General features: G+C 41.2%; 1 protein-coding gene across 1 annotated transcript; it reads left to right on the top strand.

Moving 5' to 3' along the window:
• Positions 1 to 1,409: 1,409 nt before the first annotated feature.
• LOC308670820 (uncharacterized protein) lies at positions 1,410 to 32,352 on the top strand (the record flags this gene model as incomplete). The annotated part of the gene is made up of 2 exons (XM_081332565.1): positions 1,410 to 2,584; positions 32,177 to 32,352. Exons 1-2 carry the CDS (start codon positions 1,705 to 1,707, stop codon positions 32,350 to 32,352), a joined length of 1,056 nt encoding a protein of 351 aa, XP_081188691.1. The 5' UTR covers positions 1,410 to 1,704.
• Between the last annotated feature and the right edge of the window lie 39,737 nt (positions 32,353 to 72,089).

The raw sequence follows: 72,089 nt of genomic DNA on the forward strand, positions 1-72,089 counted from the left end.
CTTTTGGGCGCCAGGGACCGGTTCCGTGGAGAGAGGTGTTTCCACGGATCGGAGGGTGCGTGGTTTTGTGTGCTGCCTGCATCCCGCGGATGGGGCTTTGCTTGTTTGTGCGGACCAGTTGCTGTGGCATGCCGTGGCCCAGTACCGGTCCACGGCCCGGGGGTTGGAGACCCCTGCCTTACAGGATACATAGCACAAAGGACAATAGCTCACATGCAAATTAATTCAATGTATAATTATGCCCCCACACCATAAACTAAAGTCGTTCCATAAGTGAAAATCAAACTGGTACCTCAGAATACACATGCAAATGACAATCAACAATCGACACAAACCACATAACGTTCAGATTCCAACAGTTCATTTACTGACCGTTCGAACTTGCAACAGCGCTGAAAAAAGTGATTTACGACCATTTTTCACACTGACACATGATCAAAATTTGAACACTTGACAACTGACTCATGTTTATGACGGTCACAGTGTCCCGGGGTCACGTGATACCCTTTTGCGACCTTCCAACAAGCAAAGTCAAGGGGGGAGCCGGATTCATTTAAGAACTGTGTCACTAACTTAATAACTGGAGGGATTCACTTAACAACTACGGCAAGGAAGGTTGTGAAACGGGGCAAAACTCACTTAACAAATGTTTCACTTAGCAACAGAAATTTTGGGCTCCATTGTGGTCAATAAGTCAAGGACTACCTGTAATTTTAATTTTTTTTTTTAATTTCTGTTAGCTTCCAGAAGGAACTGAACAGAGTGAGATTACAGGAAGCTGGTGAAATAACAGCACCGCATCTAATAATATCAGGACATCAAATAATATCACTTTTATTCCCCTTTTAAAGAGGATTAAGGCGATCAATTCCACAAAACGAGCACTAAGGACGTAAAGGTCCACAGTAAACAGAAGTGATAAAAGCTCCGGGCCTATGACCAGGACGTGTTTGGAGATGTAGGGAATTAATCAAGTTTCAGGTTTGACAGGAATAACATAAGACAGATGACTGACAGACAGACCGATCAGCAGGAGGCAATAGATTTTATTTGGGACTCGTTCGGACTTGTCCCATCTTATTGTATATACCAGTCTAAACAGAGGCTTGACAGCAGCAGCAGCAGCTGGACAGCTCTTAAAGCTAGAGCATCATCTAAAAAAAAAAGGTAATGGTCTTTGAGTTCAATTTTTGGTAGCGAGTTTGAATCCCCCTCGTAAGATTTGTGGCTGCCTTTAAAGAGTCTCACGAGAGGACGAAAACAGCCCTTTATTGCTTCCTGGTGGCGAAGTAAAAAAAAAAAAAGCCAGCGTAAATATAATGTATAGAGCAGGGCTAGGCAACCTCGGCTCTTTTATGACTCATGGACTTCAACTCCCAGAATTCCTGAGTCAGCATAGCTGACTCAGGAATTCTGGGAGTTGAAGTCCATGAGTCATAAAAGAGTCGAGGTTGCCTAGCCCGGGTATAGAGAAAATCTACCCGCTCCCCAGGGGAGCCGCTGGGAGTCATATAAAACTTTGTACATGAGGATCTGATGTAATCACGCAACGTCTGTCTTGGAGAGCTGAAGGGACCCGGTCTTTCTCCCCCTCAGCAATTTTGAGACTTGAGGACTTCAACTCCCAGAATCCCCCAGCCGGCACCATGATGGTAAGGAGCGAAACCATATATTTGGTGTAGGTTATGTATCTTTTCTGGGAAGATGAAAGGAGCATATCTAACTTGGAGAATGAGAATCTTTTCTCAATTCTCAATTCTCAATTTGTCTTTTTTCTTTTTCCTCTTTTCTCCTCTCTTGCCTTTTCTTTTCTTTTTTTCTCTTTTCCACCTTCTCGCCTTTTCTTTTTTTCTCTTTCCTCTCTTCTTCTTTTCTCAATTCTCAATTTGTCTTTTTTCTCTTTCCTCTTTTCTCCTCTCTTGCCTTTTCTTTTTTCCCTCTCTTTTCCACCTTCTCGACTTTTCTTTTTTCTCTTTCCTCTCTTCTTCTTTTTCTCCTCTTCTGCTTTTCTTTTTCCTCTTCTCTTTTTCCTGTCTGTCTGATCTTTTTCTTCCTTTTCTTTCCTCTGCTCTTCGCCCTCTTCTCTTTTGCCTTTTCTTTTCCCTCAGGTCTTTTCCCTCTTTCTTTTTTTCTTTCCTCTCTTTCTCCTTCTCTCTCTCTCTCTCTTCTCTGCCTCAGAAAACCTCCCTTCCGGATGGCAGGGACTGCCGTCCCCGCTTCCTGATCAAGGGGGGGGGGCAACCAAATCCGCGCCGCCTGGCACTCTGTGCATGCTCAGAAACCCTCCTCCTCCTCCTCCTCTTCCTCCTCGGGGTGGCCGGGCGGCAGCCGCGCGCGAGGCAGCACTCTGTGCATGCTCAAGGGCGGGAGGCGGCGCGGCGGCGGGAGCGGCGGCCCGGTCGGGAGCGCGCCCACGTGACGCCGGCGGGGCTGCCGGCCGCCGGTCTGGCGGAGGAGCCGCGCGGGAGCCCGAGGCGGCGGGGGCGGCATGGCCGGGCGCGGGCTCTGGGGGGAAGAAGACGCCGCCGCCACGTGCCCGGGCCCCTGCTGCCGCCCCTGGGAAGCCCCGTCCGCCGCCCCTCAGGTAAGCCGCCGCCGCCGCGCGCAGGACGTCCCGCGCCCCGGCCACGGGGTTTCCCGCGCCTTTAAAAGCGGCGCCTCAGGGCGGGCAGCGCAGAGGGAGGCTGGCTGGGTGGGTGGGCGAGGGGGGAAGTGCGCGCCCGGCCGGCCGGGCTGCCTCCTGGGCTGAGGAGAGGGAACCGCTCCCTGGAAGAAGGGGACTGAGAGGGAGGGAGGGAGGGAGGGAGGAAGATGAGAGGAAAGGGAGGAAGGTGAAAAGAGAAAAGAGAAGGGAGGGGGGGAGGAGGGAGAGAAGGGAGGAAGGAAGGAAAGGGAAAAGAGAAGGAAGGAAGGGAAGGAAAAAAGGAAGGGAGGAAGGTGAAAAGGGAAAAGAAGGGAGGGGGGGAGGAGGGAGAGAAGGGAGGAAGGAAGGAAAGGGAAAAGAGAAGGAAGGAAGGGAAGGAAAAAAGGAAGGGAGGAAGGTGAAAAGGGAAAAGAGAAGGGAGGGGGGGAGGAAGGAGAGAAGGGAGGAAGGAAGGAAAGGGAAAAGAGAAGGAAGGAAGGGAAGGAAAAAAGGAAGGGAGGAAGGTGAAAAGGGAAAAGAGAAGGGAGGGGGGGAGGAAGGAGAGAAGGGAGGAAGGAAGGAAAGGGAAAAGAGAAGGAAGGGAGGGAAGGAAAAAAGGAAGGGAGGAAGGTGAAAAGGGAAAAGAGAAGGAGGGAGGGAGGAGGGAGAGAAGGGAGGAAGGAAGGAAAGGGAAAAGAGAAGGGAAGGAGAAAGGGAAAAGAGAAGGGAGGGAGGGAAGGAAAAAAGGAAGGGAGGAAGGCGAAAAGGGAAAAGAAGGAGGGGGGAGGAAGGAGAGAAGGGAGGAAGGAAGGAAAGGGAAGAGAAGGGAAGGAGAAAGGGAAAAGAGAAGGAAGGGAAGGAAGGAAGGGAAAAAGGAAGGGAGGAAGGTGAAAAGGGAAAAGAAGGAGGGGGGAGGAAGGAGAGAAGGGAGGAAGGAAGGAAAGGAGAAGGGGAAAAGAGAAGGAAGGAAGGAAAAAAAGGAAGTGAGGAAGGTGAAAAGGGAAAAGAGAAGGGAGGGGGGAGGAAGGAGAGAAGGGAGGAAGGAAGGAAAGGAGAAGGGGTAGAGAGAAGGGAGGAAGGAAGGAGAAAGGGAAGGAAGGGAAAAGAAGCAAGGAAGGAAGATGAGAAAGGGAAAAGAGAAGGGAGGAAGGAAGGAAAAAAGGAAGGAGAAAGGGAAAAGAAGGAAGGAAGAGAGAAGGAAGGAAGGAAAGAGGGGAGAGAGATGGGAGAGAGGGAAGGAGAAGGCTAGAGAAGGAAGGACAGAGATGGGAGGGAGAAAGGAAGGAGAGAGAAGGAAGGGAATGTGGAAGGAAGGAACGGAGGAGGGTAGGAAGGGAGGGAGGAAGGAAGGGAGGGAGCCGGTGCCTCTGAGGGGCTTAGAGGTCAGCAGGTGGGGAAGAGGGATGGACCCTCCGGTTTGTCTTTGGGAGGGAGCCAGGACCCCCCACCCTCCCGTAACGGAGGAGGGAGGGGGCCGTTGAGGGGCACCTGAGGGCACTCGGAGCCTCCCTCCTGCAGGCATCTCCGCCAGAGGACCAGGGAACTTCCCCACCTTGGCTGCTTCGCTCGCCCTCCGCCCTTCCCTTCCCATCCTGGCCTTCTGCAGAATTGCAGTTTCCACCCGGTCTTTTTCTTCAGAGCAATGTGACCCCAGCCCCAAATTGCCCAACTTCCCCCGCATGATTTCACCTGTGGGTGAAGCCTTTCCCAAAGGCTCCTCCAGGCAACCGGGATTCCCCCAAATGTCCCTGAAGATTTTTTTTTTAACCTTCCTGTGGGCACCGTTGGGTGTTTGTGTGTCAAAGGGTTTTCCTCTCTTTAAGATGCCTTCTTAACTTTTGACTGCTCGGGCAAGGCAGCGGCTGCGTTCACAGATTTCCCCCATTTAAAACCCCTTTTTATTTTTCTTCTTATTATTTTTTTTTAAAAAAAATTCTTGAGAAATCTGACAGTTTTCTTAAAGGGGAGAGAAAGTGTAGATCAAGATTTATGGGTGGTGGTTGACGCTGCAGATGTTAAAAGAGCGAGGATGGAGGGGGGGGTTGAGCTGCCCAAAGGCATTTGGGATCGAATGGCGAATATCATAGCGGGCTTGTGCTGCCCCCACTGCTTGCTTGGTGGAAACTCTACAGGCGTTGGCGGGGGGGGGGGGGGGAGACACAAAACTGGTACAGTTTGCTTTGCAAGGTTGTGCGGGGTGTGTGTGTGTGAAGAGAAGTTTGGTGGTGGAATAACAGGGAAAGGAAGAAGGTGAGATGCTCCAGCTGGCAGAATTGGCAAATTGACTTCGGAGGAAGAGGAGGAGGAGACGAGAGAAGGAGAAAGAGAGAAAGAAGAAGGATGGGAAGGAGAGGAGGGGGAGGAGAAAAGAAAGGAAAAGGATGTGTAGAGAAGAAAGGAGGAAGAGGAGAGAGAGAGGAGAAAAGAAGGAAAAGGATGGGAAGGAGAGGAGGAGAAAGAAAAAGAAGGATGGGAAGGAGAAGAGGAGGAGAGGGAAAGAAGGAGAAAGAAAGGGAAAGAAGAAGGATGGGAAGGGGAGGAGGAGGAGAAAGGAAGAATGTGAAAGAAGAGAGGAGAGGGAGAGAAGGAGAAAGGAAAAGATGAGAAGGAGAGGTGAAAGAGAAAAAGAAGGATGGGAAGGAGAAGAGAGGAGGAGGAGAAGGAGAGGGCAGCAGGCAAGATCTCCACTGTCCTCCTCCTCCTCCTCCTCCTCCTCCTCCTCCTCCTCCTCCTCCTCCTCCTCCTCCTCCTCCTCCTCCTCCTCCTTGCTTCCCTGGAGCGCAGAGCACGGTTGAGCTCATGGGAAAACATGCCTTCTATAGCTCCTTTGTCCTGGAAACTAAGCTTCCCCAAACTAGCACTTGTCAGTTTAAGGTTACACCTCCCAGCTTGGGATCCCGTCTCCTCTGCCTCCTCCTTCCCTCCCTCTAGGAGTTGTTTTTACACCAGGAAGTCTGAGAGATCATTGGATGTTAACAGCAAGAGAGGGAAAGGGGGAGAGAGGAAGAGAGAGAAGAGAGAGAGAGAAAGAGACAGAGAGATAGAAAAAGAGAGGAGAGAGAAAAAGAGAGGGAAAGAAAGAGCGACAGAGAAGAGAGAGGGAAAGAAAGAGAGAAGGAAAGAGAGAGAGGAGAGAGAGAGACCTTTGTGGCACAAAGCTTTATTGAGGATGTCTTCTAGACCCTCAACAGCTAAGTTGGTTGCACCTTCACATAAGTATTGAACTCTTTAGTGTGTCTCTGGCTAGGAGGAAATATTTATTAGCCCCCCCCACACCCCCAATGAGGAAGGTGCTGGCTGTCGAGTCAGTGTGATGGATGACTGTGCAAATCTGGGGTGGGCAGTGAAGAAGAGGCCCTAGTTAAGAGACGGGGATGGCCACCTTCTGATGCTCCTCTGCTCTTTTTAATCTCCTCCTCCACCTGGCTAACGTTAAAAGAAACCGTGTACAACGTACTGTACATGACAATCCAGCTGATTTTATAACGGCAGCTTTAGGAAACATGGCAGCATGTTTTTCATGGCAAACATAAATGTACAAACAGGGTGAAGATGGAGAAAATTCTCCCTTAGGCAGTTAGGAGAGGACAACAACTGGGTTGTTTTTTTGTGTTTGTTTGTTTTTTGTTTTCCCATCTATGCAGCAACTTATTTATTGTCTACGAAATCTCTTCACCCGCTATTAAGGAGATGGTTTATGTTTAACAGGATCAAGTTTAAATCAGATTCTTTGAATTAAAAAACGGTTTCGCTAGCTAATTTTGAGCTTTAAATACTGGTGCGTCGAACACGGTTTTTACAAATCATCTTTTTATAGTAAAGTTGCATTTTAATTGGGAAAATGATAAATCTGCCCCACTTCATGGTCAACCTGTTTAATTTCTATTGAAAGTCAAAATGACGGTGTAGAAGGATGTTCCATTTTTAGCAGGTCTACAAACCTTTGCAAAGTTTACGTTTTACTTAAGTGCAGGAGGTTAATGTTAGGTAGAAAAAAGGGAATGTATTCGCACAAGAAATGCAAGCTTTTTGTTTTTCCTTTTCATAAACTATCCCAATTATCTTTTTTTTTTTTTAGAATCAAGCTTTCCTAGCAGCCCGCACAATCTAAAAACAGGCATTAAAATAATAAGTTTTCTTAATTAGAACACAATTTCCCAACTGAAAAGCATTGTTAGAATGAAAGAACCGACTTAATTAGCAATAAATTAAATCAAGCAGTATTTTCAAGCAGTTGTTTACATAAACCTGCTTTTATTTGCTGTGAAGGTTAGTCCTCACATGTTTTAGCAATAAACAACCTGTTTGTAGATCAATCCAGAGGATACCATGTCTTCTGCCTAAAGGGGATTTGCTTCTACAAGTGCTTGGTTACGTAGAGTGGGAAGGGAAAAGGTGCAAGAAATTTAAACAGTGTTTGTTATGGAGCTCCTATTCGATGCAACAACAGCCACCGGAATCCTTTAGTAAGGGTTTATGAGTTTTTCTACAAGAAATTTATATATCAGTTGCCTGTGGATTCTTGTGGGCCTGTTTATGCAGTCTGTTGGCTTAAGCTTGACACATTAGTTACTATAAATAAAAAACAAGTTGACTTTTTGATACAAAGACAAATACAAACCGCATGAATGAATCACCAGGCTGCAAAACACATTATTTTTCATTTAGCGTGCTTCACATATTGCTCAACAGTCAACAATATTTAAGATGACACATTTCTTTCTTACAAAGGTTTTGCATTCCTTCTTATCTTAGGCTTCAATCGGATAGACGCGCGCTATTTTCAAGGATGCGTGGCTTAGCTCTTGCAATGTGTTGGTATCCTGCTTGTATTACTATAATCCATTACTGTGGAGAAAGTCATTTCACATATAATGATTAGCCAAATCCTTTGCATAGATCCAAAAAGATAAACAGATTCACCTGGCAAAAGGAGATTCCTCAAGAAGTTCTCAGGTTAAGGTCATCATCATAATCTTTCTAATTGCATCTGTAGAGCATTGCAGCCAGGGCAGTGATACAGGAAAAGAATCATATAATCCCCAAAATTTTGCACCAGTCAGAATTTTACTGGCAGAATTCTGGGCTACTTAATGTTATCAGTGGTAGCCACACGGAGGCCATATTACAGATGGCCAAAACCTAAGTTACACTTGTAAATGATAAGAAAAAATTTGCTGGTCTTACTATCGTGTTAGAAAATAGCAATTGAATGCTCATGACTTATTTGCAATTAGAAATGAAAGAATTACTATTTTTAAGTGAGGGTTTAGCATAATCCAGCCACAGCTTAAAGTTTGAGATAGGTTGCATTATTTTATTTTGCTTGCTGCAATTCCGGAAACGAAGCCAACGGATCTTATTTCTAAATATAGAAGGGGGGAAAAAAGCATTTGCTGCAAGTAAGCAATGCAATTTGTTTTAAAGGAGGAAACCCTCACATTTCAATATGTCACACAAAGCCTTATAAAAGGGGTCCAGAAAATAAGATTTTTCTGTTCCTAAATCAATACGAGCACTCTGTGAACATCTAATACCATATAAAAGCAGCCTTTTTAAATATCAATAGAAGTTCAAATAGAGCTTGCTAAATATTTCCTGGCAGAGCAGGGAACACAGTAAAATTGTACGTAAACAAAACACCGCTTACATAATACAAACATGATCTAAGGCTGGCAAATTTGTTAGCAGAAACAACCCCCCCCCCAAAAAAAAAAATTTGAGTGTTAACGCTACAGAGTTTAACTTTTGAATCTCCGTGTACACAGGCATGGAATATCTCAAGAACTGTATCTAAGAAATTCTCTTTGCTAAAGCAAAACTATGCTTAATTTTAATGCAGAAAGTCTTAGATAATAATTCTGAAAAGTCTAGTTTTGGTAGTCTTTCCTTAATGAGACCAGAATTTCTAGGGTCACAAGGTGATGTCATTGCTTTAGTGACCCTAAGCCCAGCGCTCACTTTAGCTACCTTTAAGTAAGGCTCAGGTAAAGGTGTGGTGGTGTGGCTGTGTTGCTGTGCAGGGCAGGTGTAAATGACTTCCTGGAGCCACCTGTAACTTCTCTGCCAGTTCCCTGTTGACTTTGCTGTGGGAAGCCAGCTGGGGTTACCGCGGGTCATGATGTGTCTCTTGGACACTACAACTATTGTGAGGGACTGTTGCCAAGCTCCATGTGGCTATGGGAGCACCAGGATGGCCAGAATTTGGAGAATTGGTCCTAAGTACCATACATTTATCACCATTGTAACTTTGGTGCTCAATTAATGGTCATTAAAAGAGGACTGCCTGTGTTATTTGTGCAGTAAGATTCTTTGAGCGGAGAAATAGGGGTCTTAATAATAATAATAGTAAAGTTGAAAGGGACCTTGGAGGTCATCTAGTCCAACCCCCTGCTCAGGCAGGAAACCCTATACCATTTCGGACAAATGGATGTCCAGTCTTGTCTTAAAAACCTCCAGTGTTGGAGCATTCACCGCTTCTGGAGGCAGGTTGTTCCACTGGTTAATTGTTCTCACTGTCAGGAAGTTTCTCCTTAGTTCCAGGTTGCTTCTCTCCTTGATCAGTTTCCATACGTCGCTTCTTCTCCTGCCTTCGGGCGCTTTGGAGAATAGCTTGACTGCCTCTTCTTTGTGGGCAGCCCCTGAGATATTGGAAGACTGCTATCATGTCCCCCCTCGTCCTTCTCTTCATTAAACTAGACATACCCAATTCCACCCTTAGAATTCAGATTTGCAGTTTAGCAGCACGTCGCTCTGTAGGCAGATCACCCCAAATTTCTTTACTGTCCCATATCGTAGTTTAATGAAGAGAAGGACGAGGGGGGACATGATAGCAGTCTTCCAATATCTCAGGGGCTGCCCCAAAGAAGAGGGAGCCAAGCTGTTCTCCAAAGCATCCGAAGGCAGGACAAGAAGCGACGGATGGAAACTCATCAAGGAGAGAAGCAACCTGGAACTAAGGAGGAATTTCCTGACAGTTAGAACAATTAACCAGTGGAACAACCTGTCTCCAGAAGCAGTGAATGCTCCAACACTGGAAGTTTTTAAGAAGAGACTGGACAGCCATTTGTCTGAAATGGTATAGGGTTTCCTGCCTCTAGCAGGGGGTTGGACTAGATGACCTCCAAGGTCCCTTCCAACTTCTTCTTCTTCTTCTTCTTCTTCTTCTTCTTCTTCTTCTTCTTCTTCTTCTTCTTCTTCTTCTTCTTCTTCTTCTTCTTCTTCTTCTTCTTCTTCTTCTTCTTCTTCTTATTATTATTATTATTATTATTATTATTATTATTATTATTATTATTTATTTTCCTCCTATGCTCAGACAACTCACACCCCTGTTCCACTCTTGAAAATTCTTCACAAACCCCAATTTGCTTTATGGAAACCCAGGACCAATTCTTTTTGTTAACACCCAAACTCGTAATTCTTTGTTTAGGAAGTCTGATTGGCTTTGTTGTAGGCAGTAAAAAAAGGCTTTTTTAAAAAATGGGCTTTTCTTGCTTTCTAAAAGGTTCACAAGGCAGCTGAATTCCTTTCATAATTTTTCATTTTTTGGAGATATTAACTTTTGCAGTTCCGATACTGCTCTTTGTGTGGTATGTACAGTAGTATATAAAGACAATTCCTACGTACTTCGACGCATAAATTAATAAATTTCTTCAGTGGCTGTCTTTCACTCTTGGTATTTTATCTCTGACCAGATAGAAGAAAAACATGCAAAAGTAACTGCACTCATTTTTTTTACAGCTAGGGCAGTTCTAAGTTTTACTCAGGTAAATTCTTTTAAAGAATTTATAAAGGCTTTAAAACGGATAGGCTGCAAACTTGCCTAGATAATAGAAGTTTTATAGAAAAGATTTTTTGGGGGTGGGGGTGGGGTTCTGCGCCTCCATTAAAAGCTCTTTTGCAGTGTTACTTTTTGTCGACATTTGCAGTCTTGTGGGTTGTTGTTTTTTGTTTATTTCAACACAGGCATTGATGTCCTTAGACCTTTATTAGCTTGCATATCACAAGTTATCTGTTTTCTTCCACAGCAGATCAATAGCTAAGGAAGCTAGAAAGAGTTTGCAAAAAGCTTCTGTGCCTAAGCAGCTCAGGCATGCTTGTTATTTTCTCAGAAAAGTAGCTATTCCCAAGTATGTACTCCCCACATATTATTTAAACTACCCATTTTTTAACCGCTTGGCCTTCATACAGAAAACAGATTCAAGCCCCAGAAGAAACAGAGAGGAAGTGATACAGTGCAAGGCTATTCGACTTCAAAATCAAAGCTTCAGAGAACAGATACGAAAACAGCGCCTGCCCACCATCAATACATGAATAAATCTTCTTTTAATAAGAACGTTCAGGCTAGCCTATAATGGTCCATAATGATATAAGCATACACAGCTAGTCCTCAGCTTAAGACTATCATGAGTTTAGGCACCGGAGATAAATTCCTCTTGCGTCCAATCACACTTGGCCAGGGATCTTCCAACTTGGAACCTTTGACGACTTGTGGACTTCAGCTCCCAGAATTCCTCAGCCTGGGAGTTGGAAGTCCACAAGTCATCAAAGGGCCAAGTTTGAAGAACCCTGCACTTGGCCAGTGAAAAAATTCTGCGATTCTAACGGAGCACAAAATTTCTGTTGCTAAGCGATACATTTGTTAAGTGAATTTTGCCCCGTTTTATGACCTTCCTTACCTTGGTGGAGCAGTGGGCTAATGCCTCCTTAAGTAACACCAGCTGCCTGCAATCAGTGCAGGTTCGAGTCCCACCAGGCTCAAGGTTGACTCAACCTTCCATCCTTCCCAGGTAGGTAAAATGAGGACCCAGATTGTTGGGGGCAATAAGCTGACTTTGTAATAATGCCGCTTGGGGTGTGTGTGAAAGCCCTAATAAGCAGGCATATACATAGAATGAAGGCTACTGCTAAGCTTGTAAGCCGCCCTGAGTCTTCGGAGAAGGGCGGGATATAAATGGAATTAAAATAAAAAAATAAAAAAATAAAAGTGAATCACCGCGGTTGTTAAGTTGGCAGCACGGTCGTTAAGTGAATCTGACTTCCCCCCGTTGACTTTGCTCGACAGAAGGTCGCCAAAGGAGGGTCACGTGACCCTGGAAACACGGCGACCGTTATAAATACGAGTCAGTTGCCGGGGGTCTGAGTTCTGATCCTGTGACCATGGGGAACGTTGCAACGGTCGTTAAGTGGGGAAAAACAGCCATAAGCCACCTTTTTGGTGCCATCGTCACTTGGAACAAACGAATGGTTGCTATTTGAGGCGTATCTGCAATTCGTCGCTTTATGTGCTAGAGAAGGAGGGACCTTATAGTCTGCAGGCAAACAAGGAAGGGAATCAGGAGCATGTAGACGGCGGAGAATCCTTGGCTGGGTCACCTGGTTAGGTAGAGTAGCCGAAATGTAAAAGTGTGGGGTGTGCAGTGCGGTGAGAATGGGGTCATCCACGCCTTTGTTCCCATCTTCAGTGCAGCAGGCGTTTATTCTTGCATGACCCCAAGAAATCAATGAATACACTTGGCTAGTGTGAAGATAAAAATGCGTATTGCTGAAAGGTATTAAATGCACAAGTGCAGCCTTGTGGCAAAGAGGATGGTTTTTGCTCCGCTGACATTAGGTGTTTTTTTTTTAATTTGGGGACACAGATACATGCCTACCTATCGTCCTGTTCCCTTTGGGGATAAGCAGCATTATGGAAAAGGACAAAATAAAAAATAAAAAAGGGGGAGTAAGGAATAGTAAGCCAAGGAAATAAAGGACAGGCGAAAAAAGAAACACAATCTGAATCTAGTTCACACCCAGAATCCTTCATTGTAACTCTCCTCTCACTTCATATATTGTCCTTTGTTCTTGATTTTTTTTTTAAAGAGGGAGCAAACTCCACTGGACCTTGTTCCAGATCTTCTGTCTTTGGAGTCATTTAGGTTTTCCTTCACATGTTCATTTTGTAATTTGATTCTCGGTGACTGAATCGGAAGAACAGAGTTGGAAGGGACCATGGAGGTCTTCCAGTCCAACCCCTTGCTCAAGCAGGAGACCCTATGCCATTTCCGACAAAGGGTTGTCCAATCTCTTAAGAGCCTCCAGTGATGGAGCACCCACAACTTCTGGAGGCAACTTCTGCTCCACTGGTTAATTGTTCTCATGGTCAGGAAATTTCTCCTTAGTTCCAGGTTGCTTCTCTCCTTGATGAGTTTCCATCCGTTGCTTCTTGTCCTGCCTTCTCCTGCTTTGGAAAATAGGTTGACCCCCTCTTCTTTGGGGCAGCCCCTCAAATATACATTGGACAGCCATTGTCCAATGGAGAGCCAATTTCTTCTTAACAGTCTCCAGTGATGGAGCACCCACAACTTCTGAAGGCAAAGCTGTTCCATTGATTAATTGTTCTGACTGTCAGGAAATCATTCCTTAATTCTAGGTTGCTTCTCTCTTTGATTGGTTTCCATCCGTTGCTTCTTGTCCTTCCTTCAGGTGCTTAGGAGAAGAGCTTGACTCCCTCTTCTTTGGGGCAGCCCCTGAGATACTGGAACATTGCTGTCATATACCATCTCAGAATATTTATTTCAGGCTGTATAAATTCATTTAAAAATCTTTTCAGTCTCTCCGCTATTATTGAAGTAAAAAATTTATAGTCCAAATTTAGTAATGATATCGGTCTGTAATTTTTTATCTGTGCCGAATCTGAGTCTTCTTTTGGTATTAAAGTAATATTTGCTTCTCTCCATGTATTTGGGAGTTTAGCCTCCAAGCAAAGTTCATTGCGCACACCTTTCAACGGTGCAGTTAGTGTATCTTGTAGACAGTTATACAACTCTGCCAGTAGCCCATCTTGTCCTGTTATTATTTCATTTTTTTTTGTCTTCTTATAACCTCTGTCAATTCCATTATTGTTATTTTTTCACTTGACATAGTTTTGAAGTTTTCTGAGACTTTTGGTAAATTATTTTTTTCCCGTATATTGAATCGTTTTTCTCCCATGAAATTTCTTTTATATCATACAGTTTCTCATAATATTCTTTAATTATCTTTTTTATTTCTTCATTTTTAAATTGGAAACAGCTTTTTCCGTCTACTAAATTGTTAATCAGTTTTTTTTCTCCTTCTGTTTTTTAAGTTCGTAGGCTAGCCATCTTCCTGGTTTATTTGTGTTTTCAAAAAAGTTTTGTTCTGCTCTTTTAATTTGTTGTGCCAATTTTTCCAATTCCATTAAGTTTAATTTATTTCCATTTGTCTTTTCAGTATTTTCTTTTGTGGATTTATTTGTAGTTCTAATTCTAGTTTTTTGAATTCTTCCCTTAACAGTATATGTTGTTGTCTTTTTTCTTTATTATTTTTTTCCGCCATATATGTTATAACTACACCTCTAAAATATGCTTTGGCTGTATCCCATGCACTTTGTAATGTTGTATCTTCTTTTTTATTTTCTTGAAAGAAAAGCTACATTTCGTTTGTTGCTAATTCTATAAATTCTTTTTCTTTTAATATGGATTGGTTCAAGGTCCATCTTGATTTTTTGCATTCCTTTCCATGTCAGAGGGTTGTGGTCTGCCCATGTGCCTAATTGTATCTCAGTCTCCTGCACATTGGTTCTTAATTCAGGTGTCATCCAAAATGTCAATTCTGGACCAAGATTTATGGCTATTTGAATAGAATGTGTATTGTAGTTTTTCTGGCTTAGTTTCTCTCCAAATATCTTGCACCCCAATTTCCTCTATCATGCTAAAAAAAAAGTCTTGGGTAATCTTTTTCTTCCTCTTTTCCCTCTTTTGCTACTTTTATAGTCCAATGTCCCATCTGTTAGGCATATGGTGTTAGCCTACAATGTTGGCTTGAAAATATATTAACCATGATGTTATGTCTTTAAGATGTTAATTGGCCAATGGGTGTGTAAGTGTTCTCATAGCCATAAGAGGGAGCTAGTAACGTAGCTTCTTTCTCTCTCTGAATTCACTGCTCTCTACTATTACTGTTTTTGCTCTGTTACTGTTATAAACCTGAACTGTGTATTGACCTCTGGACCAGTAAGAAGACTTTGTATGTTGGATTACTCCTTGGACTGTTGCTATTGTGAATGACCTGGACTGTTTATTTTTGACTGTGCATTTTTATTCTTACACCACCTCTAAAGTAAACTACTTTTTGCTTTTACAACTCAGTGTACTCTTGTGTGACTCTTACTGCTCTCAGTATCCTTCCTTGTCTGTGCAACTCTTTGGTAGCACAAAAAACCTCTGCACAACAAAATTCCTTAACACCATCTACTATTGCGTTAAAATCTCCTACTAGCCAAATATTTTGGCGTTCCATTTATGCTATTTTTCTATGCAGATTTTGATAAAATTCTTCTTGTTTATTGTTTGGTGCATATATTGCTACCAAAAGTATTTGTTTTTGATGTAAAAATATTTCTACCATCGCAATTCTTCCTTCTTCATCTGAATAAATCATTTTAGAGTCTATTGTGTCTCTGACGTATACAGCTACTCCTCTTTTTGGTTGTTGTTGTTGTGCTGATGCATAATAGAGTTTCCCAATTTTGGGGTATTCCAAAAGTTTATAGTATTGTTTTTTATATTTATATGCAAACAAATTATATCTGAATTTATACATCCAGATGAAAATGGATTTCTACCAAAGAGAGAAATAAAAAAATAAAGAGTTATAATGGACATATTGGAATATTATGAAATGCATCCAGGCAAACAATTGGCACTAGTATTTCTAGATGCTCAAAAGGCATTTGATAACGTTTCCTGGCAATTTATGACCCAACAACTAAAAACAATGGACTTTGGACAAAACTTTATAAACATGATTGAAACAATATACCACAAACAAACAGCAAAAGTGATTGTAAATGGAGATTATACAGAGAACTTTGAGATAAGAAAAGGTACAAGACAAGGATGTCCACTATCTCCAGTGTTATTTATCCTAACTTTGGAAGATTTAAATAGAAATATTAGACAAGGCACAGCAATTAAAGGACTAGAAATAAAAGGTGAAAATTATAAACTGCAAGCATTTGCAGATGGCTTGATATTTATTCATCCATATCATTCATATTTATTCAAGAGGAACCTTTAGAGACAATCCCTAAATTATTGGAAAAGATAGAACAGTTAGGAGGGATAGCAGGACTGAAGATAAACAGAGAAAAAGTGATAATTAAAAATCTTACAGATAAACAAAAAAAAGTCAGAAAAAAATAGAATTACAAATAGTCAAAAAGGTTAAATACTTGGGAATATATCTAACAGCAAGATGTTCAACGATAAAAGAAGATAACTATATAAAGTTACTGAATCAAATAAAACTGGACTTGGAAAAATGGAAAAACGTGCAACTGTCGATGTTAGGAAGAATTGCTACAGTGAAAATGAATATATTACCAAAAATATTGTTTTTATTCCAAATGATACCTATAAAACTGGAGAATTTTTTTTGGATGACTTAAATTCACTAATTCTGAAATTTATTTGGCAAGGAAAGAAAGCTAGAATCAAATTGAAAATGTTACAAGAAGCTAAGGAAAATGTAGTAGATTGTGGTCTACTTTATCAAATGCCTTACTGAAGACCGAGTAAATTATATCCACAACATTCCTCTGGTCCATTAATTTTGTCACCTGGTCAAAGAATGCAATAAGATTTGTCTGGCATGATCTGTTTTTGACAAACCCATGTTGGCTTTTGGTAATGACTGTTTGTCTCTAGGTGTTCACTGATTCATTGCTTGATTATCTTTTCAAAGCATATTTGTTTATTTATTTTATTGATGGGATTTATATCCCGCCCTATCTCCCGAAGGACTCAGGGCGGCTAACAATAAAACATATAATAAGTACATAAATCAAGATAAAATGAAATTGAGAACATCATTGCAATAAAAAATTAGAGAATTTAAAAAATGAATTAAAAATACTAAATATAAATTAATTAAAATGCCTGTCAGTCTAGGTCAGCCTGGTGGAACAGGTGTGTTTTGAGGCCGCAGCGAAAGGATTGGAGATCTTGGGCCATCCGAAGCTCAGGGGGGAGCTGGTTCCACAGGGCTGGCGCTCCCACAGAGAAGGCCCTCCCCCTGGGGGTCGCCAGCCGACATTGCCTAGCTGACGGTACCCTGAGGAGGCCTTCTCTGTGTGAGCGTACTGGACGATGGGAATTTGTTCCCGGCAGCAGATGGTCCTGCAAGTATCCCGGACCTAAGCCATGTAGGGCTTTAAAGGTGAGTACTAGCACCTTAAATCTCACCCGGAGGGCAACTGGTAGCCAATGCAGCTCACGCAGGAGGGATGTAATATGGGAGTATCGGGGTGCTCCCATCACAACCCGTGCAGCTGCATTCTGCACCAGCTGAAGCCTCCGGGTGGTCTTCAAGGGCAGCCCCATGTAGAGAGCATTACAGTAATCAATACGGGAGGTAACGAGTGCGTGGGTGACTGTACGTAGGGCATCTCGGTCCAAAAAGGGGCGCAATTGGTATATAAGACGAATCTGTGCAAATGCCCCCCTAGCCACGGCTCCAATGTGATCTTCAAAACTGAGTCGTGAATCTAGGAGGACGCCCAGATTGCGTGCTCTATATACAGTACTTGATTCTACATGTGATAACAGCGGCAAGAATCATATTCACACAATATTGGAAAAATGAAGAAATACCATGAAGAAATAATTAAAAATGAAGAAATAATTAAAAAAATGAAGAAATAATTAAAAAAAATACTAGAATGTGCGGAAATGGATAGACTTTGAGGTTGAAAGAAAAAGAAGCAACAGAATACTCTCAAACTTGGGAGTTATTTTGTCGGTGGCTGGAGAAAAGAATAAAGGATTAGGAATTAAATTTGTATTGGCAAATGATAAACTCATACAACACATTTGTTGAACAAGTACTACTGAACTGTATGAAAAAACCAATAAAAACTTTTTAAAAAAGAATATTTCTTTCAGGCTGATAACTTTCTTTTGTATTTGGTCCACCTACATCCAGCTCCATTCGTTCTTGACTCATTTCTTGTTTTCCACGCAGGCTTTTAAATGCCCTCTTTGTGCATTCAGTGCACAAAGTGGGCAGAAGCACGCCGTGACAGCATACGCCAACATTTTTATTCTTTTGCCAGTGACAATATGCCAGGCGCTGTCCTTCTAACATTTACATGCCTTGAAATTTCCCCATTTTCCAGCGTTTAATAAACTTTACCCTTCATCTAATTGCTTTAGTTCTTCGACATTTATGGGTGACCTGCATCGTGACTTAATTTTCCCTGTCAACACAACTACCTTGATCATTGATACGTTAATTTTCATATCCGTACTCCTCGTTGCACCACACTGTTTGCCATTTCCTGTAAATTATTTGCGTTCACAGCTAACATAAAATTGTAGAGTGGGATCCTCAGATCTTCCCACACAAATGGCTGTCCAAGTTGTGTTTGAAAACCTCCAGTGATGGAGCACTCACAACTCTAGGAGGCAGGCTTGTTGCACTACTTAATAGTCCTCCTGGTCAAGAAATGCCTTCTCATATCAAGATTCTTGCTGTAAAACCTCTGCCTGCTAGTTCTTGCCCTGGCCTCCAGCACTACGGGCGATAAATCCAGACTTTTTCCCCTATAACAATCCTTATCACCTGCAAATAATTGTATGCGGGCATTCACGTCCCCAATAAAACACATCTGGTATGGCCATAATCATTTGTTTTATATTTATTCACAAATACTTTAACTAACTGTAGGCACATCACATCTCCTTTCCTTGCTCGCTGCTCAGTGTTGAGCCCTTTAATGGGCATTACATATATTTATTTCCATTATACATTAGTTTTATCACAGTCAGCAATCAACCTTCAGCTCTGCAAATTTAAATCTATCAGTGTATGCCTGTTATCATATGCTTTCTGTCAATCAACCCAACATTAGAAGAAGCTTCCTGTATTTTTTTTTATTGAAAAGTTTTACAGTACATTTTATCTTTAACAATCCCCCCCTCCCCCCACCCCTACCTAACCCTCCCTATCCCTCCCCCCCATTCCCCCCCCCACTTCCCAGAGCTAAGTACAAGGTATAAAAACAAAGAACAATCATAAACATCCATATGTTAAAAACAATAAACTATTAATTCTATCGCCCTCTAGCTCATATAAAATGACTACAAGCAATACCAATGTTACATATAAAAAGAAAAAAAAAGAAAAAAGAAAAGAAAACTTATTCAAATGCTAAATGAAACTTTTTAGTCCCATATTTGTTCTGAATATAATCAATCCATTTTTTCCACTCCATAATATAACGTTCTTTCAAGTAAGCCGAGATCTTTGCCATTTCCGCCAGGTCAGAAACCTTTAGAGTCCATTCTTCTATAGTCGGCAGTTCCTCCTTTTTCCAATATTGACCTATTAAGAGTCTTGCTGCTGTAATTAAATTCAACATCAACTTAATGTCCACAACAGTAGCATCTGTAATTATGCCCAGCAAAAACAATTGCGGACAAAACTTTATCCTTTGCTTAAAGATCTTCTGCATATTCCACCAAATTTTTGAGTTAAAGAATGCCCAGTGATTATACATACTCCAAAATATGTAAGTGTTATGCATCCTATTTATGGATGTTGATCTGTGGGGAATAGGGAATCAGATTTTCGGTCATTGTAAAAATTGAATATATGTGCAAGGAGTTAAACTGTAGCATTGATATTAAGTACCGTAGGGTTTCCCCCCCCCTGCCTCAAATTGTCCATTTTCATTTGATCATGTTTGAAAGCTATAGAATGGCTACACATGAAAAGAAAATTGTAGTTTTTAGCGCAATTTAGAGGAAACAGACACCAGTTCTCCGAAATAGAAAGATATTATCCGTGGTTTACAGGCAAAACTGAAGTACGGTGATCTATGATTTTGCTACTACACATAATAGGAAACTGTTATTGGTATTCATTATTGCAGCTAAAGAGACGAAAAGTAGCATTTCCAGAAACAGGTTCCAAATTTATATTTGATGCTAAGGCTATGGGGAGAAAGTAGAGATATAAATCATAAATACTTGACTGTGGCTAAAAGTTCGAGAATGAAATGTAGGCTTGCAAATTGCAGATTTCCTCTTCGTCACAATCCAAGGAGACTTTGCGGTGCTGAAGGATGAATGGAAACGCAGGAATCCAGGGAAAATCTGACCCCAAGCCAGATCTCACTCCTGCCTACGGGATTATACCTGAAATTAAAATACAAAAAAACCCACCAGTAGATGTCTATGGAGATTCTCCGTCATCCAGGTCATGGTTGTCCCAAAGTTGCTTTTTCGAAAGGCAACTGGACTTTCTTTATTTTTCCTTGAAGATGTTCCAGCTGTTTACAAGGAATATAAATCCACCATCCGGTCAGAAATGAAGAGGCTTCTTGGATAAGAAGTGAAATGTCTTCAAGGAAAAACAAAGAAAGTCCAGTCAGAACTGAAGAAGCTTCTTGGATGAGAAGTGAAGCGTCTTCAAAGAAAAATAAAGTCCAGTTGCCTTTTGAAAAAGCACTTTTGGGGCTGAAAAAAGTGACTTAATGACCATTTTTCACACTTAAGACCATTGCAGCATCCCCATGGTCATGTAATCCAGATACAGGTGTTTGGCAATTGGTTCATACTTATGACGGCTGCGGTGTCACATGATCTCCTTTTGCGACCTTCTGACAAGCAAAAGTCAACGGGGAAGCCAGATTCATTTTACAACCATGTTTACAACTGATTCCCTTAACCATTGTGGCAAGACAGGTCATAAAATGGAGTAAAACCCACTTAACAACTGTTGCCTAGCAACAAAAATTTGGGGCTCAAGTCAAGGACTATCTGTACTGATTTTTCAGGCTTATTATAATCTTACACGCATGTGTTAAAATGAAATTAGTTACGCATGTCATAAAACATGGGCAATGCTTGTGTGTACACACTTAGTAAATCTCTTGAAAAAAGAAAGCAAGTGGGTTCATTCCAATTTCAGCCAGACTCAATTATCCAGCCACAATTTATTCCAACAATCTTGAATTCACACTTCATAATAAATCACTTCTCAACCATTAACCATGAAAATAATAGACCACTATAGAGAAAGTGTAGTGCTAGGCACAACAAATTTCAAATGTTTTTTCCCCCTCAGAAACCATTTGTGTATTGTGTAGCAGCGGATGGTTCTTCACTGCAAGGAAGTAACATTAAAATTATGCTTTTGTATATCAATAGTACAATATGTCACTCTGGAGATTGGGTTTAATATAATACAGAATCTCTAATGAGGCAAGCAGTAAAATTACAGAAAGCCAATTCATGTTCTGCTGTTGATAACAGCCAACAACGGCAACACAAATTCTCTTAAAACAGTATTGTCCAGAACCGTTAAATACAAAGTCATGCAGAGTTCCACACTTACGACCGTTGCAGCATCCTCACGGTCATGTGATCAAAATTAAGTTGCTTGGCAACTGGCATGTACTTAAGACGCTTGCTGTGTCGTGGGGTCATGTGACCTTCTGACAAGCAAAGTCAGGCTCACTTAACAGCCGTGTTACTAGGTGAACAACTGCAGCGATTGACTTAGCAACTGGGGCAAGAAAAGTGTAAAATGGGGCAAAATTCACTTGACAAATGGTAACTGGAAATTTTGTGCTCCCTTTTAGTTGTAAGCCGATCACCACTTGTGATTTGTGGTGACGGATTTCAATCACAGCAGACTCTGCGTTGTCGTGTAGGCTCAGGAATATGGATGAAAGAAGTCTCGTTCTCTTAGGGCAGCTGCCGTATTCGTTTTCTCCTCCAGAATGGAACTCCTCACAAATGGAGTGTGAAACTTTGGGATGGGTGTGAGCCACAAAATACTTTCATGTTCATGTGTGGGGATGTTTGCCTGCGTTGGTGAGGGATCCCCAGCTACTCACACAAAGATCTTCAACCCTATCAAAGCACCATTGTGCTATCACAGATCCAGAGTTTCAAGATGGCAAATTTGTGGCTTTGTTATTCCACGTATTTCTGCAAAATAAACATAGCTGATGTCTTAATGTGTCTTCCATTACCTGATTTGCAATCAGATTAATTGGTAGAGGAGCACGTTCATCAGGCTGTTGATTAATATATGCTTTTTGATTCTGAGGTATTTTCGTTGCAAGAACTCTAAGCGGGAAGTTTGGCTTACAAGATTTTGACAGATTGTTCAGCCAACAAATGACACAACCGGTTCCTCCTTTGCAGTGACAATATTGCTGCTAAATCTTCTGTACAGGTAGTCCTTAACTTACGATCACAATTGAGCGCAAAATTTATGTTGCTAGGTGAGACAGTTGTTAAGTGAGGTTTGCTTAGTTTTACTACCTTGCTTGCCACAGTTCTTAACTGAAACATTGCAGTTGTTAAGTTAATAACATGGTTGTTAAGTGAATCCGGCTTCCCCATTGACACTGCAAGAGGGGATCACATGAGCCCGGGAAGGAAGGTTCTAGAAATGGACTGAAGGGAGAGGACTCCACAGATAGCAGCCATTTCTAAGGAAGTTTCCAGAGATGGATCGAAGGGAGAGAACACCACGGATAGCAGCCATTTCTGATGATGTCTCTAGAAATGTACCAAAGGGAGAGGACTCCACAGATTGCAGCCATTTCTGAGGAAGTCTCTAGAAATGGACCGAAGGGAGAGAACTCCACAGATAGCAGCTACTTCTGAGGAAGTCTCTAGAAATGAACCATAACTCCACAGAGCAGCCACTTCTGAGGAAGTCTCTAGAAATGAACCGAAGGGAGAGAACTCCACAGATAGCAACCACTTCTCAGGTAGGTTCTAGAAATGGACCGAAGGGAGAGAACTCCACAGATAGCAGCCACTTCTCAGGAAGGTTCTAGAAATGAACCGAAGGGCGATAACTCCACAGATAGCAGCCACTTCTGAGGAAGTCTCTAGAAATGGACCATAACACCACAGATAGCAGCCATTTCTGAAGATGTCTCTAGAAATATACCAAAGGGAGATAACTCCACAGATAGCAGCCACTTTTGAGGAAGTCTCTAGAAATGGACCGAAGGGGGAGAACTCCACAGATAGCAACCACTTCTCAGGTAGGTTCTAGAAATGGACCGAAGGGAGAGGACTCCACAGAGCAGTCACTTCTAAGGAATGTTCTAGAAATGGACTGAAGGGAGAGAACTCCACAGATAGCAGCCACTTCTCAGGAAGGTTCTAGAAATGAACTGAAGGGCGATAACTCCACAGATAGCAGCCATTTCTGAAGATGTCTCTAGAAATATACCAAAGGGAGATAACTCCACAGATAGCAGCCACTTCTGAGGAAGTCTCTAGAAATGGACCGAAGGGAGAAGACTCCACAGAGCAGTCACTTCTGAGGAAGTCTCTAGAAATGGACCGAGGGGAGAGGTCTCCACAGATAGCAGCACTTGTATGGAAGGTTCTAGAAATGGACCGAAGGGAAAGAACTCCACAGACAGCAGCCATTTCTGAGGAAGTTTCCAGAAATGGACTGAAGCGAGAGTATGCAAGAATGTAAGAAGGCTAAGGAGAAAATATGGTTGACAAGACATCATTGTGTCCAAAAGGTTCTAAATGTGTGGAGAAACCTGAAGAGGTGCTTATGGATTCATCTACAGGGCTAGTTAGAACATCTGTAAGAGAAGATATATAGCTTAAAGGATGTGTACTTTAATCAGATATATTTCTTCTTCCTTTCCTATCTCAGAGACAAGATTTTTGGCAAAAACCCTTCTGACATTATGTAAATTATAGTTTTAGAAAATTAATATTTACTTTTTTGGGGAGTATTGATCTTCCTCCTGCAGAAATGCAACAGCAAATTTCAAATGGTTATCAGTTGGCCTCCTAATTAGAAATCCAAATTTTTTCCTTTTGTAATTGCCTCTCCGCCTTCCCTCCCTTTATTTATTCTATTTTATGATTTATTTGCAAGAGCGGTTTTAGTTCCCAATGTTTACAATGAATGATTATGATTTTCTGCTTCCCTTTACAGCATAAATTAGCATTTTTTCGTTTTCTATTACGGCTTTTCAGTGAGGAATTACAATGCGTAATTTGCTGCAAATAGATGTTATGATCTTGCTGGATGAGAACCGGCCCATAAACTTGAACAAGTGATAAAAATGGAATCAATTACTTCTCAAATGGAAGCCGTTTACAACCTTCCCACGGAAACTTGCCACGGATGGCACTTGTGACAAATAATTAAATTTCCTAAAAACAACATTTATTGAATGGTATTGGTATTTTAAAAATGGCTGTTGAGAGTCGACGGTCCTTCCCTTTCTTACGAAGAAACGGGACGCACGCAGACGATCTCTCTGTTGCGTCAATAAGTCATCTTTCCTTTTATTATTGTGTATTTATTTAAAAGCCACTTTGAAAATAATGATGAATAATGCAGGACTTAACAATAGTTACTAACCAAATGATTCATGCTGGGATATTAGCTTGGAAAGACTCGCGAGGAATGAAATATTAAAATATATATGCGCTCTGGAAAGCGTTCACATGCCATAACTTCTCATCGCTGCTTACTCGAGGTTGTTAATTAAAATATTCTGGTATATTTCAGGGCTGTGCAGTGTTTTGGATTTGATTTCCAGAAACTGCAGGAGTACAAAAAATATTAAAGGAACCATATCTTTTACCGAATATAATTTTGGGAAAGGCTGAAGTGTTTTAAGAGAGTAGCTGCTATGACTGGGCTTATTTGTGGTTTGAAGAAGTTTTGTGAAATGAAATCTACACAGCTTGCAACAGCCCTGTCCTATCACATAGCCACTGAAGAAACAACAACAACAATAATAATGTTGGAAGGAACCTTGGAGGTCATCTAGTCCAGGGTTTTCAACTTTTTCACCCATTGTACCACTTTTAGGATATGGCGACATCCAAGTACCACCAGTCGCCTAGCAAGGTGTCAAAAACCTGATGACCAAAAAAAAAAGGAAAAAAGTGATGAAGTACAGGTAGTCCTCGACTTACAACAGTTCGTTTAGTGACTATTCGAAGTTATAATGGCACTGAAAAAAGTGCCCCCAAAGCCACAGCTGAGCAAGACACCTGCCTGCCCGCCCGGCGGTGCTCTTCCTCCTGTCCGAGGTTTTCATTTGAGCATTTCTGTTGAGGATTGGCAGCGGAGGTGGGATGGGGGGGGGTTGTTTGGTTTTTATTCCCCTCCCCCATCTGCTGGGTGGTTGCAGCAGGTTTTGGTCACTTCACATGACCCTGAGACACTCTGACCGTCATAAATAGGAATCAGTTGGCAAGCATCTGAATGTAAATCACAAGACCCTGGAGATGCTGCAACATTCCAGCTGATCGGTGCTTCTTCTGGGCTCAGCAGAAGCACCAGGATCAGCGCCGAGCTCCAACTGGAGCCTGGCGCTGATCCTGGCACTTCCGCTGAGCCCCGACAGCCCCGAAGAAGTGCCAAACCGGGCGCTTTTGCTGAGCCCTGACAGCCCTGCAGCTCCAGCCATCTCTCGCTCAGGCTTGTGCGGTGCTGCCACCGGTTCAGCTCACTCCCCTTCCCCGCTACCACTTTTCTAGGATGGTCGCGCACCACCTGCCAGGTGCCAATGTACCACAGGTGGTACCCGTACCACTGGTTGCAAAGCCCTGTTCTAGTCCAACCCCCCTGCTCAGGTAGGAAACCCTATACCACTTCAGACAAATAGTTGTCCAATCTCTTCTTAAATCTTCCAGTGATGGAGCATCTACAACTTCTGAAGGCAAATTGTTCCACTGATTAATTGTTCTAACTGCCAGGAAATTTCTCCTTAGTTGTAGGTTGCTTCTCTCTTTGGTTAGTTTCCATCCGTTGCTTCTTGTCCTGCCTTCAGGGGCTTTGGAGAATAGCTGGATTCCCTCTTTTAGATTTATAAGCTGTCCACTCCGGTGGCTTTTTGTAGGTTTGCATGGAATTTGGGTTCTTCTCTATCTTGATTTAGTTAAAAGATTCCTTCTAGAGATACTCTGCATTTTATATTTTCTTGAGAACGGACACAAGAAACATCTAATGAGAAGACCATGTACTTTTGCAATAGATGTGGCCAATTAATGCAGTTTTCAGAGCCCTTGTTGTCTGTTGCTGGAATTCAGCAGTTCATTAAAGTGCCATTAATGGCCACATCTAAGGGTCAAAAAAAATGCTGCATTTTCCTTGCCAAGAGAAATGGAAACATAACAGTCGGCTTCTAAGTGAAAGAGATTGTAAAAGTTGTCATTTGGCTATTGCTGGCAGCTGTAAAATAACTATATATTTTTCTTCTCTTTCTGCGTGCAAATAGAAGGGTTTAGTTATTGCCGCAAGTTTGCTTCAGTGCTTGAAACAGCCATTTCCACAATTGTCAGTGTGTCTTCTTTCCTCCAAGCAAAAGCTGTGTTCAATGTGTTTTCTAAGTGGTGCAGGACAATACACAAACAAAGGGATTGTATGCCTTTGGGTAAACTGAGGCATAACTCAAAACTTGCAGGGGTCTTGTCCCCTCTGACACTGCGTCAGTAAGCTGTGATTAGTTGTGGTCCTCAGACGCTTTATGCTGGCAAAATTGTGTGTGTGTCTGTGTGTGGCAGTTGTGTGAAGGAATGCTAGTGATTAATTTTAACCCTCTCTTGTATGTTCTGGCTATATTGGTGTATTCGAGGGGTCTCCAAACCTGGAACTTTAAGACTTGTGGGCTTCAACTCCCAGAATTCACTAGCCAGCTCTGGTATGCTGGCTGAGGAATTCTGGGAGTTAAAGTCCAGAAGTCTTAAAAATTGCCAAGTGTCATGACTGATTTGCCCTTTCACCTACTTTTTCTCGATGCTCATAGCTTGACAAGATTTTGGTATGCAAAGTTGGAAGGGGTGGTATCTTCTAGGCAACTGAAGTGTCTTTGAGAGCTTGGTGACAATAACGCCAAGGTCACTAACGAAGGTACTCGATGGAGAAGTGGACTTTTCCCATAACAAGAAGAACTATTACATTGGACAATGTGAACACCCGGTGGATGGGGGCGAGGGAATCTATTGTTTAATTAAGTAAGCTTTTGAGTGGGAAAACCAGAGCTGGTTTTGCTTTTTCTCTGCTAATGTAAATTTCCAGTAAAGTATTATACTCTTGGTAAAATCATGTCCCAGGAGTTTCTTTTTCTGGAAAAGCCAATTGGATAGTTGACACCAAAGGTGGTGACTCCTTGTGTATACCATTGCATCCTTTCCTGTGGCATATTTTTTCACATATTTGATGGCATTTAGAGATCATAGAGAATAACTGCTAAGAATCCCTTACAAGCTATCCTTTGGTCTGTCTAAAATAGCTATTCAGATTCCCCCCCCCCCAAATTTCTGCTAAAGCTGGACATCTCACTTCTCACCTGCAGATGAAGAAAACAGCATAAAAAGTCTTGCTTGAGAACACACAGTTAAAAGTACTATTGACAACAGTGTTAAATAGCATTTTATAATTTAGAGTTAGTTATCCAGGTGTCTTCTGGGTTGCCTTGCTCACTTCCCAGAAATACTTTCTGAAGATCTTGCTGGGAAATTGCTAACCTTGCTGACAATACACACTCATCCTACCCTTCCGTTTCTCTTTCTTTAACTCAGGCAAACTTTACCAAATAAGATGGAGTTTAAGATTTCAGTAACGCTTTCCCCGATACAATCGCTTTCTTCCTACTACTGGTAGTTCTTGACTTACAACAGTGACCACCTGCAATTACAATGGAACTGAAAAAAGTGACTTAAGAAATTTGTGACTGTTTCTGTTTGTTCTAGTATAAGCAGGGCTTTTTTTGTCATAGAACGCTCAGAACGGAGTTCCGGCACCTTTTTTGGAAGGAATCTTGTAGGGTAGGCAAGGTGGGTTGTATGCAGTGCTTTTTTTTTGTAAAAGAAAAAGGTGCCGGAACTCACACACATGTCATACAACCCGCCTTGCCTACCCTACAAGGTTCCATCCAAAAAAGGTGCCGGAACTCCGTTCTGAGCGTTCTATGACAAAAAAAAGCCCTGGTTGTATGACATTTGTGAGTTCCGGCACCTTTTTCTTTTACCAAAAAAGCACTGAGTATAAGTATGTGCAGCAAAGAAAAATTATCCTAATTGGGCAGTTGGTAAAGCACAAATCAACCCGGATTTTATATAAAAACTACCAAACAGACCTAGTCTACTTATTATTTTTTAATTTATTTTAATTCCATTTATATCCCGCCCTTCTCCGAAGACTCAGGGCGGCTTACAAGCTTAGCAGTAGCCTTCATTCTATGTATATGCCTGCTTATTAGGGCTTTCACACACACACACACACCAAGCGGCATTATTACAAAGTCAGCTTAATTGCCCCCAACAATCTGGGTCCTCATTTTACCTACCTGGGAAGGATGGAAGGCTGAGTCAACCTTGAGCCTGGTGGGACTCGAACCTGCACTAATTGCAGGCAGCTGGGGTTACTTAAGGAGGCATTAGCCCACTGCTCCACCAAGGCTCTTTTTTATTAAACGCTGTATTTAGGCCTTTAAACCTAAATATACCTTGATTTTAAATAAGGTTCTCAAATGTGAAACCAAATCTTAACTTTGGGTTTTTAAAAAAAAATAAATCTTGTGTATAACCTTAGGACTTTAGGTTTATGACTAGTCAGGGACAAACGGAAAGACAAAGACACAAAGAAAATACCACGACAAAATAAAACAACCATATTAGAGAGTAGGAAAATGTATAAGCTTTCTAAAATAAGTCAACTGGCTGAGATGAAGTCTAATTTTCATTAGTTATCCTAAAGCAAAGTAAAATAAAATGTTGGTTACGTTGGGGGCTTATTTAGGAATATTTGTGCAATCAAAAATTAATAAACTTTTCTTGGATTGTTACCAAGGGAGATATATGGGACAATTAACAATCTGGAAAATTTAGACCCATTGTTGTTTGAAGGAAAATCTTAATAGCTGTGGCAAAAAATAAAATAGCCATCAAATGTGTAAAACGATTGCTGACTAAAGTAGTATGATGTATCCCTCATCTTTGTAATCTTGTAGATATTTGAAAGAGGAGAGGTTAGGGTGGCATCAAAAAGCTTTGCATAACAGTTGGAAGGGACCTCGGAGGTCATCTAGTCCAACCCCCTGCTCAGGCAGGAAACCCTATTGCATTTCAGACAAATGGCTGTCCAGTCTCTTCTTAAAAACTTCCAGTGTTGGAACATTCACAACTTCTGGAGGCAAGTTGTTCCACTGGTTAATTGTCCTCACTTGCTAAGGAAATTCCTCCTTAGTTCTAGGTTGCTTCTCTCCTTGTTGTGGGAATTCATTGTTAGCAGAGGGATGGCATGGGGGGGAACTGTCTTTGTGTCCATTTGCTTTTTTGTGCAATGCCCTATAGCAGAGGCCCCCAACCTTTTGGGCACCAGGGACCGCTTCCGTGGAGAAAAGTTTTCCCGCGGACCGGAGAGTGTGTGGTTTTGTGTGCTGCCTGCATCCGGCAGATGGGGCTTTGCTTGTTTGTGTGGACCAGTTGCTGGCATGCCGTGGCCTGGTACCGGTCCACGGACCAGGGGTTGGGGACCCGTGCCCTACAGCGTTGTCTTGAGAGAAGAAGCTGAAACAGTTTACATCCAGGATGTGAGGGGTCTGTAGATATTTTCTTGGCTCTCTTTCTGGCTTGTGTGGGATTGTTGTTGTTGTTGGTTGCGAAGTTATGTCCGACCCATCGCGACCCTATGGACAACGTTCCTCCAGGCCTTCCTGTCCTCTACCATCTTCTGGAGTCCATTTAAGCTCACACCTACTGCTTCAGTGACTCCATTCAGCCACCTCATTCTCTGTCGTCCCCTTCTTCTCTTGCCCTCCACCTTTCCCAGCATTAGGCTCTTCTCCAGTGAGTCCTTCCTCCTCATTAGGTGGCCAAAGTATTTGAGTTTCAGCTTCAGGATCTGGCCTTCTAAAAAGCAGTCAGGGTTGATCTCCTCTAGGACTGACCAGTTTGAAGGCCTTGCAGTCCAAGGGACTCGCAGGAGTCTTCTCCAGCACCATAGTTCAAAGGCTTCAATTCTTTGGTGTTCAGCCTTTTTTATGGTCCAACTTTCACAGCCACGCATTGCAACTGGGAAGACCATTGTGTGGGATACAGGTCCTCAATGGAAGGTAGGCTGCCTGACATTGTTATTTTTTCTGCAGTCCTAACTATCCGTTGAAGTCTTGTCTCCCTCTCCTGTTTGGTTGCCAGGCCAAACCAGACAGTTACGGAGGTGTAAATGACAGACTCAACAACTCCTCTGTACAACTGTCTCAGCAGATCCTTGGGCAATCTGAGCTTTTCGAGTTGACGTTACGAAGAACATTCTCTGTTGTGCCTTTTTGATGATGGTTCTAATGTTAGGTGTCCATCGCAAGTCCTTGGAGATGATATAACTTAGAAATTTGAAGGTCTCTCCTGTTGATACTGTGTTGGCTAATGTTCTAAGCAATGGTGGGATTCAGTCGGTTCGCACCACTTTGGCAGAACCAGTAGCTAATTTTCTGTTGTCCAGGCCCAGAATGGACTTCCGGAAGTGGCGTCCACCTAGAGAACCAGTTGTTTACATATTTGAATCCCACCACTGATTGTAAGAGGTGGTAGATTAGGAGAGCACCTTATAAAATCTACTATCATCTCTACGGTTTTGAGTGTATTCGGTTCAAGATTACGGTTTTCTGTTAGGAATCCACCAATCATTGTCATCATGTATATTTTAATTGTGTCATCCCATTTACGATGCGTTGGGTCCTATAGCTGAAAGATAAGCCCTGATTCAAATAAAGATATTTTCTGACTTTTCAAATCACAGTATACACCAGGACGCAATACTTCATTTGTTTCCTAACTCTTCTACCAAAAAAACCCAAACACCACCGCAATTAGTGTGGATTTCAGTTCGAAATTGTGATCATGTAGGATGTAAAAAGTGTTTTGTTTTTATTCATGCTGTGTAGAGGTTTGCTTTTGTGCAAAAAAAGCATGTTCTGCTAAAATTAAAACTCTTAGCATTTGAAGAAATATTAAAAATGAAATAAAAACCGTTCCCTTTTCTATAATTAGGTTGTTCGGGTGTCTTGAATTTCAGTCTGATCACTGCACAGCTGACAAATATGTTGTGATTTAAGGAAAAAAAAGAGACAAGTACAGATAATTGTGTGCCATTAAAGAGGTATTTAATGTTAGATGTAATTATTTTGAATATACATAATTGAATATGCATTATATTTCATTATATATACATATACATATATAATTAAATAGATGTTATATTGAAGAATTATGTATGCAATAAATATTGGATTTGTTTAATAATAATGGAAAAAGTGGTGAACTGGTGGTCAGTTTAATTACGCAAAACAATAAGCCTGTATTTCCTTTTTTTTTAAAGTCCGAAGGAAACATACTTGTTTGTAGATTAAAAACATGGAAATATGGCTGCGTGACGATAAAGCAGTGACAAAAAAACATATTCAAAGATTTGGGAAGTCTATGGTAAATCTTCGATGACACCGTTTGATTTGAAAAATGCTCTGTTAAAAAGAAACCCCCTTTTAAAAAGATTTTTAAATCCTTTTTTTTAAAAGGTTGGGCTGCCGCTGTCCTTTTAAACTGACAAAGGCATAATTGCCTTGCAAACGCATGTATAAAGGAGCTTCTTTTTTTCTGGTTAAAAATTGGCTATGAAGAAGCTGATAAATAATGTAATAATTCAATGTGAGCATGTTTAGAAGATTTTAATCCCTTGGTTTGTAAAACTGCTTCTCTTTGCTCTTACATACTCTAAAACTGTTTAGTAATGTCAGCTATGTTTTGTGTCTCTTTAGGCCTTAAATACCTGTTGCTGTGTTATATACATACATACATACATACATACATACATACAATATGATTTATTAAAGAGAACAGATAATCAGGGAGCTGTAAAAATCAGGTCTATTAATTCAAATTTCACTTAAGAGGGAAGCAAAACAGATTTGGTAAGAAGCAACATTTCAGTGGGTTATTACAAGATCTGTTTGGCAGAATCTAAATAACCCCAAGTGGCAGCAAAAAATCAATCAAAGATTCTGATGTAGTAGCCATATGACTATTTCTGTCTGTCAACTGAGCCATTTCTGGACTAAAAGAAATTAGGGGGAAAAAAAGATTGCTTCAGATTCCTCTTGGCTTCTGGCTCCTGTCTTTGTTTTGCTCACATGATCAGTTTTTCTTGGTAGTTTTACAAGGCAGACTTAACTCAGCCTTGTATAGTCTTCATTTTTTTATTTTATTTTAATGACCCTGTAATCCCTTGCAGTAAGAGTGGAGCTGAGCATTTACTGGCTGGCTGCCCTTCCTGGCGCCTATATGGAGCTCAGAGCAGATATTTTCATTCTGCATCCAGAGAGAGAAATATCTGCCGCTACCTAGGATTGAACCACAGCTTCCTGATGTATCCTCAGAATATTTGCATAGCTTCAGTTGCAAGATAAAAAATCACCACCACTTAGGGAGACCTGCTAAGTATTATTTTTTTAAAAAAAATGTTTTTCTACAGAGGGAGTTGGTCAGGACCATCCAGTCATCGGTCGCATAACTGGTTCCAGATGTTCACATCTTGCATCAGAGGCTCTTAATACTTTTGGGCCGGTGGACTTGCTGATTCACAGATTGACTGCCAAGATGAGCCGGGGAAAATTGCAGAAATGTTGCATACAGAGTTCTCAACTCTAGCCTAGTGTTAAATAAGACAGAGCCAGAGTCGATTAGGGGGAAAAAGCAGAGCAAAGATATGAACTTGGTTTTCACTGAAGGTAAACTGCTATGGCTTTAAATATCACACCGGTACAATGCCACAATACCTCTTGGAAACAACAACAAGAAATTTTGTTGGTAAAACAAACACTGCCCTAAAGCAGAGAAGCCAACTAGCTAGTTGGGTGCGAAACATTAGGTGCCCACGATCATATTGTGCATTTGAATAGGAATTTAAAAGTGTACAGGAATGGATGCAACAACCTCTTTGCAACACAAGGTTAAACTCAACATCTTTATGGAAATTGGAATCCATGCTTGTTTTTTTAAAAAAAAAACAGATTCAGAATAAGAGAACAGTGAATATGACAGGTGCAGAAGATGCTTGCCTTACAGGATTCTTTTTCCCCCCTTTCTGATAAAAGTTGCTAATACATCCACAAAAGGCGATTGACCTTTTGGCCTACAATTAGCCAGGTAAAACCAATTCCACAGGGGACTTCTGGCCTTCTGAACGTCCCAGAATGCGACTGTTCTTTCTACTTGTAGTAAACGTAGATTCCCTTTAAGCAGCTGTTCCAGCGCCTGAAAAAATGGAAATAATTCACCCTTACAAAGGAGAGAAAGCTATAAAAAGATCTTTTCAAAATGCTCAGGGTTAGCAGTTTTAACAGTGAGAAAATCTGTGAGGAGGTGGAAACGGAATGATGGAAGTCAAAGCAAGATCTGGAAGATTTAAGAAGAAGCTCTGCTAGAACTGCTCAAGAACCGGTTAGGTCTCTAAAACAGAACTATTGCATCACTGCAAGTAGTGACCTGTTCAGGTGGGTTGTCAACTTCAGTGTGGGAACATTTTCTCCCGCACCTAAGAAATACAGATGCTAAAAGAGAGAGCTGTTCAGAAGGATTTATCTCATCTGCTATTCACCTGGATCAAAGGATCAGCCTTGGAAAATGTGGGCTTCTCCACCCAATAATGCCTTGGTAAGGCCACACTTGGAATAACTGCATCCAGTTTTAGTCACCAGGATGTAAAAAAGATGCTGAGACTCTGGAAAGAATGCAGAGAAGAGCAACAAAGATGATCAGGGGACTGGAGGCTAAAATATATGAAGAAGGTTGCTGGAATTGGGTATGTCTAGTTTAACGAAGAGAAGGGCTGGGGTGATATGACAGCAGTGCGCCAATATTTGAGGGGCTGCCCCAAAGAAGAGGGAGTCAAGCTATTTTCCAAAGCACCTGAAGGCAGGACAAGATGCAACGGGTGGAAACTAATCAAGGAGAGAAGCAATCTAGAATTAACGAGAAATTTCCTGACAGATAGAACAATTGATCAGTGGAACATCCTGCCTCCAGAAGCTGTGGGTGCTCCATCACTGGAGGCTTTTAAGAAGAGACTGGCCAGCCATTTGTCTGAAATGGTATAGGGTTTCCTGCCTGAGCAGGGGGTTGGACTAGATGACCTCCAAGGTCTATTCTATTCTATTCTATTCTATTCTATTCTATTCTATTCTATTCTATTCTATTCTATTCTATTCTATTCTATTCTATTCTATTCTATTCTATTCTATTCTATTCTATTCTATTCTATTCTATTCTATTCTATTCTATTCTATTCTATTCTCTGTCCTATCCTACCTTGGTAGGTGATTATCTGGGTTCCTGCCCTGTTTGGAAATCCCATATTTTTGAGCACTCCCAACTTTCCATAACAACAACAACAACAATAATGCCAACAGATGTGTGCAAATGGTCAAGGTCTCAGGTATATAGAATGCAAGATTATTTTCCACCCAAAGTTCTTTGCAGAATATGTAGAGATGACATTGTCTCCGAAATCATTGTCTTAATTTATCATTTATCAAGTTCCTTCCTCCATCCTTTATCTGCTTGATTAGCTTCGGAAAAGGTCTGATTGCCCACCCAGTGTGTTCTTTCATTCTAGAAAGACCAAATTTTCATTTATTTTAAACAGAAAACTTTTAAAGTACAGGTATGTTTCTTCTCTGAAAGGCAGCCTTGCAGACTTATTTCGGATATATTTCAGCATATGGCCTGAAAGGCATTTTATTGTCCTGTGGTGCCTTTCTCTCTAGCCCGACCCTATGACTCATTCCCACCATTAGATGCTTGGAGCAGTTCCAGTATCCAACACTAATACCATTATGTGTTAATGACCAGCAGTATCCGTTGCCTTAAAATAGTATGTGATCTTATTATCTGTTTATTTCTTCCTGCATTTGTGTACGCGGTTACAGGATTTCGTCTTAATGCAGCAGTCCCAGTGTTCAGATCCTTGGCAAAGGCATTGTTGAATTCAGCTTTCCTAATTCTAGACCGGGTTGCGTCACATTCACACATGATGTTTCCTGATCCAAACCCCTTCCTGCTGAGTGGGGGGAGAGAGAGAGAGAGACAGACAGACAGACACAGAGAGAGAGTGTGTGTGTTTTAGTCCTTTGGAATTCTGAAAACCATCCCTTTATGGACTTTTTGATGAAAAAAGAGGAAAAGAAACTTGTAATTTATGGGTTTAAGGATTAGAAAGGTTAGTTTATATAAAGAAGGACATCATGATGTGAATGACACAAGGGACGGTAAAATAGAAATATATTTTTATCTGCTGTCAAAAAGATCAGAAGATGGGACAAAAAGAAGAGACAGTTGATCAGAGAATCAGAGAAGTTAAGAGGAAAAAAAAAGGGAATATGTTTGTAAAGGTGTATATGAATTCATAGGGGTGTAAACAATGTTCAAAAAATATCCACTTTTTTGTTGATGTCTTGGGGATAAAGCATTCTGTAAATAAATAGATGTCTCTGTGAACAAAGTTGTTGGTGTCTCAACCTAATATGAGGAACAGGTGATGTTTATTCCCGATTTTTGGGACCCAGAACCACAAAGATGACCAAGTTGGAATTTGAAGTCAACATTGTTGGGGTTTTTTTGGTAGCACAGCTCCTTGAAAGAACAAAAAACCAAGTAAGGTCTTAGGTGTCTGCGAGGGGATTTCAAAGAAGGCCTTTATGATATATTTTTTTTTGCCTCAAGAATCGCCTGAGACAAGCAGTAGAATTATGAACTTGGTGCCTTAGACGACAGCCCTGAATTCATGATGGAGTTTGGGAAGCAGGACTGTATGACAAGAAAACCAGTTTAATGTTTAATGGCTCCTTGTTGTGCTTCTCAAGGTTAATAATATCACATGCTTTCGATATTGATGGAAAACCAAGACAAGCTGGGAATTATTATTATTATTATTATTATTATTATTATTATTATTATTATTATTATTATTATTATTATTATTATTATTATTATTATTAAAAAACATTTACCCCATTTGTGGGCTTCCCCGATCATTTTGGACACTAGAAAAGGTAACAATACTTTAAACAACAACACCATAGTAGCTGCCGAAAAGAAACACCCACAAACAATTGGAAATAAAACCACCTGGGATTAATGTACTTTTAACTGGTGGTGGAATTCAAGTCCATCTGAAGGAGAATGTTCCAAGGAGGGGGCTATACCACAAAAATGACTTCTGGTTAGGCAACTTTCCCCCCCCCCACACACACACCTTTGCATGTCTTATTGGAAAGTGATTCTCATCTAGGAACCAGTGCACAGATTTTAGCCTGATTCTAGAAGTGCAGAATCGTCCTGGCGATAGATTTGCGATTGCATTCTGATGATCTGCAACATGCAAGCCACCTCCGAAACCATCTTCCTATACAATGTGGTCATTGGTTATCAAGAGATGAAACGTCCTGGTTAGGTTGCTTGTCTCTTTGATCAGTTTCCATCCGTTGCTTCTTGTCCTGCCTTCAGGCGCTTTGGAGAAAAGCTTGACTCCCTCTTCTTTGGGGCAGCCCCTGAGATATTGGAACTCTGCTATCATGTCACACCTAGTCCTTATTTTTTCTAGACTGGCCATTCGCAAATCCAGTAACCGTTCTTCATATTTTTTACTCTCCAGGCCTTTAATCATCCTAGTTGCTCTACTCTGCACTTTTCCCAAAGTCTCAACATCTTTTTTGTCAGGTGTTGACCAAAAATGGATGCCGTATATTCCAAGTCTGGGTCTTACTGAGGATTTATAAAGCGGTACTAATACTTCACGTGATATTGATTCTATCCCTCTGTTAATGCAGCCAAAGATTGTTTTATTAATGCCAGGAATGAATGAATGAATGAATGAATGAATGAATGAATGAATGAATGAATGAATGAATGCCGGTAATAGAGTTTTCCCTCCGGTAGTTTTTGATTAATCTTGGACTGTGTAGTTTGCACTTCCTTTTTCTGAGGTGTAAACACTTTCCCCTCTGTTACTCTCGTATCGTAGTGAATTGTGTCTGCTGCTGGTAAGGTAAAGGTTCCCCCGCACATGCGTGCTAGTCGTTTCCGACTCTACGGGCCGGTGCTCATCTCTGTTTCAAAGCCGAAGAGCCAGCGCTTGTCCAAGGACGTCTCCGTGGTCATGTGGCCGGCATGACTAGACGCCAAAGGCGCACAAAACGCTGTTACCTTCCCACCGTAGTGGTCCCTATTTTTCTACTCGCATTTTTACGTGCTTTCGAACTGCTAGGTTGGCAGAAGCTGGGATGAGTAACAGGCGCTCACTCTGCTACGCGGCACTCGGGATTCGACCCGCCAAACTGCCGACCTTCTGATTGACAAGCTCAGTGTCCTAACCCACTGAGCCACCGCATCCCTTGCTGATGGTACTACTACCCAATTATTGTTGAATTTCTTGTTCTATTTCACTCCACGATGGCACCACGAGATGGAAGTTTAATAGTGTTTGCTATCAGAGCTGGCTTCCTCAGCTCTAGCTGGGATTTGACTCAACAAATGTCAAACTGGGTTGTTTCCTAGAATTTAAAACTCTCCCGGAGTAGAAATGAAAGGTTCTCAGCAAGACAATGGTTTAAATGAGAAAGGCCTATCTGCTTGTTGGCTACCGATGCTCCGTTGCCTGTTTTATAATCACAAATTACAGCTTCATCGCCATACTAAATGGAGCCTGTTGCTAAATAACCTTTATCAGAGGCAGTTTTTCTTGTCACCTTAATCTTCCTTGTTTTTATTTTTTTGTTTTACTTCTATTTCTACTGCCATCTGCGTTGTCTTCATGTTTTCTCTTCTTGACTAACTCATTCATTATGATTTTTCTTTTTTTAGGGCAGGTCCAGAATAGAATAGAATAATGAATAGAATAGAATAGAATAGTAAATAGAATGGAATGGAATGGAATAGAATAGAACAGAATGGAGAAATATAGAATAGAACAGGACAGAACAGAACAGAACAGAACAGAATAGAATAATGAATGGAATGGAATGGAATAGAATAGAATGGAATAGGAGTAGTGTAGAGTAGAGTAGAGTAGAGTAGAGTAGAGTAGAGTAGAGTAGAGTAGAATAGTAAATAGAATGGAATGGAATGGAATAGAATAGAATAGAACAGAATGGAGAAATATAGAATAGAACAGGACAGGACAGAACAGAACAGAACATAATAGAATAATGAATGGAATGGAACGGAATAGAATAGAATGGAATAGGAGTAGAGTAGAGTAGAGTAGAGTAAAGTAGAATAGAATAGAATAGAATAGAATAATGAATAGAACAGAACAGAATAGAATAGAATAGAATAGAATAGAATAGATAGAATAGAATAGTAAATAGAATGGAATGGAATGGAATAGAATAGAATAGAACAGAATGGAGAAATATAGAATAGAACAGGACAGGACAGAACAGAACAGAATAGAATAATGAATGGAATGGAATAGAATAGAATGGAATAGGAGTAGAGTAGAGTAGAGTAGAGTAGAGTAGAGTAGAGTAGAGTAGAGTAGAGTAGAGTAGAATAGAATAGAATAGAATAGAATAGAATAGAATAGACCTGGAGACCTTGCAATTACTTTGAAGGCCCCACTTTTGAAGCTTTTCCTCTTCGCTTTAAACCCCAGCAACTCAGCTGCAAACATCAGGTGGGGGCACAGCCCGACCGCAGATCTGAACTTGACTTTTGCTTCGAAGTTGGCTGAAACTACTGACCTAGAAGGAAAACGTTTCATATTCCCTCAGCTGCTTCCTTGAATATAGCCAAGAGGCATTGAGTGGCATTCTCACAAGAAAAATAATCTCCTGGACAGAATTCCATCAGAGTCGGGCAGCAATTAACAGTCTTGTCTTTCGTCACAAGGAGAGGATGAATGGTTTAGCTGCTACTGCTGGAATAAGGACAGGCAGCGCTGCCATCTACTCATTAGTCTGAACTCCTGGTAGTTTTGCATTATTTTGCTCCTTAGGTTTAGCACGAGGGGGCTATTTTAATAACCAGAAGACAGGTTTTTCATTCTCTCGGTGGGCCAAAATTAAAATGAGAGGTGCCCACAACTTGGAAGTGAACGTTTCGGTCTTCATCCCCAAGTGAGATATTAAATAACGTGGTGAGAGCCACATTCCTCCCTGGGAAAGCGTAGGTGGCTGGGTTGACTCCAGTTATTTCTCTTACTCGTTGTTTTGTAATAAAAACTTCGCACAAATCACAAAGCTGATGCTTTATCCAGCTGAAAACATAAGCATATTTTTTTTAAAAAAAATCAGTGGCAAAAGCTAAATCATGTATGGTTTCTTCCTTTATGTTAAGAAATAATAAAATAGTAAACTGTTCTGTTCTGTTCCGTTCTGTTCCGTTCCGTTCCGTTCCGTTCCGCTCCGCTCCGTTCCATTCCATTCTATTCTATTCTATTCTATTCTATTCTATTCTATTCTATTCTATTCTATTCTATTCTATTCTATTCTATTCTATTCTATTCTATTCTATTCTATTCTATTCTATTCTGTTTTATTATTATCATTCTGTTCCATTCCATTCTGTTCTGTTCTGTTCTGTTCTGTTCTATTCTATTCTATTCTATTCTATTCTGTTTTATTATTATCATTCTGTTCCATTCCATTCTGTTCTGTTCTATTCTATTCTATTCTATTCTGTTCTGTTCTGTTCTGTTCTGTTCTATTATTATCATTCCATTCCATTCCATTCTATTATTATTATTCCATTCCATTCCATTCCATTCCATTCCATTCCATTCTATTCTATTCCACTCCACTCCACTCCACTCCACTCCACTCCACTCCACTCCACTCCACTCCACTCCACTCCACTCCACTCCACTCTATTCTTAGTTCTAGGTTGCTCCTCTCCTTGATTAGTTTCCATCCATAACTTCTTGTCCTGCCTTCAGGTGCTTTGGAGAATAGGTTGACCCCCCCCCTTGTCTTTGTAGGAGTCCCTCAAATATTGGCCCTCTTCTACATCTTCCAGGTGGATAATGCTATGATAGGAGAACACCCCCCACCCCCACTTAACTTCAGACAGAGAGGCTACATTATCTTAATGCATTTCTTCCCAGGAAAAGCAAAGGAAGAGATTCAACACACAAAAAAGAAATACTTCACCCATGGTTGGGCTAATACTTCTACTTGAGTTCTTTCATTTTTTGGTTTCTTAATTTAGTATTTTCCTGCTAAGGTAACTTTATTTCACCGAAGGGAAACAGTTTTCAGATAATTTTAGAGATTTCTAGTGGGGCTATTCAGCTCGGATTGCATACATTTCAAATCCTAGCAGGATTTGACTCAATTTTTGATAAACCCTTTGCTCTGTTTACCAGCAGGAAATTGATCAAGAGTTGCAAAACTGATTTTAGGAATCAATTGGACTTCATATTGGTCCAGGGAAATTTAGATATTTAGGAGTATTGACTCCAGTTAATGCTATGGTATTATGTTATTATGATTCTATTTGTGATAACTTTTTTACTTGATACCCATAATGATATTCTTATATATTATATATATATGAGAGCAAAGCAGCTTAAAATAGCTATACCAGTCTCCCTTTAATTCTTACTAGCAATCCAAATTTTATACACACACAGACACAGACACACACACACATGTATGTATGTATGTATGTATGTATGTATGTATGTATGTATAAATTGTGGAATATAACAAACCACACAGTACAAGTGGATTTGTAATACATACCAAGTCATCATCAGTTGTATGTTAGTTTTGAAGTAATATATTATTTGAGATTGCATAATGGATGAAAGTTTAGTTGGTGTATTGTGTTATTAAGTTGCATTACACACTTTATGGCAAGTTTGAAAAAAAGCAGATAATATTAATCCATTGATTGTACTGCAAAGTCTCTCTAAATTGTATTGCAAAGGTTGTATATCAAATTGATAGTTATTACTATCTCCTGGTTTGTTATTCATTTTAGTTGAACCTTTCGATTCAGAGATATGTCAAGCTTTGATTATTAGTTCAAGTGGGAATTTATTGTCCGTAAAAAGGTGGAGGTAAGAATTTGATCCAGTTTTTGCTTTTGGCTGTCAGATGTACTTTAGCAAAACATTGGAAAATGAAAGTACTTATTTCTATAGGTCAGGGTTATTTTAAAATGGAATGTTGGCTAAAAAATTTGATGCTACAGCTGTGAGTTTTGAAGACTCCCTTAATGAAGGCTTGCTTGCCTAGTTTTGGTCTCCATTTGTAACAAAGTCATTCTTAATAGATGGTTTACATCTATTCAAATGGGCACTGAACATGGGTGCTTGCAGGTTTTTTTTTTAAATTTCTCCTTAAGATTAGAAATGTTATCATAGTTTGCCACGTTTGTGTCCATGACCACTTGAGTACATGTGTGTCTTACCTGTAACTCATCTCGATTCTTTTCAACGCTTCCGTAGATGTCCTTGGATACTATTTTGTGTGTGTACGTCTGGGTTATGACTCCTAGCGATTAAAATATAGAACATTGAACATAGACTAATAGAGCTGAAAGGAACCTTGGAGGTCTTCTGCTCCAAGTCCATGACAGGAGATCCTATACCATTCCAGACAAATGGTTGTCCAATCTCTTCTTGAAAAGCTCCAGTGATGGGGCACCCACAACATCCAGATGCAAGCCGTTCCACTGATTAATTGTTCTCACTGTCAGGAAATTTCTCCTTAGTTCTAGGTTGGATCTGTCTTTAATGATATTCCACTCATTACTTTTTGTCCTGCCCTCAGCTGCTTTGGAGAATAGGTTGATGCCCTCTTCTCTGTGACAGCCTCTCAAGTACTAGAAGACTGCTATCATGTCACCTCTAGTCTTTCTCCTCATTAGACATACCTGCTTTACTCAATCATTCATCACATTGGTTTAGCCTCCAGACCTCTGATCGTCTTTGTCGCTCTTCTCTGAACCCTTTCTGGGGTCTCAATACCTCAGTAGCAGAATTGGAGGCAGTTAGCCGAGTGGGGTCTCACCAGTTGCAGTGTAAAGCAGTACTAACCCTTTACATGGTCTTGAAACTATCCCTCTGTTGATGCAGCCTAGGATTGCATTGGCTTTTTTGGGGGAGACACTGGTTGGCCCAAAGTCAACAGTTGACTTTATTCTCTAAGAAGTCATGACCTGTGTCCACCCAAATTCTTTGGACTTTAAATATGCTATTTTTTAAAAAAATTCTTTACCTCACTGGTTTTTTATTTTCAATGTTTTATATAAAGCAATGTTTCACTAAAATAAACAAAAATGGGGATATTTCCCTGTGCTTCTTTTGGTGCTTTTGCTCAAGGTTAGTATTTTCCAAATAATTTTAGAGAGCCTTGGTGGGATAACGCTGGAAAAAGTAAAAGAGGGGTGCATGCTGTTTTGTATTATAGTAGTTTGGTGATTGTAGGAAAAGAATACTCCTGATCCAGCAGTAAAATAGCACACCACGCTCGAGTTGTGCCTTGGTCGTCATTAGTTGATAATGACTGCAGATATTATTGTTATTATAAACGGTCCTTGGATGGTTTTCAGTTTCCTAGGTTATTTAATGGTTACTCATATCCTCCGAAAAGATTACAGGATTTGACAGGACCATTTTCTTTATGAGCATGGGTGAGGCGAAGAACGATGCCCTGTACAGTTTGACAAAGGTCTTCTAAAGAAGATGTACGCAGACAACAGCCACTGCTCTCTTCAGAGTGTCCACAGGGTATGCTTAAAAAAAGTGCTGGTTTTTTTTTTAACCTCTGATTCTTATTCTTTCTTTCCCGTAATTCTCCCTGCTTTGAGGGAACTCCCGTGGCAGCACTTTCGACAAATGGAATGAGATGGAAAGTTATGTTTAAATGTGTTTTAATGTCAGGCGCAAAGAGCCAGGTCCACACGCCAAGGTTCAAAAATCTTCTCGGGTGAAAGGTTTTCACCTGGGTAAAACTGGATAAGGGTCAACGGCACTCAAGAGGAGTTGGACTATAAACTCTTGTGACTATGTAGAGATACTCGGCTGATGCCCTGCTTGACTCCTCCCTCTACGACTGCCAGTCTCTCTCTTACATTTAGAAGCCTTGATTATTTCTGTCAATCGTGCTGAAAAAACATGATGGGAACCCTTTGTCAATAATAATAATAATAATAATAATAATAATAATAATAATAATAATAATAATAATAATAATAATAATAATAAGTTGGAAGGGACCTTGGAGGTCATCTAGTCCAACCCCCTCCTCAGGCAGGAAACCCTATACCATTTCAGACAAATGGCTGGCCAGTCTCTTCTTAAAAACTTCCAGTGTTGGAGCATTCACAGCTTCTGGAGGCAGGTGGTTCCACTGGTTATTTGTTCTCGCTGTCAGGAATTTTCTCCTTAGTTCTAGGTTGCTTCTCTCCTTGACTAGTTTCCATCCGTTGCTTCTTGTCCTGCTTTCAGGTGCTTTGGAGAATAGCTTGACTCCCTCTTCTTTGGGGCAGCCCCTGAGATACTGGAACACTGCTATCATGTCCCCCCTTGTCCTTCTTTAGTTACAGTAGCACTGAAAAAAGCGATTTATGACCATCTCCGTGGTCACGTGATCAAAATTCGGACGCTTGTCAACTGGTTCATATCTAGTCCTTCTCTTCATTAGACTAGACATTCTCAATTCCAGCAACCGTTCCCTATATGTTTTGGCCTCCACTCCCCTAATCCTCTTTGTTGCTCTTCTCTGCACTCTTTCTAGAGTCTCGACATCTTTTTTACATCGTGGTGACCAAAACTGGACGCAGGATTCCAAGTGTGGCCTTACCAAGGCCTTGTAAAGTGGTATTAACACTTCATGTGATCTGGATTCTACCCCTCTCTTAATGCAGCCTAGCACTGTGTTGGCTTTTTTGGCAGCTGCAGCACAGGGCTGGCTCCCAATTAAGTGCTTGTCCAGTAGGACTCCGACATCCCTCTCAGAGTTGCTACTATTAAGCCAGGTACCCCCTATACTATACCTGTGCATTTGGTTTTTCTTGCCTAGGATAATAAATCCTGAGATTTAGGCAGGTCTGAACATAATAAGCGTGCGGTGCAGTGAGTGAAGCTACACAAACTCAGAGAAAGTCTGTGTTATTAAAATATGGCCTCCGTTATAGACCGCCACCACCTGCAGGGTGGGTAGTTAGCGGAGAGTTTAACCCTGCAAATCGAAACTTCAATAGGCTTATATTCAAGGTTGACTCAGCCTTCCATCCTTCCGAGGTAGGTAAAATGAGGACCCAGATTGTTGGGGGCAATTAAGCTGACTTTGTAATAATGCCGCTTGGGGTGTGTGTGAAAGCCCTAATAAGCAGGCATATACATAGAATGAAGGCTATTGCTAAGCACATTGATTTGTGCTTCTTAGATTGTAAGCCGCCCTGAGTCTTCGGAGAAGGGCGGGATATAAATGTAATAAAAATAAAAATAAAAAAAATATTTTTCCTTTCCTGCCCCTCCCCTTTATATAATTATATTTGTGTCACAGTCCTCAATCTCGGTTAATAGACACTTTTTTTTTGGTTGTGGAGAGAAATTGGACAGAAAAAGTCAAGCACCCTACAATTCACAGCGGTGCCATCTTATGAGATTGTTAATTGAGCGATGGTTGGATTTATTTATTTTGCAACTAAGTACATAATCCCAGCAATGCCTTTAATGCATGTGTTAATTGGTAAGTGAGATTATAATTATATGTGTAATCATGGAAATTTATAATCTGCCTTATTTACATGCTGTCAAGGAATTAATCTACAGAGATCATATATTAAACTGTGTGTTCATTACAGGGGTCTCTACTAATTAAAAGAAAAACTGAATTAGCCCTAAGATGAAAACAACTGCCTTATATTTTTTTTTTTTTTGCGTTCCTCTTAAAGCTTCACGTTTTGAGTGATTATTGATCTGGATTCAAACACTTCATTAATCTAAACACACATTATATAGATTTCTTTTTTCCCTCAGGGTGATTTCGAAAAGGTTGAATACAGTATTGAGGGATAATAGTCAAATTAGATTTTTATGGTAGCTCTCCTGGTACAGCAGACTTTTCCAGTGGGAAGAGTGGGGAAGGAAAAAAAAGTGATTATTGATAAGACCTTTTTCACATTTTTATTCCATTAGCCCTGAAGACTTTGGGAACCCATTTTCAGCGCTTTGGGGAATGCCTCCCACTGGACTTTGATAAACATCAATTTGCCTACAGGGGAAATAGGTCAACAGACGATGCCATAGCTACTGCTTTACACTCTGTAGCAAGTCATCTCGAGAAACCTGGAAGTTACGTCAGGATGCTTTTTGTTGACTACAGCTTGGCTTTCAACACCATTTTGCCGAGCATTCTCATCGAGAAGCTGACTGACTTGAAATTCTCCCCCGCCATCTGCAATTGGATTCAAGACTTTCTTAGGGACTGGTTACAAACAGTGAGGGTCGGGTCTGCTTTGTCCACCCCCCTGAAGCTTTGCACCGGCACGCCACAGGGCTGCCTGCTTAGCCCCTACCTGTACTCTTTATACACTTATGATTGTGTATCATCTGACCCATCCACTGCGATAATCAAGTTCGCAGATGATACAACCGTGGTGGGTCTTATTACAGGTGGGGATGAGACAGCATACAGGGCGGAGGTACAAAAACTATCCATATGGTGTAGTAACAACAACTTGCACCTAAACATCGGCAAGACGAAAGAGATGGTGTTAGACTTCCGGAGAAAAAAGGAGGAACCTGCCCCACTTTACATCGGGGAGGACTGTGTAGAGAGAGTTTCCTCCTTTAAATTTCTGGGAGTCTACCTCTGTGAAGATCTGACCTGGAAAGTTAACACAACTCAGGTGGCTAGAAAGGCCCAACAGAGGCTTCACTTTCTCAGGGTCTTGCGGAAGAACAGGGTAGAACAACAGCTAATGACCCTCTTTTACCGGTCTACCATAGAGAGCGTCCTCTCGTATGGTATTGTGGTTTGGTATGCTGGTCTGACAGCCACGGATAGGAAAGTATTACAGAGGGTAGTGAGCACAGCACAAGACATTGTGGGCTGTTCCCTGACACCACTGGATGACCTTGCCAGGGCTCGTTGCCTTGGAAGAGTGAGGAAGATTCTCAGGGATGACTCACACCCTGGACGGTATCTCTTTACTCTCCTACCATCCGGTAGGAGATACAGGAGTATAGCCAGCCGTACCAACAGGCTGAAAAATAGCTTTTATCCGTGGGCTGTTAGGCTTTTAAATGGGACATAATCTTATGCAGAATTGACTAGGGAGGCCGGTGTGTGGTGTAGTTGGTTCACATAGTGTGGTAGGATGGAGGGTTTGTTGTCACTGTGTGTTGGGGGGAGGGAGCACGGGGGGAGGCTCAGCTAATCTCAATGTACACATGTTGTACTTTGACAATAAAGGTTTATTTATTTATTTATTTAGTTATTTATTTATTTATTTTTAAAAAAGATGTTATAAGCTGTCTGATTTGGATCTGTGGAGTTGTGTATGAAAAGGAGTGAGTGGAAAGAAGTTTTTAAGAAGAGACTGGACAGCCATTTGTCCGAAATGGTATAGGGTTTCCTGCCTGAGCAGTGGGTTGGACTAGATGACCTCCAAGGTCCCTTCCAACTTTACTATTATTGTTGTTGTTGCTGTTATTATTATTATTATTATTATTATTTAGAGGTTAAATGTGGTAGGGTATAGATATAGAATAGAATAGAATAGAATAGAATGAAGATGGAATAGAATAGAATAGAATAGAATAGAATAGAATAGAATAGAATAGAATAGAATAGAATAGAATAGAATAGAATAGAATAGAATAGAATAGAATAACAGAGTTGGAGGGGACTTTGGAGGTCTTCTAGTCCAGCCCCCTGCTTAGCTAGTAGACCCTGTACCATTTCATAGAAATGGCTGTCCAGTCTCTTCTTAAAAACCTCCCGTGTTGGAGCATTCACAGCTTCTGGAGGCAAAGCCATTCCACTAATTAATTTATTTTATTTATTTATTTTATTTTAATTCCATTTATATCCTGCCCTTCTCCGAAGACTCAGGGCGGCTTACAAGCTTAGCAGTAGCCTTCATTCTATGTATATGCCTGCTTATTAGGGCTTTCACACACACACCCCAAGCGGCATTATTACCAAGTCAGCTTAATTGCCCCCAACAATCTGGGTCCTCATTTTACCTACCTCGGAAGGATGGAAGGCTGAGTCAACCTCCTTAGTTCTAGGTGAAATTTCCTGACAGGTAGAACAATTAATCAGTGGAACAACCGGCCTCCAGAAGTTGCAGTTTTAAGTTTTAGTGTTTCTTTATTGCTTCTTCTCTGGTTGCCCATCTGGTGTTTAACCTCTCCACCCTCAACTTACTGGAAAGAAGCGAGGAAGACTTATTATCAGAGAGGTGGATTAAAGACTAATTAGCAGAAACGTGAGACTGATGAATGGTGGGTGAACTCTAACCTAATGACAGCAATTAACGTACAGCCCTTCAGCAGTGAAGGCGCTCTGTTTACAAAGGATCCCATCACCAATTTAGTTACAGAGCTGCCGGTGGACGATGGGGTTGAATTATGGGGTTGATCAGCACAAACTGAATTTTACTTCATCTCTGGCCAGTGTAGGAGACACCCTGTTGCAAAATTCAGCAGTTAAGTTCCTTGTATATTTGTCATGCTTAAAAGAACAAGGGTGAGGTGTGTTTTTTGGAGATAAATCCCCAAGGCACTTTGCATTTTATACCATCCTCTGAGGCTCTAGATCAGGGGTCTTCAAACTTGGCCCTTTTGTGACTTGTGGACTTCAACTCCCAGAATTCCTCAGCCAGCATGGCTGGCTGAGGAATTCTGGGAGTTGAAGTCCACAAGTCACAAAAGGGCCAAGTTTGAAGACCCCTGCTCTAGATAGAAGAATTCCCGGGTGGGATGGTTGTGGTGTTTCCTACTGAAAAGGAAAAAAACAACAACACCCATATGATAAATAATTGCACGATTGAGTCGCAAAAACTGAAGAGTGACCAGAGCATAAGAGAACATAGATAGCCCTTAGCAGTTCATTTAGAATACAGAATAAAAGAGTTGGAAGGGACCTTGGAGGTCTTCTAGTCCAACCCCCTGCTCGGGCAGAAAACCCCATACCATTTCAGACAACTGACAGTTCAACCTCTTCTTAAAAGCCTCCAGTGATGGGGCACCCACAACGTCTGAAGAATTAATCCATGGATTAATTGTTCACACTGTTTAGGAAATTCCTCCTTTGTTCCAGGTTGCTTCTCTCCTTGGTTAGTTTCCATCCGTTGCTTCTTCTCCTGCCTTCTTCTGGTGCTTTGGAGAATAAATCGATCCCTTCTTCATTGTGGTGGCCCCTGAGATCCTGGAACACGGCTATCATGTCCCCCCCAAGTCCTCCTTTAGTTACAGCGGCATTGAAAAAAGGGATTTATGACCGTCTCCATCTCCGTGGTCACCTGATCAAAATGCGGACGCTTGTCCACTGGTTCATAACTACGACGGTCGGAGTGTCCCGGAGGGGGTGTCACATGATCCCCTTTTGAGACCTTTTGACAAGCAAACTCCAGGGGGATTCACTTCACGACCATGTTACTAAGTGAGCAACTGCAGCGGTTCCCTTAACAGGGGCAGGGTAGGTCGTAAAACAAAGCAAAATTTATTTAGTAATTGTCTCACTTCGCATGAGAATGGTTGCACTCGATTTTGGTCGTAAGTCAAGGACGGCCTGTATCTAATTTCCAGGTATCTGAATTTTTGTTCCTGCTGTCTGGCCTCAAATAAATCTCTTTTTTTCCCCCTCACCTTCTTTTGCTAGCTGGGATGTAAGCCTGGATTTCAGCTTCTCTTTTCCAAGAGTGGCCTTTTCTTTTCTTTTTTCTTTTCTTTTCTTTTCTTTTCTTTTTTTCTTTTCTTTTCTTTTCTTTTCTTTTCTTTTCTTTTCTTTTCTTTTCTTTTCTTTTCTTTTCTTTTCTTTTCTTTTCTTTTCTTTTCTTTTCTTTTTTTCATTTTCATTTTCTTCAGAGCGGTGACATTTTATCTCCTATAGTTTCAGAGCTGGTTCAAGTATGGAAGGGGTTAGAAAGCTCAATTAACCTTTTGAGCAATTAAAAAGGAGGCCTACAAGTAATTGGCTGGCAAGATTTGGTGAGGATTGGAATATAAATAATGGGCAGCCCGTTATGATTTTAGGAATGGAGTTTATTGCATGGACCGCTGTGGTAAACAAGGCCACCTTCCTTTCGTTTCGTTTCGTTTTTATAAAAAGGCACATCTTTTAGAGATTCCCGAAGCGGGGGTGTATAAATATAAAAATAATTCAGAAGGAGGCAGAGCCTAATTTAGGATTGGGGGACCTTGTTCATTAGCCCGAGAGCAAAGCATTTGTGTTGCGCGCAGAAGGGTGTGTAAATTTGATGGGCTCTAGAACTGGGAGAGGAAGGGAAATATTTGATTCGTTCCAATCTGTAAGACTGACTTGGAAAAGATCTTTAACGTCATAAACTGACATTCCTCTTCCATAATTCTTTTCTTTGGACAAATATTAGGCCCCTTGCCTAAAGAAACGCTTTGTGTGTGTAAATCTTCTTTTATATATGTGTGTGTGTGTGTATATATATACACTAGTCGGGCTGGGTAAGTCTCTTTAAGTGTTTAATGGCTCGATTTAATGTGCGCTCGCTCAGGTTGCCCCTAAATTCTACGGGACTTGTTAATTTTGAGGAATGGGATGAAAATAACCCCTGATGCCTTTGTTGTTGTTGTTGTTGTTGGTTGCGAAGTCGTGTCCGACCCATCGCGACCCTATGGACAACGTTCCTCCAGGCCTTCCTGTCCTCTATCATCTTCTGGAGTCCATTTAAGCTCACGCCTCCTGCTTCAGTGACTCCATCCAGCCACCTCATTCTCTGTCGTCCCCTTCTTCTCTTGCCCTCCACCTTTCCCAGCATTCGGCTCTTCTCCAGTGAGTCCTTCCTTCTCATTAGGTGGCCAATGAGATATAGATATAGATATAGGTAGATATAGATATATAGATATAGATATGTTGTTGTTACTTGCAAAGTCGTGTCCAACTCATCGCGACCCCATGGACAACGTTCCTCCAGGCCTTCCTGTCCTCTACCATCTTCTGGAGTCCATTTAAGCTCACGCCTACTGCTTCAGTGACTCCATCCAGCCACCTCATTCTCTGTCGTCCCCTTCTTCTCTTGCCCTCCACCTTTCCCAGCATTCGGCTCTTCTCCAGTGAGTCCTTCCTTCTCATTAGGTGGCCAAAGTATTTGAGTTTTAGCTTCAGGATCTGGCCTTCTAAAGAGCAGTCAGGGTTGATCTCCTCTAGGACTGACCGGTTTGATCGCCTTGCAGTCCAAGGGACTCGCAGGAGTCTTCTCCAGCACAGTAGTTCAAAGGCCTCAATTCTTTGGTGCTCAGCCTTTCTTATGGTCCAGCTTTCACTGCCATACATTGCAACTGGGAAGACCACAGCCTTGACTATACGCACTTTTGTTGACAGGGTGATGTCTCTGCTTTTTAGTGTGCTGTCTAGACGCCTTTGCACAGACGTAAATCTAAGATGAACGTGAATGATCAGCACCCATTCTGTTCCAAACAAACCCCTCAGAATTACTCAGTTACAATCCTGCAGCCCCCTTGAGAACAATTCCCATCAAATGCACAGGGGGAATGCTTCTGACCTTTAAAGGGATGAAAATAAATGTATATTCCATCCAGATGCATTGCTTGTACTCTCTCTTTGATCCAGTGGAGCTCTGGATTTGATTCTTGCCTTCATGGAGGCGATGAGGAACGGGATCGTTGGATCGTAAACTTCCCAATTCTTTAATTATTAGGATAATGCTCACCTTCCATTTTCCCAGTCTTTGCACAGCTCTTGAGTTCAGATGTTTGAACAGATTTCATGAGAGCTCTTATATTTTTTTTCTTTTCACATTTTTCTTTCTTTTTTCTTTGCTTATCGGAAACCAGGCATCTGTAACAGGAGCAGAACAAACAACAAATTTATGCATGCTTTATTTTAATCATTAGTGTTCTATTAATTCTAACTCTTGTTAAATAAGACAAGATTTTATTTTATTTTATTTTATTTTGCCACCCTGGGATAACCAAGTTGGATTCCACAGGAGCTCAGCGTGCTGTTTGCAATATTGACCCGATGTAATGTAATTGAATAACCTCTCCAGGAAGAAAAGTAAGACCCACAGCTGGGACAGTGGTCAGATAAGAGAAATCTGAGTCCGCAGCAGAAGTATAATCTGAAAAAACCCTTGATCAAGGAAGGGATCCCCAGTTATCTCTAGGGTGAAGAAGGCAAGGGAGGCAGCTTGAGAGTTGCAAGATTCTGTTATTGCAATCCTATAATAAAAGGTTTAGGGAGCTGGAGATTAAGACATACAAAGAACGGTTGCAGGAACTGGGTATGGCCAGTCTTGAGAAGAGAAGGACTAGGGGAAGACACGATAGCAGTGTTCCAATATTTGAGGGGCTGCCACAAAAGAAGAGGGGGGAGGGTCAACTTATTTTTCCAAAGCCCGAAAAAGGCAGGACAAGAAGCAACGGAGGGAAACTGATCAAGGAGAGAAGCAACCTGGAATTCAGGAGAAACTTCCTGACAGTGAGGACAATCAACCAGTGGAACAGCTTTGCCTTCAGAAGTTGTGGGTGCTCCAACACTGGAGGTTCTTAAAGAAGAGACTGGACATTCACCTGTCTGAAATGGTATAGGGTCTCTCCTGCTTGAGCAGGGGGCTGGACTAGAAGACCTCCAAGGTCCCTTCCAGCTCTATTCTGAATTGAATAGTCTGCTGAAGAGAAGGACTAGGGAAGACACAATAGCAGTGTTCCAATATTTGAGGGGCTGCCACAAAGAAGAAGGGGTCAAGCTATCCTCCAAAGCTCCTGAAGACAGGACAAGAAACAATGGATGAAAACTAAGCAAGGAGAGAAGCAACCTGGAACTAAGGAGAAACTTCCTGACAGTGAGGACAATCAACCAGTGGAACAACTTTGCCTTCAGCAGTTGTGGGTGCTCCATCACTGGAGGTTTTTAAGAAGAGACTGGACAACCATTTGTCTGGAATGGTATAGGGTCTCTCCTGCTTGAGCAGGGGGCTGGACTAGAAGACCTCCAAGGTTCCTTCCAACTCTCTTATTCTATGTTCTTTGTTCTAATCTGGTTGCTCTCTTAGGGTTGACATCAGCTGAGTTTTTTGTAAGAAGAGCTGGTTTTGCTTTGCTTATTTTGTGGCGCGCTATTCAAATCTGCAAAGATCTTCCGCGGTAACCTTTAAAAAACATTAATTTTTTTGCAGATTTTGGGATGGCTTTTATCCGAGATCTTCTTTGCACTTCTTTGCTCCTATTAAGGTGATTTATTTTTTCATTTTATTTTATTTACGGAAGGTCATTAGAAAGGAGAGACGGCGAAGATCCATCTGGTCTTCTTGATGCTTCTTCGCCCTGCTGATGTACACCTTGTTTTGAGGAAGTCCGTGCTTGTGTTATAATGGGAGTTTCTGTCTGACGTTCGGATGTCACTCACCTGAGGGGAGCATCACCAGAGCTGGCAGAGATTGATGCCCTGTCTTAAGAATAGCTCTGACTATAAGAACAGATTTTCCCACAGACCGAGCCATTTTTAATTCACTGCCGACTGCAGCTGGCAGCCTGCAGAATAATAGTTTTCGTCGATTATAGGGGAAATCGCATTTGCATAAAAGCATCTTATTTTTTCTCTCTTTGCCTTCTTTTTCATCTTGCAAAAAGTTACCAAACCTGGTCAGTAATAGAGCTACCGTAATAGAAGTTGGAAGGGACCTTGGAGGTCATTTAGTCCAGCCCTCTGCTCTCTTGCAGGAGACCCATACTGTGTGTGTGTATGTATATGTGTGTATATATATATATATATATATATATATATATATATATATATATATATATATATATATATATATATGTCTCAAATGTTAACTATTTAGATTACCTTGCTAGGCCCCAAACATGGGGCAAATCTTTATTTCCTGTTTTCAGCCTATCTTGTTCGATGGCCTTCAAGATAGGCTGAAAACAGGAAATAAAGATTTGCCCCATGTTTGGGGCCTAGCAAGGTAATCTAAATAGTTAACATTTGACACATATCTCCCCTTGCAGAAGCTAACAAAAGCGAGAGAGATCCTGTGGCTCAAGAGGTAAAAACAACTGCCTAATGTGCAATCAGCCCAGGTTCGAATCTCAGAAGGGTATGGCTGACTGATGAAAACTAATAAGTTAGAAATGCATTTCAGTCTCCCTTAATTCTTTGTTAGTAATTTACTGTTTACTGTAACGCTTCTCAACTTTGACAACTTTAAGATGCGTGGACTTCAACTCCCAGAATTCCTCAGGCAGCATGGTGGCCTGGGAGAATTCTTAGAAGAGTTGGAAGTCCAAGCATCCTTAAAAGTTGCCAAGGTTGAGAAACGTTGTTTTACTGTAATATATTATTGAATTATACTCAATCATTTTGACTACTCTTTTTTTAAAAAAAAAGACATTTTGGGGGGAAATTACATTTCTATGGATTTTTTGGGAATGTCCTTTTGCCATTGAGTTTGAGCAAGTCAACTCAATGTCAGAACAAGGGAGTTTTGATGTAGAAGGTCAGTTTTGATTTGCAACTCATTCCAGGGATGTTTTTAGAAAAGAAATTGAGCAGTTAGAGGGACGTGACCCCTGTTCCAAAGTTCGGGAGAGTCTTCTTCTTGGCCTCTTTTTTATATTCTCTAAAATATAAAATCAGTATCGCAGTACTGAATGGAAATGTGGTATTTTGTTACACTGTCAGTCATTTGTACTTCATTCTCCTCTCTAATTCCAATTTGATTTATTTATATTACTTATTAGGCAAGAAACACAGTTCCGTGTTCATAAATGTTGCTAGGTTATGTTACATTGAGTGTAAACTCTACCTTACTACGAATTGTAATTGTAAAAGTTATATTATGTTTTATTCTGATGATTATTTTTCTATGGTCTGTGGTTTTTGTCTCTCTGTCTATCTATCTTTTATCATCTATCTATCTATCTATCTATCTATCTATCTATCTATCTATCTATCTTTTATTATCTATCTATATCTATGTCTATCTCTATCTTTTATGATCTATATCTTCTATCTATCTATCTATCTATCTATATCTATCTATCTCTATCTGTATCTCTTATTATCTGTCTATCTATCTATATCTATCTATCTATCTATCTATCTATCTATCTATCTATCTATCTATCTATCTACCTATCTACATACATATCTGTCTGTCATCTTTTATAATCTATGTCTATATATCTATCTATCTATCTCATCCTTTATCATCTATCTATCTATCATCTATCTATCTATCTATCTATCTATCTATCCATCCATCCATCCATCCATCCATCTATCTATCATCTATCTATCTATCTATCTATCTATCTATCTATCTATCTATCTATCTATCTATCTACATACATATCTGTCATCTTTTATAATCTATGTCTATCTATATCTATCTCATCTTTTATCATCTATCTGTCTATTATCTATCTATCTATCTATCTATCTATCTATCTATCTATCTATCTCTATCTATCTATCTTATTATCTGTCTATCTGTCTATCTGTCTATCTATCTATCTATCTATCTATCTATCTATCTATCTATCTATCTATCTATCTAATCTTCTATCATCTATCTGTCTGTCTATTATCTCTCTATATCATCTTTTATTATCTATCTATCTATCTCATCTTTTATCATCGATCTATTATCTATCTATCTATCTATCTATCTATCTATCTATCTATCTATCTATCTATCTATCTATCTAATCTCTATCTTATCTATCTGTCTATCCCTTCCTTCCTTCCTTCCTTCCTTCCTTCCTTCCTTCCTTCCTTCCTTCCTTCCTTCCTTCCTTCCTTCCTCCCTCCCTCCCTCCCTCCCTCCCTCCCTCCCTCCCTCCCTCCCTTAATGGTGAAAAATTTACTCTTAATATGGACCCCAAGGTGCAAAATGTACTTCTTCAGGAAAAAGCTTGGCTCTATCATCCCAGTACTTAGGAAGACACTATAACAGTTAAAACACCCACCCACCCAATCATTTAATTGTTAATTATTTTAATGTAAGATTGACTTGATTTTGATTGCATCAAATTTATTAGGTTCTTGTACTTTGCATTTTTAAAATTGTGGTAAGCCTCCACGATAAGTGGAAAAGTGAGATAAATTCAACAATCAATCAGTAAAAATAAAGTGTCTGACTGGAGTTGGTGGAATTTTGAGGACGTACACAGTGTCAACTCTAGAGATGCATCCAACATATATTTTCTTGGTTACTTCTTCAAATCCAACTCGTTGAATGTCAGCCACATTCATCTCTCCAGCCCAGAATTAACTTGACATTGGCAAATTATAGGTACATAGCTCCTGATCTGCAAAGCCATCACAGTATATGAGCCAGAATAAAAACTTTACTACATATATGGAACGGATTATGGGACACTTATTTTATATTCCACTTTCATGAATTTTTGAAACATAATGTAAATTGGGAATCTCTTTATAACATTGCCTTAAACCAAAAGGGCTGTTTTATTTTTGAATTTGCATCATTTTATAAAGGCAGTAATTTATCAGTATAGCAAAAATAAAAAAGTAGACATTTTTGGCTGATCACCGGGTCACCAATTCTCCATTTTTTTTTTAAAAAAAAATTCTCTGTTCCAAAGATGCTTTGTCATGTCACTGCTAGTTTTTCTTTTCTCTAGACTGGCCATACCCAATTCCTGCAACGGTTCTTTACATGTTTTTGTCCTTGTGCATTTAATCATCTTAGTTGCTCTTCTTTGCACTTTTCCCAAAGTCTCAACACCTTTTTTTCTAATGTGGTGACCAAAACTGGATGCTGTATATTCCAGGTGTGGCCTTACTCAGGCTTTCAAAAGCGGTACTAAGACTTCCTGTGATTTTGATTCTATGCCTCCGTTTATACAACCAAAGATTGTATTAACGTTTTTGGCAGCTTCTGCACACGGTTGACTCATAGTCAAGTGATCATCCACTAGGACTCCAAGGTCCATCTTACTATTTTTGAGTCAGGTTTCGCCTAATCTCTACTTGCACCTTTGACTTTTTCCTTCCTAAGAGTAAAACCTTGCTTTTCTCCACATTAAATTTCATTTTGTTGGATAGGGCCCATTGTTCAAGTCAATCAAGATCTTTTTGGATCCTGAGCTTGTCTTCTGGGGTATTGGCTGTTACTACCAGCTTAGCGTCATCTGCAAATTTGCTGAATTCCCCTTCTATTCCTTCATCAAAACTCATTTATGAAGATATTGAAGAGCACTGGACCTGAGACGGAACCTTGTGGTACCCCGCTGCTTACTTCCCTCCATGTGGGTGTAGTGCCATTAAGGACTACTCATTGAGTATGGTTTGTCAGCTAGTAACAAATCCATCTGGTGGTGATGCTGTCTATCCCACATTTTTCTAGCTTACCAAGAAGTAGGTTGTGGTCTACTTTGTCGAATGCCTCTCTTTTTTCTGGTATGCATCTCTTCAAAAGACAAAAAAGTACACTGTAGAATGTTTGTCTTCCTACTGAACGTTGGTGTCATGATCTTGAAGATATCAAAAAATGGGTCTGGATTAGTTCAACCTCCAGACTCTATAGTTTGTCCCCTCTTCTCTTTTTTAAAGGAATTACAGCTGTTTGGGTCAGGTCCGCAACACAAATATCCTATTGCAAACAGGGTTGAAAATGTGAACGGCCTGATTTGGTCTGCCTGATTTTTGACAAAAAGGCAACTGTAGGTGTAACAACAAGCTATGGAAGGATCTCTTTCGAAGGATCCGTCGAGCTCTTCAGCAATGGATCATCAAGGGATCTTTGGAATGGGGGCAATTGAATGCTAGTTGGGCAAAACGTCGCGTGGCTTTTGAAAGAAGGGAGATTGAGTTTGCTACACGGAACTTCCAGGTTAGAAAGAGTTCGGTTGAAGAACATTTTTTTTAGACTTTTGTGACCTTGCGGTTCTACTGTATGATCAAATCATACACTTCAGAGGCTGATATAATTGAGTGCAAAGGTGAGCTCCTTGACGGAATCAATCTTTTTTCTTTTTTTTAACCATGTTATCTTTTCTTTCTTTTTTTAATGCCACTGCTTGTTTGAGAAAAATAACACGCCGTCTGATTAATGGGTTCTAACACAAATCAGTTTGTGATCTGGGGTGGATGCAGTGCGTTAATGCTGGTGGCTTTACTTTGATTTACTCGGTGGATGGATGCAAAAATAGGATCCAGGAGCTGCGGGAACACAGGGTTGAAGGCAATCCGTAGAGGGTTACATGGTATTTTCCGCTGTTGTTATAGCTCAGGGGTCTTCAAGCTTGGCCCTTTTATGACTTGTGGACTTCAACTCCCAGAATTCCTCAGCCAGGCACGCGAGTTGAAGTCATAAAAGGGCCACGTTTGCAGACCCCTGTTATAGCTGTTGGGATGTTCTGTCAAGGATGATGGACAGTTTTTCCCTTTCTCTGCAACGTTATCCCAAACTCCTTACTTTACAGGTAGTCCTCGGCTTATGACTACAGCGGAGCACAAAATTTCTCTTGCTAAGCGAGACACTTGTTAAGTGAGTTTTGCCCCATTTTACGACCATTCTTGATGCAGTTGTTAAGTGAATCACTGCAGTTATTCCAGGTGCTTAGTCCGTTTTGACTTTCAAGAAGTTCAGAAGCCTTCTTGCTCTCGTTTTTAACTTTTTGAAACAAAACGAAAAGCGTAGAAGGCATAATTGAGATCAGAGATAACATAGCCAGAGGCTCCTTCACACAAACACCAATTTTGGGAGGCTGTAACATCCTATTTTTTTTAAAAAAAATGGAAAAACAACAGAAACAATGAGCCGGTAGGATCACCAGACGATTGGTGTCGTTATTTTCCAAAGGACCAAAAGGCAGGACAAGAAGCAATGGATGGAAACTCATCAAGGAGAGAAGCAACCTAGAACTAAGGAGAAACTTCCTAACAGTGAGGACAATTAACCAGTGGAACAACCTGCCTCCAGAAGTGGTGAATGCTCCAACACTGGAGACTTTTAAGAAGAGACTGGACAGCCACCTGTCTGAAATGGTATAGGCTTTCCTGCTCGAGCAGGTGGGTTGTTGGAATAACCATGATCTCTGTTCCTATACATGAAGCTGGCTAGTACTTTTCTGGCTAATACTTTTCTACCATGGAAAGTCTTCAGTGAACCATGTGTAAGGAAGTAAGCCATAAACCCAGAAAACAAAGAAACCTAGGAGAGGCCATTTGGCTACAGCCAGATAAGGGCATAATCACAGTATTCCTTCACACCATTGGCTATTCCATTTAAGGCAAATTCTGATGCCTCCTGCAGATGATTGGTCATTACTGTATTTGAATCTACCATTAACACCAATGTCCGTTCAGGATAGTTTAGAAGAACACATGTGTAACCATGATTGGTCTATTTGAATAATAATAAAATATGATTGGTTGCTTTTGCTATAAATAAACAAGGTCCACTGCTCCTCGTGGTTCAGTGTTCAGTGTGCATCCCAGGAGCAGCGGGGCCCTTCCCCCGAGAGATCTCTGTGTCTTTCTTTCATGGGCGCCAACCCTGGGCAGGAGCAGCCTCTGCCCAGCATCACCAGCAGCTAATTTCTCAACCCGGCTGCACAAGCAGCAGGTTCCCAGCAACTGGTGACCCCGACGTGATTCTGCAGAATACGTCTTCAGCCATCCATTCTCATTCGGCTAGACGCAGGACCTTTCGTGAGTATGGGTGGAAAATTCTCTCAACAGCAGACAGCGCATCTGCAGGAGTTGAGGGAATTAATTGATAATCCCAGGTTCCCAGCAGTGGGTTGGACTGGAAGACCTCCAAGGTCCCTTTCATCTCTGTCATTCTGTTCTGTTATATTGGACATAGTTTGTAAGAAAAGGATGGAGCCGTTTCCCTCTTTATGTTACCTTCTCTTCATCCAGTGGATCAGGTAAGCCTCCTCTTTTCCAGTGAATGCAGACAGTCAGGTGATGTCAGAAGATACCTGTTCCTTACATTTATTTGCTCTATGGTCCTCACCCGCACGGTCCAGTTCAAATCTTTAATTTAACACCCATCGCCTGCTATTCCATTTCCATGTTCAAATTCAGCAGAAGCCGCTCGAGATGTGCATATTAAGGAAAACGTCCCGTTAAATAAGGGCAGCGACGGTCATAACTGACCAATTTTTGCACACAATAGAAACCCCGAGAAAACTCATGTTTACAAAGAGGAAAAAAAAATCATAACTGCATTATTCCTTTTTCCATTCTCTCTCTCTCTCTCTCTCTCTCTCTCTCTCTCTCTCTCTCTCTCTCTCTCTCTCTCTGCTTGATGTGCTTCCTTTTCCATTTTCAAGCTACAGCCGTGATACCTCTCTCCATGCCTGCTAGACTTTTAAGTATCACACTTTAAGTTTCTAATTAAGAAATTAATTAAAATACTACACAGTTTACTGCACAGTCTATCAAGAGTACAGCCGTTTACAAGATTCTTCATCTTAGGTGTACTATAAACACTACAGAGATACATATAATCCTATTCAAGATGATATTTAAAGTCCTCCTACAGGAGCCTGTCTAAAAATTATTGAGGAGCGTTAAGTTATGAAATAATTGTTTGAGCCGGAAACGCGGTGATTAGAAATTTCAAGCACCAAAGACTGACATCGAACCAGATACAAGCATAGTAAATGCTTAAAGACCTAATAAGATTAAAAAGTATGATATGCTAAATTGCACACAAGTTCCAGTGATCTTAAAAAAAACTTTTTAAAGGGAATCTTAAACAGAAGATTTACTAGAGGGCCATACCTCAAAACTCTGAAAAATAGCTTAAAGTTTTCTTTCTTTTCTTTTGGTGTTCCGTTAGATGATTGATGAAGACCAAACATGGAATCCTAGGGCTGGAAGGAGGTCCATCCTCAAGGCAGGAGACTTTATATCAGTCTGGTTGTCCAGTCAATTTTTGAAAACCTCCTGGGATGGAACACCCACAACATCTGGGAGATAAGCTATTCCATTGATTAATTGCTCTCACTCTCAGAAAAATTCTTCTTACTTTTAGATTGGATCTCTCCTTGATGAGTTTCCATCCGTTGCTTCTTGTCCTGCCTGCAGGTGCTTTGGAGAATAGCTTGATCCCGTTCTTCTCTAGGACAGTCCCTCAAGTATCAGAAGACAACTGTCATGTGACTATGTTGTTGTTAGCTGCGAAGTCGTGTCTGACCCATTGTGACCCCATGGACAACGTTCCTCCAGGCCTTCCTGTCCTCTACCATCTTCTGGAGTCCCTTTAAGCTGGGTCATGGCCTGGGTCCGGGGTATTTGAGGGAACACCTGCTGCCGGCATCAAATGCCCTTCGCCCAGTGTGCTCCCACAGGGAGGGTCTGCTCAGGGTCCCGCCGGTAAGAGATTGCCGGCGGGTGACACCCAGGGATAGGGCCTTCTCAGTGGGGGCGCCTGCCCTCTGGAACCAGCTGCCAGTGGAGCTGAGGACTGCCCCCGACCTCCGTTCATTCCGCCGGGACCTGAAGACCTGGCTCTTCGAGCTCTCTGGCCCAGGCTGAGGATTAATTTATTTTACTTGGGGTTCTTAATTGTACAGGGTTGGTTTAATCTTTTTTAAATTGGTTTTTTAACTTTTGTATGGTTGATTTTTAACTCCCTGTAAACCGCCCTGAGTCCTCAGGGAAAGGGCGGTATATAAATGCAATAAAATAAATAAATAAATAAAATAAGCTCCTGCTTCAGTGACTCCATCCAGCCACCTCCTTCTCTGTCGTCCCCTTCTTGTCTCGCCCTCCACCTTTCCCAGCATGAGGCTCTTCTCCAGTGAGTCCTTCCTTCTCCTTAGGTGGCCAAAGGATTTGAGTTTCAGCTTCAGGATCTGGCCTTCTAAAGAGCAGTCAGGGTTGATCTCCTCTAGGACTGACTGGTTTGATAGGCCTGGCAGTCCAAGGACTCACATGTGACTATAGTCCTTGTCTTTGTTAGACTGAATAGAGTAGAGTAGAGTAGAGTAGAGTAGAGTAGAGTAGAGTAGAGTAGAGTAGAAAGAATAGAATAGAATAGAATAGAATAGAATAGAATAGAATAGAATAGAATAGAATAGAATAGAGCTGGAAGGGACCTTGGAGGTCTTCTAGTCCAGCCCCTGGCCCAAGCAGAAGAATCTTTACCATTTCAGACAAGTGACTGTCCAGTGTCTTTTTAAAAATCTCCAGTGATAGAGCATTCACAGATTCTGGTGGCAAGCTGTTCCACTGGTTAATTGTCCTCACTGTCAGGAAGTTTCTCCTTAATTCCAGGCTGCTTCTCTCTTTGATCTGTTTCCTACCATTGTTTCTCGTCCTTCCCTCTGGTGCTTTGGAGAATAATTTGACCCCATCCTCTTCTTTGCGGCAGCCCCTCAAATACTGAAATCCCGCTATCGTGTCCCTCCCCAATCCTTCTCTTCTTTAGACTAGCCAAACCCTATACCAGTTTCTTCCGTTGTTCATCATACGCTTTAGCCTCCAGGCCCTTGTCATCTTTGTTGCTCTTCTCTACCTACTTTCTAGAGCCTGGCTGAGGAATTCTGGGAGTTGAAGTCCAGACCTCTTAAAGTGGTCAAGGTTGAGAAACACTGACCTGTTCGTTTTCCGCAAGTCGAAAATGACTTGATAGTCTGTAACCCAGGGGTCTTCAAACTTGGCCCTTTTATGACTTGTGGACTTCAACTCCCAGAATTCCTCAGCCAGCATGCCTGGCTGAGGAATTCTGGGAGTTGAAGTCCACAAGTCATAAAAGGGCCAAGTTTGAAGACCCCTGCCGTAACCGATCATAGCTGCAACACTGTACTGTATATATACACTGTCTTAGCATCGGTGGAGAAAGTGTGTGAAATTCAGTTCAAAGCTCCATTTCTGTTACGTTTTGTTTTATTGGGTTTTTTAATTGGGGTGACATGATAGCAGTCTTCCAATATCACAAAGAAGAGGGGGGGGGGTGTCCACCTATCCTACAAAGCACCTGAAGGCAGGACAAGAAGCAACGGCTGGAAACTCATCAAGGAGAGAAGCAACCTGGAACTAAGGAGAAATTTCCTGATATTTAGAACAATCAATCGGCGGAACAACCTGCCTCCAGAAGCAGTGAATGCTCCGACACTGGAAGTTTTTAAGAAGAGACTGGACAGCCATTTGTCTGAAATGGCATAGGGTTTCCTGCCTGAGCAGGGGGTTGGACTAGATGACCTCCGAGGTCCTTCCCAACTCTGTTATTCTGCTATGCCAGCAGCTCCACATCGATTAAATCCGATGGTTAATCCTCTGAAAACACATGGAAGAAAATCTAACAGGAAACTGAACAGATTGCTTTGGGAAATGGGCAAGGATTAAATCAATTGCTAACGATCTTTGCCCCGAAGCTGCTGGAAATCACATTGTGTTTTAAGAGTTTTGTGACTTCGATGCTGTTCATTTGCTGACATATCCTCGCATCTTTCCAACAACCACATCTCCTGCTTAGCAGGAGTTCAAGGCAATGGTACCCCAAGTATTTATTTATTTTATTTATTTATTTTAATTCCATTTATATCCCGCCCTTCTCCGAAGACTCAGGGCGGCTTACAAGCTTAGCAGTAGCCTTCATTCTATGTATATGCCTGCTTATTAGAGCTTTCACACACACCCCAAGCGGCATTATTACAAAGTCAGCTTAATTGCCCCCAACAATCTGGGTCCCCATTTTACCTACCTCAGAAGGATGGAAGGCTGAGTCAACCTTGAGCCTGGTGGGACTCGAACCTGCACTAATTGCAGGCAGCTGGTGTTACTTAAGGAGGCATTAGCCCACTGCTCCACCAAGGCTCTTAGTAGTATCCCTGCTTATTTTTCAGTTGCTTAGTAGGGTGGCACGGAGGTTGAATTCCCTTGAGGATGCATGGTTGCCTTTGATTTAAATAAAGTTGCGGGGTTTTTTTTTTGATAGCCCTCCGTTATCAATCTTTTTACCTAGAGAGGAATTGAGGTTAATGCGAGGCTCAATTTCTATCCGATCCGATGGTCGGCTATGTTTATAAGAAGACCCCCATATTTCCATCTCTCATGATTCCTAGAAGAATTTGGCCGATCAAAGTTGGAAGCAGAACGTTGGATTTTACGGGGATCGATTTTATTCAGCCCAACTAACGCTGTGAATATTTGCAACTTCTAATAGTTCTGAGTTCTTTTCCTGTTAACAGTTGGCAATCTTTTCACGTATGATTATAGGAAAAATTTGTAACTAAGTATTGGAAGGAAAAAAGAACAAGAAATCCTTCAGTTTATTTATCTTTAGGATATCCGCTTGGCCAATCACGGCTGAACTGGAAAGCTAAATAGGTTCAGTTGGAGGCTACAATTGACAAGAAAGCAAGGAAAAGATTTTAAAAGCTGTCAGTAACAAACTGCTTTTATCTTCATGTTTAGGAAACTACTTTGAAGTAAAAACATCCACAACAAAAGCAATACAGTTGCACCTAAAATGGCTAGTTCTTTGTGAAGCTGTGCCATTCAAATGTTGTGCAGCTAGTCCTCAAGTTACAACAGTTCATTTAGTGACTGTTTGAAGTTACAGAGGCATTGAAAGAAGTGGCTTATGACCATTTTTCACACTTAACGACCGTTGCACCCTGATCAAAAGGCGGGCGCTTGGTAACCGACTCATATTTATGAAGGTTGCAGCGTCCCAGGGTCCCCTTTTGCGACCTCCTGAAGGGACCTTAGAGGTCTTCTAGCCCAACCCCCTCCTCAAGCAGGAGACCCTATACCAGGGGTCAGCAACCTCGGCTCTTTTATGACTCGTGGACTTCAACTCCCAGAATTCCTGAGCCAGCATAGCTGGCTCAGGAATTCTGGGAGTTGAAGTCCACGAGTCATAAAAGAGCCGTGGTTGCCGACCCCTGCCCTATTCCATTTCAGACAGGTGGCTATACAGTCTCTTCTTAAAAACCTCCAATGTTGGACTACCCACAACTTCTGGTGGAAAGTTGTTCCACGGGTTAATTGTCCTCATTGTTAAGAGGTTTTTCCTTAATTCCAGGTTGCTTCTCTCCTTGACTAGTTTCCATCTGTTGTTTATTGTCTGGCCTTCTGGGGCTTTGGAGAAGAGGTAGACCCCCTCCTCTTAGTGGCAGCCCCATAGATATTGGAACACTGCTATCATGTCACCCCTAGTCATTAGAACATACATTAATAGAGCTGGAAGGGACCTTGAAGGTCTTCTAGTCCAATCCCCCACTTGAGCAGGAGACCCTTCAGACAAACGGCTTCTTTTTTTGAAAGCCTTCAGTGATGGAGGACCCACAATTCCTAATCCTTTATTCTTTTTTCCAGCCATTGGTAAAATAAGTCCCAAGTCTGGTAGTGTTCTGTTTCTTCTTTTTCTTTCAACCTCAGAGTAAGTCTGTCCATTTCCACGCATTCTAGTATTTTTTTTAAGTATTTCTTCCTCTTATGCTGTTTCTTCATTTTCCAGTGTTGTGTGAATATGATTCTTGACGGTGTTATCACATGTAAAATCACGTATATACCTTGTTTATCAATCTTTTCTGGCGAAATACCTAATAGGTTTAAAATCTACATGTTTTCCCAACATCTTTGCTAGCCAAGTATGTATTTTGCTCCAGTAACTCTTTGCTTTAACACATGTCCACCATACATGATAATAAATACCTGACTTTTGTTTTACATTTCCAACATCTATCTATGTCAGAATCATCTTATTGTGGATCTTTCAAACGGGAAAGATTTAAGAGCCGCGCTTGATATGTGGAAATGTGTTTTTCCTTTATAAAGGAGAGGAAAAATACATAGCAACTGACAGAGAACTGCTGTATGAAACAATAGCTACGAAAACTGTTTCGTGGCCATTTGAATGCCTATATTTATAATAGCAAGGGACGCGGTGGCTCAGTGGGTTAGGACGCTGAGCTTGTCGATCAGAAGGTCGGCAGTTTGGCGGGTCGAATCCCGAGTGCTGCGTAGCAGAGTGAGTGCCTGTTACTCGTCCCAGCTTCTGCCAACCTAGCAGTTCGAAAGCACGTAAAATGCAAGTAGAAAAATAGGGACCACTGCAGTGGGAAGGTAACAGCGTTCCGTGCGCCTTTGCCGTCTAGTCATGCCGGCCACATGACCACGGAGACGTCCTCGGACAAGCGCTGGCTCTTCGGCTTTGAAACGGAGATGAGCACTGGCCCCTAGAGTCGGAAACGACTAGCATGCATGTGCGGGGGAACCTTTACCTTTTACCTTTTTATTTATAATAGCAATTTGAATTTCAGCGAAGGCAGATACGTTGAGACGGGCAGTCTAGGATTCCAGCACCTTGGAAATCGCACACTCGCCTCCAAGTCAAGCCAAAGAAAACAAATTGAACATTAAAATCAACGTGGTTCTGCCTAGTACGCTGCATTATTACAGCCCCTTTTATGGCGGAGGGTTAATTGAGAGAGACATCCGTTGAAGATTCCTCTAGTCAAGGCTTCATCTTGTAAGAAAATGTTCAGCCATGTCAGGTTTTTAATCATGAGGTAAACTCTCTGGTTATATGAGGAACAAGCTTTTGAAATAATATTGGCCCCTTCTGGCTTTGGAACAGCGAGGGGGCTGAAAGCTTTTTTTTAAAAATGTACTTTATACAGATAGTCTTTGAATCTGAAATGTCGCTAAGCGAGACATTTAAGTGATTACCCCCCCCCCGGGACACTGCAACCGTCATAAGTACGGGTCAGTTGCCAAGCAGCTGAATTTTGACCATGTGGCCCTGGGGATGTGTGAAAGTGTGAAAAGTGTGAAAAATGGCCACTTTGTTCTGTGCCGTTGTAACCAAATGGTCACTAAACCGAAGTGTTGTAAACTGGGGACTTCCCGGAAAAGTGTTCTCGTCTAGTTGGTTACAGAGAGGGATCATTTCTCTATTTGTTCCTGACTCTTATCTTTACGTTACTTCAACTTGAGGCAAGGGAAGGGAAGGGAAGCTAATTTGCATTAATTATTTTCACATATAGCATGGAGCTGATGTTCTCTAATTAAGGATAACATATGTTAAGGACAGTCCTGCTGGGAAGATGTTAAATAACAGGATAAATATTTGCATGGTTTATGATAAACTGGTGCTTTCTCCACTTTTGAGTTTCTCTCTGCCATGTTCGTTTGGTGGTGATTCATGAAGTGCAGTTTCTCAAGAATTTAAATTAAAAGTGCCTTCCCCCTTACACCTAGTCCAAGCCAGATGATTTATGTTTGAGAACAGCTTAATATTTAGTAACACATTTTTAAAATAATAGCCAAATCATCCTTATTATCATTATGACAGCAGAATGTCTTGTTTAATATTAATCACGGGAGCTTACTGGAGGTTGAATTAAATTCCCATTGCAATTCGTGAAGAATGAATCACTTCCAGATCTTTCCAAATATTTATACAAAATGGAGTCTTAGCACAACTGTTTGCTTTCAAGATTGAACTAACCTTGTTCGGCAAATAGAAAGCAGAGGGATAGTTATAAGTTTCCAGACTTTGGGGGAATGTCAAGTTTCTCCACAGAAGTCATGTGACTGAAAGGAAGCTTTGGTCCAAGGATCCGTTTATTATCATCTAATTTTCAGCAATTGTAGCTACATCCTCTTTTGTAGATGCTCCATTCAACTTTTCTTTGGGGGGTGTGGGAATGAAACACAGTATGTAGCATTACAAGGGACGCGGTGGCTCAGTGGGTTAGGACTCTGAGCTTGTTGATCAGAAGGTCGGCAGTTTGGCGGGTCGAATCCCGAGTGCCGCGTAACCGAGTGAGCGCCTGTTACTCGTCCCAGCTTCTGCCAACCTAGCAGTTCGAAAGCACATAAAAATGCAAGTAGAAAAATAGGGACCACTCCGGTGGGAAGGTAACAGTGTTCTGTGCGCCTTTGGCGTCTAGTCATGCCGGCCACATGACCACAGAGACGTCTTCGGACAAGCGCTGGCTCTTTGGCTTTGAAACGGAGATGAGCACCGGCCCCTAGAGTCAGAAACGACTAGCACGCATGTGCGGGGGAACCTTTACCTTTACCTTTACCTTTTATGTAGCATTAGAATAAATATTTATCATTGATTTTCCATGTCCTGAAGGAGGAATTTTCATTTTTGAAAGACATAGAATCTTTTTGTTAAAAAAAATAAATAACATATCCCTGATCAAAAGGCAGAAGTCTTTTAGAAAGATTTATTTACACCTGCGCAGGCTTTCATGTGGCCACAACAATGAACTTAGGACTGACTGACTTACTGTGGAATTGGCTAAAGAATTGAGCGTACAACTACTCAGTAAAATCAATTCTCAATAAAGTAAGGCACCCCAACCCCCAAATTATATGAAACTAATTTGCATCTTAAATCTGTTTTATCGCTGGATGCTGTGGGTTTATCTACGGCAGGGGTCTTCAAACTTGGCTCTTTTAGGACTTGTGGACTTCAACTCCCAGAATTCCTCAGCCTGGCTGAGGAATTCTGGGAGTTGAAGTCCACAAGTCCTAACAGGGCCAAGTTTGAAGACCCCCTGATCTACAGGGGTGATTTGCTTGTTTGAGTTTTGCAAGCCGCCCGGAGTTTCTTGCATGAGAGATGGGTAGCTGCATAAATCATAAGAAAACACTTAAAAAGTATTTATTCAGTCACTCACTCACAGTGTTAAGGTCCAGTCAATTCCCAACCATTGTCCTATTCAGAAACTTGCAAGTCCACACAGACCCAACTCCTTCAGTCCAGAACTAGGAGATGGCAAGCTGGAAGTCTCCCACCTTGCCAAAATATAGATGCAAGGTTCATTTCTGCCAAAGAGGCCTCCTAGTTGTGTTATTGATTATTGCAAGTTTTCCTCCTTTGTTTTTCACCTTCTCCTCTCAATGGTCATTAAGTTAGAAGTGAAATTGCTCCACTTTCCAATTTATTACCTGCTATGAATCCTAAAATCTAGAAAAGAAAAATCTAAAAGGGTACACCTCTTTCAGTTTCTAGGTTGAGGCTTTCTTTTCTCTTTATGATCCTTTCCATGAAGTTGTGTTCAGGTGGAACTGTAGATCCAGATCCAATTTTCCTGCATGTAGCTTTTATTCAAATATATATTCTTCCTCCTCCTCCTCCTCCTCCTCCTCCTCCTCCTCCTCCTCCTCCTCCTCCTCCTCCTCCTCCTCCTCTTCCTCCTCCTCCTCTTCTTCTTCTTCTTCTTCTTCTTCTTCTTCTTCTTCTTCTTCTTCTTCTTCTTCTTCTTCTTCTTCTTCTTCTTCTTCTCCTCCTCCTCCTCCTCCTCCTCCTCCTCCTCCTCCTCCTCCTTTTCCTTCTCCTTCTTCTCCTCTTCCTCTTCCTCTCCTTCTCCTCCTCCTCCTCCTCCTCCTCCTCCTCCTCCTCCTCCTCCTCCTCTTCTTCTTCTTCTTCTTCTTCTTCTTCTTTTCTTCTTCTTCTTCTTCTTCTTCTTCTTCTTCTTCTTCTTCTTCTTCTTCCTCCTTCCTCTCCTCCTCCTCCTCCTCTTCTCCTTCTTCTTCTTCTCCTTTGTCTCCTTCTCCTGCTCCTCCTCCTGCCCCTCCCCTCCCTCTTCCTGCTCCTCCTCCCTCTCCCCCTCTCTGTCCCCCTCCTCCTCCTCCGTAGCATTTTTCCTGCAGGTGCATGGTCTGCTTTTCAGGTCCACAAGTGCCACCTTGTGTGATCAAATGCAGCCCCTGGGTCTGACTTGGCATTTATTGTATATGTCCATCTTCGTTTCGGCCTCGATGGTTGAAGATGGAGGAAGATGAAGGAAGACATGTATTGGGATAAAATGGGAGGGGAAATACCAAAACTGGATGGAGAGATCCTCTAGTTAAAGCTGGTGAGGAACATCTGAACTAGAGGATGGGATATATTCAGTGACACTTTTAATTAAAGCCTTTAATTGGACCACCTTCCCAGAACAGTTTTCTGTGATGGAAACTTCAGCTCTGTCCCTGATCCCTAGCGTTTATTTACTAGCAGCAAATGTTTTTCTTTCTTTCTTTCTTTCTTTCTTTCTTTCTTTCTTTCTTTCTTTCTTTCTTTCTTTCTTTCTTTCTTTCTTTTATTTCATTTTTTAAAGCTAACTTATTTAATCTTTACAGTGGTATTTAGTCAGCCAATATGAAAACCTTGGGAGATCGTTATTCAGAAAATAAACGCAGATACTCACTCTGGGGCTGATTTCACTCCTGTGAAATCATTTTTAGAAAGAAGTTAGGAAGGAAAATCCAGCTCCTGTGGAAATATATGGGCTCTAAACTTTAGAAGATGGCGGTTTTTTTTTAAAATTAGTTCTTGCCCCAGGAGTTATGTAGAGAGAATACTCCTACGATACTAACTTTGTAACTTAGCTTTTTGAAAAAAAAAAGTATTTTTATTATTATTGCTATTCAGAAAACCTTAATGCTCACTTCATCGCCCTTTAAAAGAGAAGATAATGATTTTGGTACCTCAAGCTTTATTACTCAATTTAATAGCCATTTAATAATAATAAAAATATTTTCAGCCATAATTGCTCTTGGAATCTCATATGCTGGGTTTAATCACTGTCGCTATTAACAATCGAATGGAGCAACGGTTAAAATTTAACTGACCGTCGTTACTGATAAATCTGGAAAAACGACCTGTGGGCAAAGCTTTGATTTCAGAGATCCCAGGAAATCTATTGTGCAAGTCTCTCAAAAGAAGAGAATGCTGAAGATTTTTTAGAACAGGAAAGCGTAAGGATTGAATTGCATGCTGCCCAAAAAAAAGTGTGCTCCTGGAAAAATAAGTACAAATTCCAAAAATTGCTGCAATCAAATCGGTATTGACTATAAAATGATAATGACCAGTATATCGTGCCGGTCCGCCAAAGTGCTTCTTTAATGGTGCAGAATAGAAGGGAAATCGTTCAGTGTCCTACTTAGAATCTCTGTTCTGCCACTGATACGCACATTAAAAGGTGAAAGCTGGAATCACCCAGAGCTACTTTCCAGGTGAATTTACTCAGTATTATTTTTAGTAGCTCTGGAAACTTCTGTGCTATTGAAGTGTAGATGTAGATATGGCTGTGGATAATGTAGGCCATTGGCATTAAATCCTTGACCTCTTTTAACTGTTTCCTGTTGTTTCTCTTTATTCTGGCCTCATTTTGCTAGTAAGTTAAGGTAAGATAAAATAAGATAAACTTTATATGTCATATTTTTACTGTGGGCACACTGGCACGCATTAAAAATGAAATTCTGTTGCCTGCTCTCAAACACAACACACAGATAAACATGCCACATATGACAAATGTATATACCTACACCCAGTGGTGGGATTCAGCCGGTTCGCACCCCTTCGGCACAACTGGTAGCTGATTTTTTTGTTGCCCAGGCCCAGAATGGACTTCCAGAAGTGGCATCCACACAGCGAACCGGTTGTTCGCCTATTTGAATCCCACCACTGCCTACATATAAGTCCATATAAATATTAATCACTGTCCATCTTGAATACGTAGCGGAAAGAGGAAGCTTGAGAGTTCACAAGGTTAATACTGTATGGAACAAAACTGGGATTGAATCTGGATGTTCTGCTTCGGATACCACGGAGCCCCCCTCCTCCCAGAAGGGAACAAGGAAAACAGATCATGGAGAGGGTGTGTAGTGTCCCAGACAATCCTGCGGACCTTATTCAAGCATCGCTTACATATGCGACATCCTGGATGGAAGGAACTGCCGATAACCTTTTCGGCCATCCTCACCACTCTCTGCACCGCCTTCAGGTCTGAAGCAGGGATGCTTCCAAACCAGACTGTGATGCTGTATGACAGGATGCTCTCGACCGTCCCTCTGTAGAAAGTGGTCAGGACAGGGGAAGGAAGATGTGCTTTTCTCATACGACGCAGGAAATGCCAGGCGAAAAGCATGTCTTCCCACCACTGTCCTGACCACTCTATAGAAGGTCGATCAAAAGCATCCTGTCGTATTGCATTACAGTCTGGGTAGTTAACTGGGTTTGATGTTTGCAGATGTTTAATAACTAAACATCTACTTTTTTGTTAATGGCTGAACTGGGTGATGTGTTCCTTGCTCTGATCGGGATATAGGGCTTGACTGGGAGGGTGCTGGGTGCAAGCAAAACTGGAAATTACCCACCGTTAATGTCTATGGAGGTTCTCAGTCTTTCAAGTCACGGTTGCCCTCATAAGTGCTTTTGGAGCTGAAGAAGCTTCTTGAAGAGCTGAAAGAGCTTGGGTGAGAAGCGAAACATCTTCTAGGAAAAAACAAAGTCCAGGTGCCTTTTTTTGGGAAGGGTGGGAAAGCACTTTTGGGATACCCACTGTGATTTTCAAATGAAGGTTTGCTCAAGATGGCGGAACCGCGAGAAGCACAACTTTTTGTAATCAAATGACATGCAATAAATCAAGCTCAGCTGGATGGATATATCATGTTGTTTCCTTGGCAAAAATATTTAGTTTGCCTCCCCCCCAACCCCCAATGTTGCCATCTAGTCCACACCATACCCTGTTGATTTACTAGGTGGTGCTGCATCCAAGTTTCATCCAGCCACTGTCATCTATATATGGGTGTTTTAATTATAGTTTATTTAATTATAGAAAGAATGAGTAGGAATGATCAGCTTTGATTACATTGTCAATAGGTTGTGTTAACATCTGATCCGGATTTATTTCCTTAAATCATTCTTTGACCTGGTCTGTTCATTCTGACGGCTGTTCAGATCCCCTTTTGGCCCTTTATTTTTAAAGTACGGTATGTGTTTTAGTCCATGAAACTGAATTCATATTCATTTATAGGCATGTAAGAAATTTGCAGTAAATATATACAATTTACATAGACTGTTAATGAATCCCTGAAGTTTATTGATTGAACTACAGTTGGCTAGGTTGAATGTTCTTTGCCCTGAACTGTGGTTTACAAAACACAGTGGCTGAGCTTGTCCTATATGTACTTTAGTTGTTGTTTTTTTACTAATTGTAGTAAATTAAAATACTTAATTACAAAATATATGATTGTGGTAATGTAACTCCAGAAAGGAAAGAAACGTTTCATCTGTTTCGCTTTTGTGTCAAAGAAACTGATAACAATCCGCAAAATATCTGGATATCTAAATACAGTAATATAGATACCACAATAATGACATCTAAAACGCAGATTGCCGAATGTTGAACAAGAAACTGAATCTTGATCACCTGGAATCGTCCGGTCCAAAGTGTTCCTTTATGTCGATAAAAGCAG

Source organism: Vipera berus (assembly GCF_964194415.1).
Source record: "Vipera berus genome assembly, chromosome: 7".
Classification (NCBI taxonomy): Eukaryota; Metazoa; Chordata; class Lepidosauria; order Squamata; family Viperidae; genus Vipera; species Vipera berus.